Genomic DNA, 72,089 nt, shown 5'->3' with positions numbered 1-72,089 from the left:
TGAACTTAAACATATAAATCATAAGGAATGCAATCTTTGCAAACCGTAGCTATAATGTTCATGATTGATTCAAGTGAATCAAACCGATTTGGTTTCAATTGTGTTTTCTATAGCAATTGAACAACTCTTTAACTAGTTTCATTTGAGTCATTTGAACTAGTTATGGTTGAGATGAATAAGGTTGATATGAGAGTAATCATATGGTTAACCTTGGTTAACTATTTGTGAGCCAACTTGGTGTACACGTTTAGGTACGGTTACATAAACCTAAATGAGGGTGTATTTCATTTCTGTGTAACAAGCTAAGTTTGATCTAACGGTTGAAAGATATTCGCTTTGTTGAATCAGGTTTTTCATCTAACGGTGAATATTGAATGCTTTGTTACCAAGGTAACTTGGATTGCAAACCCTGATTTGAAAACTATAAAAAGGAGAACTCTAGCAACTGGGAAACCTAATCCCCACACCTCATGTGTGTTACTAGTTGCATAACTAGAGTCGATTCTCCTTTAACCTTAGGTTTCTTCTCGAGACCCTGTATGTTAACGACTTGAAGACTTCATTGGTATTGTGAAGCCAGACCCAACTATTATCTTTGTATTTGCGTGATCTGATCTTGTTGTTTCTATCGTGTTGATTACAATTGAAATAATTGGGTCGAGATTTTATATCTCCGATAGGCAAGATAAAAAAGAAATCACAAACACCTTCGTCTCATCGTTTGTGATTCCACAATAACTTGTTTCGCTAGACGATTAAGTTTATTGTGAGGTGATTGATAATTCTAGGTTGTTCTTCGGGAATATAAGTACGGGTTATCAATTGGTTCCTGTTCACCTTGATTTTTCAAAAGACGAAACAAAAAAACTCTTGGGTATTTCTGTGGGAGACAAATTTATTCAATCCTATAGACTTTACTGTGTGAGACAGATTTATCTATCAAGTCTTCGACTTTGGGTCGTAGCAACTCTTGGTTGTGGATGAAATCTGAAAATGCGGGGGTCTAACAACCACACTCAACAATTCGTTTGGCAATCTGATAGGACTTACTCCAATACACTTTCTAGAGAATCTACTAGACAGTCAGACTCAATCTAGAATAAAGTATATCAAAGAGTTTAATATCTCTAACTCTTAATTCAATCCGCAATCATCAAATAGTAATCTGCGAGCCTGATTGAATATAAGAGGAGTTACTTGAACGGTACCAAAGACCAATGTTCAAGTGTCAATCAATGTAAATCAACAACCCACGGTTGGACATTTTAATTGATTGATCTTAACGCACAATCTGTGATATTTCAATTATATAACGAAATATAATGCGGAAAAGAAATACCACAGACAACAGAATTTTGTTAACGAGAAAACCGCAAATGCAGAAAAACCCCGGGACCTAGTCCAGATTGAACACCACACTGTATTAAGCCGCTACAGACACTAGCTTACTACCAATTAACTTCGGACTGGACTGTAGTTGAACCCTAATCAATCTCACACTGATTCAAGGTACAGTTGCGCTCCTTATGTCTCTAATCCCAGCAGGATACTACGCACTTGATTTCCTTAGCTGATCTCACCCATAACTAAGAGTTGCTACGACTCAAAGTCGAAGACTTGATAGACAAATCTGCCTCACACAGAAAAGTCTATAGGATTGAATAAATCTGTCTCCCACAGAAATACCCAAGAGTTTTTTGTTCCGTCTTTTGATAAATCAAGGTGAACAGGAACCAATTGATAAACCGGACTTATATTCCCGAAGAACAACCTAGTATTATCAATCACCTCACAATAAACTTAATCGACTAGCGAAACAAGTTATTGTGGAATCACAAATGATGAGAGGAAGTTTGTTTTGTGATTACTTTTCTATCTTGCCTATCGGAGATATAAAATCTCGAGCCAATTATTTCAATTGCACTCAACACGATAGAAACAACAAGATCATATCACGCAACTACAAAGATAATAGTTGGGTATGGCTTCACAATCCCAATGAAGTCTTCAAGTCATTAACCTACAGGGTCTCGAGAAGAAACCTAAGGTTAGAGGAGAATCGACTCTAGTTATGCAACTAGTAACACACAGGAGGTGTGGGGATTAGTTTTCCCAGTTGCTCTAGTTCTCCTTTATATAGTTTTTAAATAAGGGTTTGCAATCCAAGTTACCTTGGTAACAAAGCATTCAATATTCACCGTTAGATGAAAAACCTGATTCAACCAAGCTAATATCTTTCAACTGTTATATCTAACTTAGCTTGTTACACACAAATGAAATGCACCCTCATTTAGGTTTATGTAACCGTACCTAAACGTGTACACCAGGTTGGTTCACAAATATTTAACCGAGGTTAGCCATATGATTACTCTCATATCAACTTTATTCATCTTAACCATAACTAGTTCAAACGACTCAAATGAAACTAGTTAAAGAGTTGTTTAATTGTTTAGTAAACACAATTGAAACCAAATCGGTTGATTCACTTGAATCAATCATGGATATTATAGCCACGGTTTGCAAATATTGCATTCCTTATGATTTAAATGTTTAAGTCCATGAACTGACCGATTTAACAAAGTAACCGGCTTAAATATGCGTACGTTATGCATACTTAAGCAACCGGTTTTGAGTTTGTAAAGTATCCAAACTCAGCAGAAATTTTCGGTTTGAAAACTTCCATCAGTATAAGTATGGGTACGCATAATTAAGGTGACTAGTTAAACGTTTGTCAAAAACCAAACTCAGCAGAATTCTCGGTTCGAGAACTTCCGCCAGTATGCGTACGAGTATGCATACTTAACCTGTCTCCTTCACCAATTTCGTATACACACATATGCATAAACTTGGCTTCCAGTTTATGGATTTATACACTAATGTGCGAATACACTATATATTCTTATATCCAAAGATGGTTACATCACCATGATAAGTGCATAATTCATATGATTTTAGTGTCCATTCCATACTTGTTTTAGCTATTATTTTTGCATATTTTCGTATTATTACTCTTGTTTTCTCTTATTTTCCTCCAATAGGTGATTCATCCAAAAAGGAGCTACAAATTTCTGAAAATATTTAGGAAGAGAAGTATTCCAAGCATTCAAGTGCCCACTTCCAAGAGAAGTGGAAGAAGTGCGACGAAAAGGAGCAAAACGTTCAAAATCAAGACTCAGGCCAAAGACCGAGATTGACTCATTCAAATTAAGTATTTCTCATTATTATCTTGAAGATAATTGAAATATAAAAATAATACAAAAAGAATGAGGTCATTCCGAGTTCGGACGGAGAAGTTGTAGCCAAAATGAGTTTTTATTGAATACCGAAGACACTAGGGTACGCATACCCTAGTTCCGAAAATTTCTGCTGGAATTTGAGGTACGCGTACGGATACGCATACCTAGCAAGTAGGAAAACGTGTATAAACTCCTTGGAAGGCCTAAGGGCACGTTTGGGAACGTTATTTCGTTATTTTGGGTCGGGTTCTTGGACCGAACTAAATACGTGAAGGCCAAGCAATGTAAACCTATAAAAAGATATTAGGTCATAGAATTGAATCATATATTATATTTTTGTTCTTCATTAATATTTTAGGGAGAAACCGGGTAATTGTGTAATCATGAGAAACTAAACCTTTGTTGATTAAGGATGAATTCAATGTTTTAAGCGTGAAGCTTAATTATTAATACAAATCTATTGAGAGTTTTATCATCATCGTTTGTCTTTACCATATATAGGGTTTATGAGTGATTCTTAGATTGATTTGGGATGCATACTAGATTAGTCTATTGATCGTTCTATTGCTAGTGGAAGTTATGAGATAAGTAATCGTCGATTAACTCTCTACACAAGTAGAAATCACGAGACCTTACAGAGAGATTTTGTGGAGGAATCGTGTGTGAATACAACACCAGCAAGTAAACCTTGGGCTAAGAGTTTAACTACTGGGATTAACCTAATTCACAAAGCCTAAAGCGTTCGATTGGATTACACCTTGTACTTAGTGGTTCGGTTGAATAGAATATGATATTGGAGAGCTTCCGTATCCGTGGTAAAAGGAGTTTTGGGGATAGCACTGAGCTAGATGATATTCTACGGTTGGTGATGAATGGTTCTTACGAACAATAGACAAGTATATTAATCCAGCTATCGCTTGGTACCGACGAAGGATTCCTTAATCATCCCTTTTCTTTATTGTCTTTTTATGTACTTTAATCAAACAAACCCCCTTTGTTATTTACTTTATTTTGCTGATCAAATAACCTATCAATTACACAACTCTCTGTGGGAATGATCTCTTACTACTGCAATATTACCAGTTAATTAGTGAGAAATATCTTTATTAACTTGTTGTGCCTACGACATCCCATCACATCAACTCTTTATTTCAATCATTGAAACATTCTTCTATGATGACAATAGCCGTTTCCACACAATACTAACATCAAAGCAATTTTCAAGATATTGAAATAATCGTTATCGAAACATCCCAAGCCTACATCTAATGATTGTATAGCACAAACCATATAAGATGTTACTGGGCAATTTTCTCATGATATAAGATGAACTTGCTCTAAGCGAAATCTTACCAACACATATTTCGAGAAATATGTAAGCGAGATATACTCAGCTCGAAATCTCAAATATGTATAGAGAAAAATATATCGTAACACGACTTATGTCTCAATATAGGAGATAGTATAAATAGACTTTCCAAGTGATAGATGAGTTCAAGTCTCCACATACCTTTTGTCGAAGAAGTTCCACAATCTCCCCTTAGTAGTTCTTCGTCTTCAAGAGATGAAGGTCGAGAGATCTAAGCTCAACTACACTATCTATGTCCTAGTCCGAGACATCTATAAATAGTATAGGAATCAAGACTTATAGTTTTGATCACTAAGATTGACAAACATGCTTGAGATAGCAACGCATGCAAGTTCGACCGAGCAATGCTTTAACAAGATCAACTAAGGGAATCAAGTGCATAGTATCCTGCTGGGATCAGAGACGTAAGGAGCGCAACTGTACCTTGAATCAGTGTGAGATTGATTAGGGTTCAACTAGAGTCCAGTCCGAATTTAATTGGTAGTAGTCTAGTGTCTGTAGCGGCTTAATACAGTGTGGTGTTCAATATGGACTAGGTCCCGGGTTTTTTCTGCATTTGCGGTTTCCTCGTTAACAAAATTCTGGTGTCTATGTTATTTATTTTCCGCATTATATTTTGTTATATAATTGAAATATCACAGGTTGTGTGTTAAGATCAATCAATTAGAATATCCAGCCTTGGGTTGTTGATTTACCTTGACTGACACTTGAACATTGGTCTTTGGTACCGTTCAAGTTAGTCCTCTTATTCAATCGGGCTCGCAGATTTCTATTTGCTGATTGCAGATTGAATTAAGAGTTATAGATATTTAACTCTTTGATATGCTTTATTCTATATTGAGTCTGGATGTCTAGTTGATTCTCTAGAAAGTGTATCGGAGTAAGTCCTGTCAGATTGCCAAACGAATTGTTGGGTTGGTTTTTAGACCCCCGCATTTTTAATTGGTAATCAGAGCAGACAAACACATTAAAGACCTTATAAGTCTGTGTTTGTAGCGATATGATTATGGACGAGTCTATCTCTAATAACGTACCAGGTCAGAAATTACCAGATGTTTTTAAAAGCTTGGATTCAGCTGAGAGAACTATCACATCTATGTCAATGTCTAATCATTCTCTTAATGTAAAAACTGTTGATAACTGGGAAACACTCCTGAAGAACAGTTGGATGAACTTTCTGATGAAGGTGATTCAGATATTGATAGAGAGGTTGATGAGGAAGTCTCGGAGTATGTTAAGGTTTTGAATTCGTTGGAAAAGAAGAAGATGACAACTTCTCATGTCACACCTCTTCTGACTCATCTCTGTCGGAAAAACAAGCAGTTGAGAAGATGTTACGCAGGTGTTTATGTTTCAAATCGTTCTAACAAATCGATCTTTAAGGATTCTGAGGAAAACCTACGTATGAAGTCACCAGAATGTGATAACCTTTATCAAAAGTACTTTTCGTTGGAAGAGAAACTTGCAGATTCTGAAGCAAGGATTAACTCTCAATAATTTAGTTTTGATGACAGAGAAAGCGCTTTTCTCGCTCGAGAAAAACGTCTTGAGGCTGATTTAGCTGCTGCTCTTGATAAAATCAAGATGTTGGAAGATGACTTGAAAAAGTTCAATACTAATTCAAGCAAGTTAACCACTATGCTAGGAGCAAGTAAAAATCATCATGATACACGAGGATTGGGCTATAAGGGAATAAATGCTCCAAGTATTAGCAAAGAGGTAAAATTTGTCAAGGCTAGTGATTCTTCTTAACAAAAGGTTTCCACTGATGGAAAAAGTGAAATACCTTCACCGGCAGTTAAGGTTCAAAGGAGCAAAGTATATCAACCTCCAAAGTCAGCACACACGGATCGAGGTAAGAACATTCCTTATGTTTGCCACTATTGCAAAAATAAAGGTCATCTGGAAAGGAGATGTTGTTTCCGCATAAGGAATAAGAAACTTCATGATGTTCTTGTTTGGGCATCACAAGAAGTTGTGAAACCAAGATCATATGTTAAGACTAATCCCCTTAACGCTACAGGTTGTAACCGTCCAACCTTTAGGAAAATGAATCAGTATTGGGATAAATCTAGATTTGCCTATAAACGTCATACAAATCCTTTTCACAATCGTAATGGTTATCAAAAGGATAACTTCATAAATACGAAGACAAGATCCGATGCTCCCAGTTGGAGAAAGACTAACTTGCAAAAGAATAGTCAATCCAATTCTCTTTCGAGAAATCTTGAAGAGTGTAACGGGAAGAAGCTTCCGATTGTTCCTAAACATACTCAGAAGTGGGTACCAAAGAAATCCAATGACGCTTTGAGTATGAAAAGGAATGATCTTCCAGAAAATTCCATGACTATGGAGAAGGCGATATCCATGATGTTGGAACTTAACAAGTTTTTTGGAAAAATGGAATTGGAAGTGAAACGTTCTAAAAGCGATCGCTTTCATGATAATACAAAAGTTACTTGTGTTGAGCAAGACATTGTTCACCTCAACACAACTTGTGTGTGTTTTTAGTGCATCCTCACCAAGGAATTCCCTGCTATGTATACGGTGAGGGAAGCACGAGAATTGGGGCACACAAATTATGTTCGGTAAGGCATTAGAATTCGATTGGATTCTTCTAAAAAGGTATGTCTATAAACTTGAGCAATATTTTTGTTTTTATTTGCTTAGTGTACTTATAATGATCCATGTACCTTGCTTATCGTTCATTTCTACCTAACTTGATATGTGTTTAAGGTTCTTAAATGTTTAGGTATGAAAATAGTAGTTCAGGATGCTTGGACTTCATGGTAGACATACCAAGTATGCATAACATCATTTAAAATCAAAATCCAGGGGGTTTAAGTATGCATACCCATTTGCATACTGATTAATGTTTTTGAGAGTCGTTGTAGTAAATAGGATTCGTTTCAGACTTGTGAAGGAAATAGAATTTTTAGATTTAATAAAAATATATATACAAAAATATTAACAATGGGTGAGAGGTAATGGGACTAAGGATTTGGCCGAATTCACTACACAGGGTTCATTCATATATTCTTTGACAATTTAAAACTCAATAACATGGACTCTGATTTTGCCAAGATAGATTTTCAAAACATCGATTGTAAGTCCTAAGCATGATGTATCAAAACACCTAAGCTAAGCATACATCATCAAATTAAATAACAACCAATTAATTCAAATCATATTTCAATTTTAAATTAATGCAAAAGTCATAAAAAAGAATAAAACAAATTTACCCGTGTATGAAATTCACCCTCCTCCATCGTCCCAGTGTTGGGTTTAGCTCATCATGATAAAAACACGCTCAAAATATTTATTTATTGCTCAAATGGTGTTTACAATGAAGAGAAAAGGAGAAAATGGTGTAAAACTGTAATCTGCGACGCACAAAAAGTGTCACAGAATGAACGATAAAACACAAGTGCTGCTGATGTTTAGACAGCTGCGACCCACTATTGTGCGTCTTAGACACTGTTGATAAACCACTGTCCATGCGAGTCTGTTCTTCGTGTTCTTGGTGTTCTTCATCATCATCAGCAGCAGAAACATAGTTTCATCAACTCTTGATTTCTGCTTCTCTGGACCTTCTCTCGACCCCAAACTCTGGACACCCATTCTCTGTGATACCAGAAATCTATTTATACTCCTCAGCCTCATTTAATCACGTCATAACTCAAGATAATTCTCTCTTTACTCGGCTTAAAGAGAAAATATTTTTTGGATATTTTCTTCCTTTAATTAGCTCTCCACGCGCTGAAATGATGTATAAACACTCCAAACATGATCTTACACGCTGCAGAATTGATTCAACACTCTCCAAACACATGAGTACACGTCTAAATTTGATGTGATCGTGTGATATTCATTTCTTGAACGTGCTTCCTGATTTCTTGATTGCGATGATTCCAGCCAATTATGATCGATCCTAACACCCAAAATGTCTTCCTCTATCCATATCACAAATACCCATTAAAAATCAGAGGTTTAATCGAACTCTAACCCCTCCAAAAAACGATCGACCCAACTACCAGTGAGAAGAAATATTTTCCCGCCTTTTTCCAAAATTTGAATTATGAGAAGAAAAGTGTCCTCCCCCTAATCCTGCACGGGTGTCCCTTTAGCAATTGGGGTGGAAATAGTAATTTTGGGGTGGAAATTGTAATTTTTCTGGGTTCCTCCGGTACATTTCTGAGGTGCCTCCGGTACATTATCCTGGGTTGTAAAACACTACTTTTCGAGCTCATTTCGCCGCAAAGGCTTATTTCTCTAAAAACATCTACAAAAACACAAAATAACACAATAAGTACTTAATCGAGTCTAACAATACAGAATATTGAGAACAAAATAGACACATAAATGCGTCTATCACATACTGCTCCAGGACATGAAAATTCGTTTGCAAACTCGTATGCATACTTGCTTGTAGACGTAGACATTCTGTAAACTTGTTTTGGCCGTAATTTATTCGTCCGAACTCGGAATGACCTCATTCTTTTTGTATTATATTCCTATTTTAATTATCTTCAAAATGGAGATGAGAAACCTTGAATTTGGATGAGATAAGATTGGTATTTGTCCTGTCTCTTGTTTTTGAGTGTTTTGCTCCGTTTCGTCGCACTTGTTCCACTTCTCTTGGACTTGGGCACTTGGATTCTTGGAGTACTACTCTTCTAAGCTAATTTGTAGCTTTTACAAGAATGTTGTTGGTGAATCACAAAGAACGAAGTTCAAGAATGGGCAGTAGTACGCATTGTTATGGGATTCTTGAATGTTCACAATCATCCTTTGTGAACTATGGTGCATGGTCGTTAATGACTTTGTATGTTCTTCTTTGTTAAGAAAATATTTTTATAGGCCTTTGGTATATATTCTTGGTGTAAATCCGTGCGAAAAAGATTGATTATACCTTCTAAGGACAAATCATCTTGTATGTGCATTACGAGTTTGTCTTATGTCTAGGAAACTTCTTATGAGAATTTGTTCTTGTGTTTTAAGAAGGATAACTAGAGTTTGAAATAGCCATTATTGTGAGTACACATAGCTATGTCCAACGATTTTCATCTTCAATGTTTTTATATTTATTTATTTAAATTCTAAGTTATTTGGAAGATGATTTTTGCAATTTTAATCTTTATGATTTTATATATTGCAAATTGTTATGGGATATGTTGTTTACGTCTGTAAACCTGTGACTGTCCCATACTTGTTCAAAAGTTATCTCTATTATGTCGGTATGAAAGTATTGACAGGAGATAGAATGAACTTTTGACATTACAAAAGTTAAAGACTTTTATGTCATTGTTTTGATGGAAGAAAGGATAAAACTTTTGTTTACAAAGATTAAGTCTATTGTATGTCATTGTGCAAATAGTGATGGAAAAAAGAATGAATCCTTGTTTATTCCACAGTATTGGTCGATCTCCGATCCACATTTTTTTGCATATACTGTGTTGCTCCATAAGTTTTCTTATGTTCGAGAATGATTAATTGAATTGATCATTATCTCGTGGTCAGTTTAGTTGTTGCTCTGTAAGTTCTCTTATGACAAGCATGACCAATTGAATTGATCACCTTTGTGGTTAATTTTGTTGTGTAATTCTAATTGAATTAATCATGGGTTTTCTTGTGATTAATTTAGTTGCGCTTTTCGATTAGATTAATCATGAATTCTTTTGTGGATAATTCAATTGAATACTTTGGATTAAAATTCATGTTTTCATGTGATTTAGTTATGTCTAAAGAAATCCTTATTTTCTTGTGGAAGTAAGGTCGCCTTTGTTGTTCTTTCGGGAATGACATTTTATGGGGGAGAGTTCATTTTGGACTTGTGCTTAATTGCCAAATCTTTGTGGGGAGTGCGGATGTGGAATATTAGGGGTTATTTTGTATCTTTATAAACTCCTTGATGAATGCATTTAGATTCAGCTTTATGATGGCATCTAAATAAGTTGATATGACATTCTATTTTGGTCATGAACTATCTCTGTGAAAATTTCATGAGGATCCCACTAGTTTTCGTACCTTTGCCAATTTATATTGACAAAAAGGGGAAGAATTAATGTGTAGTGTGATACTAAAAATACATATGGTTTACGGATCATTATGTAAGGAGGAGTGGTTTTCATGTTGAGATGAAGTATTGACTAAGGGGGAAAGATACATATCACCATAGTATTGTTGTCAAAGTTGTGATACAATTGAACTTTGATTTTGTGTAATAATACTATGACACTGATAACAATGATTAAGAGCATTTTTTTTTTCTCATTGTTATCGCTACGGATCTTCAAAAACTATGATGTTGAAATTATAACCTTTAGGATCATGGAGTACTAGAAAGTGACGAAGCTTTCGATTCGCGTTGAAGATGCCAAGGAGATCAAACATTTGGATGAGAAGCTACAATTTCTATCTATTTTGTAATCCATATGTATTGGTAGTTTTTTTACTAAAATTGACAAAGGGGGAGATTGTTAGAGCACTGCTCGGTCTAAATCGCATGCGTTGATATCTCAAGCATGTTTGTCAATGTTAGTGATCAAAACTATAATTCTTGATTTCTAGCCTATTTATAGATATCTCGGACTAGGACATAAATAGTGTAGTTGAGCTTAGATTTCACAGAGTTCATCATTTGAAGACGAAGAACTACTAAGGGAAGCTTGTGGAACTTCTTCGACAAAAGGTATGTGGAGACTTGAACTCATTTATCACTTGGAAAGTCTATTTCTACTATCTCATATATTGAGACATAAGTCGTGTTAAGATATAGTTTTATATATACACATTTGAGATTTCGAGCTGAGTATATCTCGCTTACATATTTCTCGAAATATATGTTGGTAAGCTTTCACTTATATCATGAGAAAATTTCCGAGTAACATCTTACATGGTTTGTGTGATACAATCATTTGATGTAGGCTTGGAATGTTTCGATAATGATTATTTCAATATTTTGAAAATTGCTTTGATGCTAATAGTGTGTGAAAATGACTATCTCCATTATAGAAGAATGTTTCAATGATTCAAATAAAGAGTTGAGAATGTAACCATGTTTGGATATAAGCATATATAATGTGTCTGCACATTAGTGTATAAATCCATAAACCGGGAGCCAACTGTATGCATATGCGTGTGTACAAAATTGGTGAAGGAGACAGGTTAAGTATGCGTACCCGTACGCATACTGGCGGAGTTTTCGAACCGAAAATTTCTGCTGAGTTTTGTTTTGACAAACTCTTAACTAGTCGCCTTAAGTATGCCTACCCGTATGCATACTGACGGAAGTTTTCGAACCAAAAATTTCAGCTGAGTTTAAAAACTAAACAAACTCAAATCTGGTTGCTTAAGTACGCATACTTAAGCTGGTTATTTTGTCAAATCGGTCAGTTCATGAACTTAAACATTTAAATCATAAGGAATGCAATCTTTGCAAACCGTTGGCATAATGTTCATGATTGATTCAAGTGAATCAAACCGATTTGGTTTCAATTGTGTTTTCTATAGCAATTGAACAACTCTTTAACTAGTTTCATTTGAGTCATTTGAACTAGTTATGGTTGAGATGAATAAGGTTGATATGAGAGTAATCATATGGCTAACCTTGGTTAACTATTTGTGAACCAACATGGTGTACACGTTTAGTTACGGTTACATAAACCTAAATGAGGGTACATTTCATTTCTGTGTAACAAGCTAAGTTCGATCTAACCGTTGAAAGATATTAGCTTGGTTGAATCAGGTTTTTCATCTAACGGTGAATATTGAATGCTTTATTACCAAGGTAACTTGGATTGCAAACCCTTATTTGAAAACTATATAAAGGAGAACTCTAACAACTAGGAAACCTAATCCCCACACCTCCTGTGTGTTACTAGTTGCATAACTAGAGTTGATTATCCTTTAACCTTAGGTTTCTTCTTGAGACCCTGTAGGTTAACGACTTGAAGACGTCATTGGTATTGTGAAGCCAGAGCCAACTATTATCTTTGTAGTTGCGTGATCTGATCTTTTTGTTTCTATCGTGTTGATTACAATTGAAATAATTGGCTCGAGATTTTATATCTCCGATAGGCAAGATAGAAAATAAACCACAAACACCTTCGTCTCATCGTTTGTGATTCGACAATAACTTGTTTCGTTAGTCGATTAAGTTTATTGTGAGGTGATTGATAATTCTAGGCTGTTCTTCGGGAATATAAGTCCAGTTTATCAATTGGTTCCTGTTCACCTTGATTTAAGACGGAACAAAAAAACTTTTGGGTATTTCTGTGGGAGACAGATTTATTCAATCCTATAGACTTTTATGTGGGAGACAGATTTGTCTATCAAGTCTTCGATTTTGGGTCGTAGCAACTCTTGGTTGTGGGTGAGATCAACTAAGAGAATCAAGTGCTTAGTATCCTTCTAGGATCAGAGACGTAAGGAGCGCAACTGTACCTTGAATCAATGTGAGATTGATTAGGGTTCAACTACAGTCCAGTCCGAAGTTAAGTAGTAGGCTAGTGTCTGTAGTGGCTTAATACAGTGTGGTGTTCAATATGGACTAGGTCTCGGGGTTTTTCTGCATTTGCGGTTTCCTCGTTAACAAAATTCTGGTATCTGTGTTATTTCTTTTCTGCACTATATTTTGTTATATAATTGAAATATCACAAGTTGTGCGTTAAGATCAATAAATTAGAATATCGAACCTTGGGTTTTTGATTTACATTGATTGACACTTGAACATTGGTCTTTGGTACCGTTCAAGTTAGTCCTCTTATTCAATCGGGCTCGCAGATTTCTATCTGCTGATTGCGGATTGAATTAAGAGTTAGAGATATTAAACTCTTTGATATACTTTATTCTAGATTGAGTCTTGATTCTCTAGTAAGTGTATTGGAGTAAGTCCTCTCAGATTGCTAAACGAATTGTCGGGTGTGGTTGTTAGACCCCCACATTTTCATACCTTATCTGCCCCACCTTTGATAAAACTGATATTTGTGGGGACTTTTCCAGCGATTAAGATAAACAAGTAAAGATATTAGATTTTTCTTAAGAATTTTAAATATCCGTTTCTTTTATGATCATTATCAAGCAATTTTCAACAACTTCGAAAGATATCACTTTTTTATGGTTCATGATTCTATTTCAAAACCTTTAAATCAATTAATTCAGTTTCACTCAAAATCTAACGCCGCCACATCCGTTCCATCTAAATTAATAATTCTCTCATTCATTCAAATCCCAAATGCTATTGGTGAATTATATTAGATTATATGCTGATGAACATGGATGGTATTACTGCAGTAGGCACTACAACAAAACACACGTTTAGTGACAAAATTTTATGTGACCAGTAAAATTTTGTCTACAAATCTAGTGTTTAGGGAGGAATATTTTTTTGGTCACCATATATATTTTTTACGCGACAAAAGGTAAATTTTGTCTTAAAAGTTGTCACTGAAAATTTTTGTGACAACTTGCTGGTGACCAATTTTATCTATGTCTCTAAATATTTCTTTTGTGACCAAAAATAGTGACCAATTCTGTCTCCGTCTCTAAATACTTCTTTGTGACGAATTATTTCGGTCAAGAAATTGGTTTCTAGCGACGAAGAAAAATTATAGTCTCCAAACATATTATTGCTAACAATCCAAGACTTTTGTCCCTGAATGTATCTTACACCGACAAAATTAGTTTGTTGTCGAAATGAATGCCCGTCAAATAAGGATTTTGCCGTTAGAACTATTAGTATCCAAATAAATTGTTGTCGCAAATGGAATGTTTTATACTGACAGAAAAAATGTTGGTCTCCAAAAAAAGTATTGATGACAACGTGTAACTTTTATCCCTATATCTATTTTTGCGGACAAAATTTAATTCGTCCGAAAAACTATTGTTGGCGACGTGTGACTTTTGTTCCTATACCTATTTATGCAGATAAAAACTAATTCATCATCTAAATGAATACGAAGCAAATCTGAAATTTTTCCGTTAAAACTTTGTTAGTGGCAAGACAAATTGTGGTCTGCAAATCCTAATATTCCGCGACTCAAACTATGACCCTTTACAGAATAATCGCTGACTGCTAGTAACGCAAATCTGATGATTGTATCTGATCATTGCTCCCTACTGGATTTTAAGCCTTTTAAGTCTTTGATAGGAGGAAATAAATATTTTCAAGCTATAGTTTAAAAGATAGATCCACAAAACCTGTAATCAAACCAGTTTTGTACATTACAGTTTAAAAGCCAGTTTTGAAACTATAAGTTATTACCAAGCTTAATTTCCTTAAAATCAGTTGCTATCAGTGCTGCTTCACAGACCTGTAAGATTTAGCAACAGTCTGTAAACCTCATCGATAGTTCCATAATCATTTTCATTAACGGAAGCTTGAACTTCACGACTGCTGATGAGTGCCAAATATTGTTTATATTTATCCCTTTTTATTAGCATTTAACTCATCTTTTGTGCATTAATTCTACATTTTATCCCATATTCTGTATTTTCATTGTTTTCAATAATAAATATTTTTATTAATTAATTTTGCATTTTTAGGTTGTAAATAAAGTTTGGATGAATCACGGAGCAAAAAGAGCAGAAAAGTGGTGGAAGCCAAGATGAATCACACAAGGAAGCCGCGAAGAATGTTATGCGCAAGACCAAAAGGCTAGAACTGGGCTTGAAGAGGAAGAATTGTTCTTAAAGAAGATATGGGTTTGGCATACCCAAGGCCCAAAACCCTCACCCAAACCCATTTCCAATATCCATGCCCGCCTTCATCTTCAGCCGTCAGATTGGATCATCTCAGCATCCTACGGTGGCTTCATCATAGTGCATCAAAATCTGAAGCTCCTGTCAAATACTATAGCACCTAACTCCATCTTGAGCCGTCAGTTTCGTTGTACTACCGCATCCAACGGTCGCTCCTCGCTTCCTTCTATCTCGTCGTTAGATCGATCCATCATCTCCACATCCCACGGCTCATCCTCGCTGTTCATCCAATTTGCTGAAACCGACCAACACCCGAGCACTAAATATTTATACCCAAACCAAACAACCCCCTTCTCTTTTCCATCGATCTCTCCTCCCTCACCTCCGTATGCAACTCCATCACCACCACGCCCTGCCACTGCCACAGCCACCTTCACCACTTCCTGACGCCACCAACTGGCACCAAACGCCATGATGGCTACAACCCATATCCTTTCCCATCATTTCCCTACCACTCTACCCACCTAATTCATCGATTTCCCTTCTTTTCTCTCTGAAACCCTAGATGAGAAAATCAATGAATTAGGTCGAGCTAGAAGATCAATTGAGGCATGGGAATGGACCAGGAGAAGAAGAGAAGAAATGGGTCGACCTTCTTGAGTGATTTGTCACGTCAAAATTAGGTAAAAATCAAACCCTAATTTCACTGATTTGGGGGGAAAATTGTATAAACCCTAATTGAGACTTTGGGTATAAATAGATGGTGAATGGGGATGTTGTACACATGCCTGGGCTAGCCAGAGCTTCACCCAAGAGGACTGGACTAGCCAGTGCCTCAACTGTGCTGTTTTGATTTGTTCTATCAATGCTCTGTTTATGTTCAATGTTTCAATTCCAGTTATTTAATGCAAAAGACCCATGAATTGTAAAATCTTCCATTCAAATTTCCTGTCAAGATACAAAAAAAATATTATCTTGAGAAAAATTCTAAGCATCCTTATCACTGTCACAACTATGTACAGAACTGACAGGACTAACTTCAGTTCCCATATTAAAACACATGTTTTTAGTAACATATTTATCCTCAAATATGACTACCTACTGGGTCTTGCAGCTTTGAACTATTATCCTCAAAGGAACTGGCTCTTGCAGCTTTGAACTATTGTCCGATCCTTTGTTTTATACTTGCATCAGCAAGAATTCAAAATCCTACACAGGTAGTGGTCCATATGTTGACTATTATCAACACTGAATTTTTTAGTTGGCATGTTATTGATCGTCACATCAGTTTCCATCTTAAGTCAAATATGTATCAATCTGGACCAAATGGTTAAGGAGAGGGATGGCAGTAACAAAAAAATAGAGTCTACCACAGGAGAAATTAAACTAACCAGATGATGTACTTGTTTGACTGCTGCAGCATGTGAAGAGTCCACAGTAGACCTAGATGCTTCAACTTCAAAAAAAAAAACACTGATACAGAATACTCACTGTAATAACAGCATGACTATAATGCAGGCACAATGAAAATGGTGTCAGCAAGGAAGCTTGCGCAGCTCGGCTCCATCATCATGGGAAGAAACACAGATGCAACTCTCCATATCTGTAAGTTGACACCAAGCTTAATTTCCTTAGAATCAGTTGCTATCAATGCTGCTTCACAGGCCTGTAAGATTTAGCAGCAGCCTGTAAGCCTTATCGATAGTTTCATAATCATTTTCAATCTGCAATCAAAAAAGATAACTTGTTAGAATTTGAGGGAGAGGGAAAGAGACTATGTATCATGAATCTAAAAGCACATGAAAACTAATGATAAACTTACCTGCATCAGCATATGGCTTCCCAAGACTTAAAAAAATCAAAGCTAATAACCACATAATTGACTGATATGATATAGAGAAGAAGATTGAAAACTTAGAGAATCTAAAAGATTAATTTTATTTCTCATCAAATGAAGGTAATACAAAGCAGGAACGAAACCAAATTTAGACTGTTGAGCATGAGTCTCGTAAGTGACAAACTAAAACAGTAAAACCAAATTCAACTTAGACTACTGATCATGAGTGTCTGTAACTGTGACATTCAGACCTAAACGATTCAGCACATCTTGTTGGAATAATGTCTGGTCTTCTTTCATTTTCCGAATTTCTTCTTCTTGTCTTCGGACTTTTTCACGCAGTTCTTCAGTTTCTTGATTCGACTGCATAACAACTACACGTCTTCTTGCTTTTTTCTTCCCCAGGACCTCAGCACAGATGTCGTCTTCATCTCTAGGTTCCAATCCTTCTTTCATGCTTTGTTCTCTGATAGCGATCATTTGATCCTACACAAAGATCATGTGTAAGTAATAAGAAGAACCTAAATATACAGATTTAGATACAGAGGCACGCTAAACAGATCCCGGAAAAAAGACATTTATGTTTCATGGATGATGCAAGGATATAGTTCCAGATGAAAAAAACAGTGTAACTTAACATTTGACACCTTTATTCACATGATGATAACTTACATATTGGCTGCGTGCCTTGTCGCTCAGCCAGATTCGATTGTTAGTCATTTTATCAATCACGCGAGTGTGTGTGTCATGGAACACTTGGATAGGGGAGTGATTTTCCGATTCCATACTCTGTTTCATGAAGAATAAGATCAAAAAAATTTCAGCAATTTCATGTGTTACAATAGATCGTACTATTCAACTAACCAGAAATCGGTAGTTAATAGTACAAATGAGTACCTGCTCATGACACACAACAAATGCCATGGAACCACTGCAATGGTTGTACTGAACCTTTTCCCTGTTTTTGGATCCAGCTAACGACCGTTTCTACAATTTTATTTAAATTATCAGTACATACATTAGTAAAGCAATTTTATAGCCACCAAATCTAAATCAGTGTAATACCTTAAATTCAGGTGAAGAGAAGTGGTTGCAAAGCCACTCCCACTTATCATGGGGCACATCTTTGTATGGCTTAGCTTTTATTTGTTCGATGGAATGAGAGGAATCGACCAAACTCTTGAAATAGGAGCACATCAAACTCCTATGACTGTTATACTTCTTTCCCATTGATCGGTGTAGGTAATCCCAGATAAAGGGGACGTTGAGGTCCACCCATAACTTGTCCTGCAACAAGATAAAAGTTAGGATCTCAAGTCAACACGTAGTTTACAAGTAAAATATTGTACACTATTAAACATACCTTAACCCTTTCCATTAAGGCTTCTCTGTCATGCAATGGAATTTTAATCCATGATTTGTATTCCAAGGGAGCAAAAGACCTGACAATGAACCCAGATTCTGTGGCCAGTTTTCTTCGGTTGAAGCACACCGCCTCACCTGCAGACTCTTTAAACTTCACGGGCAATTTTCGATCCGTCGTCATCGCTAGTAGTCTCTCAAGCCCGACTCCCCGACTTATCCCCCTTGTGTTTCGTTTTTTGGAAGTTGATTCTTGAAACAAAAAAACAAAACATGTTGAAAATGTCAATATTGAATACTCACAAAACAAACAAACATAACATAACAACAGTATTTGATATTTCAACAATATTTGTGATTTTTCATACCCGTGGAAGCAGTGCTTTGGGGCGCCATTTGTAATAGAACAAACTGAAAAGAAAAGTATAGAAGTGTAAGTAAAATAAAAAACCAAGGATGCTTCAAGATTATCAAAGTCTAAACATTCTTGTGGAAATAAAAAGACAGCAACATGACAAATGGCCAAGGCAATCCACCAAGATGCACTATCCCATAGTAGTGCTGCCTCTCAGCTAGTTTTAGCTTAAAGATTTAACCTAATTGTTGATTAATAAAAGTAGACAAGAAAGTATAATGCTACAGTTTATAGTGACCATATTGAATCCTTCCTTTCTACTTACAAGTACCATTAGGAACATCATAACAAGCAGCATCTTCATAGGGAATTACAAATGTGAGTAATTGGGATTTATTTGAATCCATGGATTAGGAACATAACAACAACCGTACTCAAAAACAAAAAAACAGATGTAAGTAATTGGAATTGACTTGATTCCATGGAAGAGGAACCCATCAACAACCATACCCAAAAACAAAGAATTGGAATTGATTTAATTCCATGGAAGAGGAACCCATCAACAACCATAATCACATATTAGCATTGAATTGATTTTATTTCTCACAATCAAAGTACCAAAAAAATAAGATTCAAGGAAAAATGTAAAAATCTAATGTAAAAGAAAAAATATAATATACCTTGGGATTTAATTTGAGATAAATTTCTGAGAAGATGAGATGTAAATGTTCCATCGATGCCTTAGGGTTTATATAGCCTGAATTTTGGATAAAATTTGAAACCTAAAAAACAATTAGCGCGAAACATCCCGCCAAAAGAACTAAAACCTCAATTTTCCTCGCAAATTTGTTGCTTGATTTACGAGAATCGGAGATTATTAGCGAAATCTATAGCACAGGAAGATACCAAAATTTCTTGATATGGAAGATTTCATTCCCAATCTGAAAAAAATCTTATGGTTTGGGAAGATGGAAGAAAGGAAAGAACTGAGTAAACGAAGATATCCATGGAAAAATATCTCAAGGAAGTCGCACATACCTTATACAATCAGTAATTGGTGGTGTTTGAAGATAAAGCTAAGAGAAGAAATTCGTGTGTGGTGTTCTTGGAGATTTGGATTAGCGAGCTAAGGTACAAATCCCCTAATTGATATTGTTATCAACGTAATTGCATGTTTAGTTTTGGTTAAAATTTAAAATTTGAATTAACCTAATTGGGTTTTGGTTAATTGCATGTTTCTATTTGACCTAATTCCTAACACCAAACTTGTTAAATTGAGCTATCATTGCTAATTTAAAAACATCCTGATTATCGATTCGCTTTTTTTTCTAGCAAAAAAAAAAAGTTCAATTTTTTGTTTGCTTTTTCTTCGTGTATTGTGTTTCTAGACATTAGATTTATTGTAAAGATGGTAGAGGTGAGTTTGTTGTCTAACCACCAGTTTAATCTCAGTTCTTAGGTGGTTTGATTTTTGGGTGTTGTCCTGTTTTGTTCAAACAAATGCTTGTTTTCCCATGGTTTATGTTGCAGAGATCCATCTTAGTATTTTTCTTTAATGATGGTTTCGATTTTTTGTTGCAAAGGCTTGACTTAATCATGTTAGAGCTTCATCATATTCCAAGGAGCTTCGTGAGTTATGCTTATATACAAAGAAGTTAGACTGTTGTTTTCGACTGTCCTCGTCACTGTCTTTTAGTACAACTTTGGCCATTTACTAAAATGTTCGGGATAAGTGGATTTAGCTTATCGACAGATCACAGTACATTGATTCATTGTTTTGTATAAATACAACAGTTGTCAACACTCCTTGTCAATTATTTATTATTCTTAGCCATCACAATAATCCTGTAGTGCTATTTATATGCGGTAGTGTTTTTTTATTTTCCAGTACTAATGCATATATATAGTTTTATTCTTGAATTCAGGATGGACAAAAGTTGTATGGAAGAGCGTAATAGATCAAGTCTTACGTATGTGGCAGGCATCAATTCATTTCTCGGCATGGCACGAGATCACCTTGCCAACATACTAGCGGACAAGTGTCGCTGTCCATGCAGAGACTGTATAAATGCAAGACCGCATGTCCCGTTAGAAGATGTTGCCGTGCATTTGGCTCGATATGGCATTGCAGCTAGTTACAGAATATGGGTATATCATGGAGAAGTAGCCATGCCTCCGCAAAACCAGTTTGTATCTAGTCTTGATGATGATATGGCAACCAATGAAGGATCTGATAATGAAGACAGAAACGAGGCAACTATTGAAATACTGAATGACGTCCGCTTACCAAATACATATGATAGTCAAGGAGCCTTTGCTGGTGGTGAAACGGAAGGTCTGGGTGAATCAAATTCTGGAAAGTTCGCTAAATTGTTAGATGAAGCTGAGCACGAGTTGTATCCTGGTTGTAAAGATTTTTCGGCGCTGACTTTTCTCGTACAGTTGATGCATGTTAAGGTACTCGACCAGATGAGCAATAAAGCATTTGAAATGCAACTGGAGTTGCTCAAAGAAGCTTTTCCGAAGGAGAATAGGATTCCATCTTCATATTATGAAGCTAAGAAACTGTTGGGTGGCTTGGGAATGGGTTATGAAGCAATTCATGCATGTCAGTACGACTGTGCTTTGTTTTGGAAAGAGCATAAAGATAGGGAGGACTGTCCAGTATGTAATGCTCCTAGGTACAAACACGATGACGGGAAGGGTACCAAGATCCCGCACAAGGTATTGCGATATTTTCCCTTAAAGACTAGACTGATGAGGTTGTTTGCTAGTAGACACACAGCTGCTGACATGAGGTGGCATGAAGACCAACGCGATAAAACAACACCGGATTTGTTAAGACATCCAGCTGATGCGGAAGCGTGGAAGGATTTTGATAAGCGGTATCCATGGTTTGCTAAGGACCCCCGCAATGTTAGGTTGGGACTTGCTACTCGCAATGGTGAAGACAGTGATATAGAGTGATCACAGTGTTCTTGGCATTTGAGTTTTTTTTAAGCAGGTGGTTTTTATTTTACGACATTTAAATATAGGTCTACTGTTTTCAATTTGACACTTTATGATATGCAGATTTTAGTGTCTTTTTTTTCTTCATTTTGACACTTTATGAGTTAGTCTTGAACGCCGGTGATTTTTGTTTTACTAAATTTAATGATAGGTCCAGGTGGATAGGTCCACTGTCCCATTTGCCCAATCTGAAGAATGCCATACCAGTCCAAGTCCTTCCCATCGTTTATTTTAAACTGACCAGAACAGTGTACCGCAAAAACTTTAAAAGTCTTATTATTAGTAGTGTGACCCATTTTAAGTTTTATAATCAACAAACAAATTTTACACGATATTCTCTCCAAAAATAAAAGAGATTTGCAAGATATTTTATCTCTCTTTTAAAAGAGAGATTTCGTCCACTTTCCATACATGTCGCTCCACTATTTATTTGGAGATAAATTTGTTCCTAAAAATACACGGAAAAAAATTCACCTAATTTATTAGGAGATAAATTTGTTTCTCAAAATACACGGAAACAACTCACCTAATTTATTAGGAGATAAATTTGTTCCTCAAAAAACACGGAAACAACTCAATATTAGTTTACATATACTATTCTAAAACTCAGGAATTATAAAGATCCTAATAAGAAGATATGTTTGCAAGTTGCAATAAGAGAGAAAAATACAGATAAGAGGAACAAAAATGAAGAAAGATTTGGGAGGAAATTCCCGCTTTTATATGGTGTTTCAATTTAAGTTCCCTCAAAATTCATGATCTATCGCCTTATATAAAGTATAAGAAATCTCCAAAATCTCTACACAATTTTTTTCTCCATTGTTTCTCAAGTTTTGAAGTTCAACCTTCTACTGCTCAAGTAATAAATCTTCACTCTTCTCGTTTTATATTTCTTTTCAATTATACTTGTTTTATCAAATCTCGTTAATTATTATCAATGGGTTTTAGTTGATTTACTATAAATCTTTTTTTTTATAGAAATCTAATAGGGTTATAAGATTTTACCTGATTTTAGATATAGTATATATCTTAGGGAGGTCTATGATTCTAAAACTTCCATCGGATTTTTTTAAGGGTCGTTTTCAAGGAAAAGAAGGAACTGAAGAATGACTTCTAAGGTATTACTAGCATAACTATTACTAGTTATTATAATTATACTTGTTTTAGGTATGGGCTAATGATTTTATCATTGTTGTAGAAACGACAGGTAACTCTCTCAAATAGGGGCCAAAAAGTTTACACAGGGTCGAGGTCATTCATTAAACACCACAAAATGGTATATATCTTTTACTATACTATTCAAAAAAAATTACTCTATCACTTGTAATTCATACTTTTGCTTACAACTTATGAGTCTCTCTTTGACATGGAACAGAAAAAAATTCAGAAGAACCCAAACTTTTTGAGGTTTGTAAAGAAAGCATCATTGAAGGAGAGCAAAGAGATGATATTTACAATGAGGTTTCTGGAAGAAGATTTAAAAGAAGAGACATGACCATTTTGTCTTTTGAAGATTTAATTGAAAACCTAGAAAATAAAATCTGGAAGATACAAGCAGATTCCGAATTATTCAAACTAGAGATATCGATTCAAATGTTGAATCTTGATGAATAATTTATGAATACACGGTTTCAAGTTTTTAGTGTTTAGAACTAGATGAATTTCAATTTATATGTTGTTTTTAGGCAATTTGCCAAAGTAATGTTAATCTCATATTTAAATATTTTATTTAATAAAACATAAATATCTTATGCTCAACATATGTTATGATTTTCTAATTGTAATAAAAAAAACGAATCACGAAAATTAAATTAATTTTTTTTAATTATATTAGTTTGCGGTTTATAAAAAAGCTTGTAGAGACGAATAATTTTGTCTTTTAAATTCTCTTCTAAGCAAAACAAGTAGTCCTTAATAAAGTACTCAGGGACGAAGAAGAAAGTTGTCTGAGAAATTCATTTTCTAAGGCAAAATTAATTGTCATTTTTATGATATTTAGAGGCGATTTTTTGGACGGAAAGTATTCGTCTTTGAATAAAGCATTTCTAGGCAAACTGAGTTGTCATTTATGGAATATTTTGGGACAAAACATGTTGCTTTTGGAGGCAAAAAAAATTGTATTTGAAAGTTCGTTTTAAAGGCAAAATGAATTGTCTTTAACAAATAATTTAGAGACAAAATAAAAAGTTTTGGAGAGGACGAATTTGTCTCCAAAAATTCTTTTTATGGCAAGGAATTTGGTCACTAAATTTTTTTTTTGGAGGTGAACAAGTTAGTCTCCAAAAATTTGATATTCAGGGGCTATTTATATTGTCTCTAATTAAATTAATTAGAGACAATTTTTTTGGTTTTTGATAATAACTATTAAAGACAAATTAAATTGACACGAAAATTACATTTTTGGGATATTTATCATTAAAGACAAATTAAATAGACACAAAACTTCCATTTTGAGACAATTTTATTGGTCTTAAACAATTATCATTAAGGACAAATTAAATTGACACAAAACTTTCGATTTTGAGACAATTTAATTGGTCTTAAATAGTAATCACTAAAAACAAATTAGTTTGTCCTTGAATTTACATTTTTGCGACCAAAAAATTGCCCGCAAAAAATTGCTTTTCGGTGGCCAATTTTTTGGTCATTAAAATATCTTTCGCAGACAATTTTATTTCGTTGGTGAAAGAGACTTTTATTGACAATAAATTTTTAGTTGTTAATTAAGTTTTCTCGTGACCATTCATAATTTTGTCACGAAATACTTTCCCAGACAGGGTATTTGAGACAACTTCGCGACAAAAAAAAATCCATCTCAGAAAATATTTTGAGACAAAAACAAGGGATTTCCTGACAAACTTTTTTGCCACTAAACGTGTGTTTTGTTGTAGTGAGGAGCAAAAAAACAAGCTATGGCCATCTTTATCTTTCCATCCTCATATCCAAATTTCTATTCCACTATTATATTGCGATTAATGACAACCAAGTAACATAACACAATAATTTGCTCCTTTTTGATTTACAACCATCTTACAACTTTATCAAGTTTTGATACAAGAATCACCAATAATCTTTGGGATTTGAAGGAGTGCAAGAACAATCATTTTAGATGGGAAAATACGATACTATTAGATTTTGAATGAAATTGAGTCTGTTGATTTAGAATTCTTGAAAGAGACTTATGAATCACGAGGAAAGTAATCTTTTTTTATTTTCTTGAAAATTACTTGATGATAATGATAAAAGAAACTAGTATTAAAAAATTCTTAAGAAAGATATACTCCCTCCGTTCTTTTTTAATAGGCCAGTTTTGTTTTTAGCGAAATTTAAGGAAATTAAGAGAATTAATCATTGAAAGTGGTCCTCATGACACTTGTCAATAAAAGAAGTGACATGAAATGGTCCCCATGACACTTGTTAGCAAAAGAATTAAAGTGAAGTGGTCCACATGACACTTGTCATCAAAAGAAGTTAAGAGAAAAGTGGTCCCAAAAATTAAAATAACATTTGACTTTCCCAATTAGGAAACTGGCCTATTTTTTTGAAATTTTTATTTATAGAAACTGGCCTATTAAAAGAGAACGGAGGGAGTAATATTTTCATGTGTTTATATTAATCCGTGGATAGGTCCCCACAAATATCAAATGTATTAAAGGTGAGGTGGCAAAGGTAAAAATTAGATTCTTCGATACATAGGCATCATATCTTCAACTATTGTTATTCAGCTGTTATATAGCTGAATGGTTCTACACGGACCGATAATGTAGATATTTTAAAAACAACTCAATGTCCACGTGGATTAGCAGCGGCCATAATTTGCGTGCGTCGGTTTATATAATGACCCAAATTCTCAGTCCATTTAGGGTTTTTGTTTGTAGCTAACAAAATAGAAAAAAGATAAGAGGAACTAAAAACATTGTTTGTTCTGATGTACAAATGGATACCTTTAACTCGTTGTAAGTAACTAAGAGCATCTCTAATAGTAGGTCTAGAAAATCCTACATGGAGTTTTTTTTTAGATCTTCATTTGTTGTGGTTTTCAAATATAAACCTAAATAAGACGTCTTTTCTAAAACTCACCTCCAATAGTAAAGGCCGTGTTATGTATTTTAGATATAGAGAAGCATAGATGTATCTATTTTAGCATGATTTTGTATTAAATATTAATTATTTTAAATAAAATTGATCACATGGAATTGATTAGGGATCATTTCGAAGGTGTAGTTAAGACTTTTTTTAACACCTTCATATTTAATATTTAATCCCTCATAATTTGTAGGACCTAACTATTGAAGATGCATTTATACTAAATGGGGTCTAAAATCCTACGCGTTACCGATTTTTTTTTTCCCACCCTCAGATGCTCTAAGGGTCCATTTGGCACCAACGAAATTCAATTTCTAGGTAGTTCTAACTACCTAGAAATCCAACTACCTGGAAACCCGACTACCTCAGGTGCAATACTTGATGTTTGAAATGGGTGGAAAATTTAGTCAAAACTCATCTGCAATTGTACTGTACTTTCTCAAAATTTAGTCATACATTTTCAAAGTGATCAATCGCCTCAAAACAAGTAGATCATTCATGTTTTTACAGAAGAAAAGAAAACATCAAATTGACGATGAAAACTAATTTAAACCCTATAAGGTACATATATTTCTATTAGTCCTAACCTTTTGGTTGAGTAACATCAAATCAATCATGATAACTTCTTTACCCCTCTACGTAGAAACCCAAACATACATTTGTATTTGCAAATCCTAACTACGTTTGTATTTGCTAATCCTAACTTTTTTGGTTCTGAAAAAATCTAGGTTTTGGTAAATCCATCAAAAAAATAATGAAGACGATGAAAACGGCTACCTGAGAGAAAGAACAGAGGAATCTTCACAAGAACTAAGGATGCCAACATAGAAAAATTAGTAAGAGTTACACAGATTTATGCTAAAGAATTTTATCTCAATGGCAGAGATTTCTGAAAGAGGAGGAAAAATGAAAAAAAAGAAAGAGAAAATAAGGGAAAATGAAAAATGAAGAGTAAAGAGAAAAGGACGGAAAATGCTATTTATATGGGTGGAAAATGAGGGTAGTACGAACTCGCGTGGGGTGATGTCAACTTCATTTCCATTGGACAAGGGAAAATAAGTTGTCGAGACAATGGAATCCGTCCTGAAATAGGTATGCCAAACAACCGCCCCGGCTACGATGAAAAAAAGTTTCCGAGACAATGGAATCCGTCCCGAAAATGCTATTTTCTGGCACTTATTTAACTAAAAAACCTACCCCTCCGAATCTCCTAAATTGTCATACTTTTTGAAAAAAAGTAGGAAGTTAAAAAAAGAAAAAAGATAAACATTTAGGTAATATAACTGTTTTCAAGTATTTTCCTATTTTGTACGACGTGTCAGCAATTTAAAGAGGGGCCACATCATAGCCGCACTATAAAATCAACTACCTTCTTTAACTACTTGTTGATGGTGGTTTTTAGGTTAGGGTAAAAACTATAAAAGTCTATCTAACCGACCCGGCATCAAAAATAGTAGACCTTGATATTTTTATATTCCGCAAGGAATCTAAAGAATATATCAAAATTTGATAAGTGCCTATGTCTCTCTTCATATTGTATTGAAACTCAAGATACTAGATGAATTGTTCACTAGTATAGAGTCTAATGAGTATTTAAGCTCCTAGCTGCATTATTCACTAATGCCGGGGCCTGCCACATAATAAGCTCCTAACTGCATTATTCACTAATGCCGGTCTGCTGAGTATCTATTATATGATGTGTTCTTAGATGAACTCTCAATTTTGACATGATATGACGATTAATATTCATTCTTAGCTAAGTGACATTAATTTTCCGAAGTGCCTAAATTGAGATATGCATGAAGGTACTCAACCAGAGGTGTGCGAGCTGCGCTGCTCTCCAAGATAAAATTAGTGATTTTGTAATAACGTGCAAAATTCATCAAGATTGATTAATTTTGTGTCAGCTCGCAAAATTCAATTTTTGTAACCTAATTTTATCAATGTACAAAAATCAGTATTTTGTGATTTGCGCAATATCTCGATCCCTATTGGTCGAGACTAAACCTAGGCAAACTACGAAATTGATCCATCATGGAACTAGGATCCTACCAAAAGTTGAAAAATAATAAATAAAAGGAAATTGCGACAAATAAAGGCAGCATCAAAAGGGGCGCGGCCGCGCCACTTGGCCGTCAGGTTTGCCCTAGCGAGTGCCTCCCTTGGCCGACCGGCCATGCCCTATATTGTTGTCTGTCGGATCCTCTTCCCCATCAACCAATCAAATCGCTCCAAAGTCGCAACCTATACTTTTAATTCAAGGTGGAAATTGGCTGGCCAACATGATTAATTTCTTAAAAAATTAAATCTCGACTGTCCATGTCAGTCTTAAAACAATCATGGCCGTACGACTTCCCCGCCAATTTATCAAGCTTAGCCTTCTCCTGGCGCGAACGAACTCCAAGATGTTCACCAACCAACCCTCTGTTATTTCAGCCAATCAAAACTCTCCTAGCACGCAGGCAACATCCCCAATTGCTAGACAAAATAGGCTAGTCGAGCCACCTAAAAAGGGTCTTAATTAAATCATCACTGCCCAAGGCAGACATAAATTAATCACAACCATCCAGCTTGGCCAGCCAGATTGAACGACTTAGGTATAACTTGGGCCGATCAATGAGGTGCCGTCATGATCACTGACGGTCCGTCTTTGACTTCGACCAACCACACCACTTCTAGCTGTGTGCTGCACTCCGAATCATTGGCCAAAGTAGGCTAGTCAGGCAGCCTACAAAAGTCTTAAATAAATTCAACGACAATCAATAACTGTCGCAAATCATCTCAGCCATCCAACTTGGCTATCCGATTTAACCGGTTTGGATCTAATTTGAGCCGGCTAATGGGAGGTCAAAATGACTACTAGCCATCCTTCTCCTATGAGGGCCGACCATCTCATCTCTAACGTACATGGATAGCTCTTGGCAGCTTCCGAAAGATGGCCGGTCACGCTCCTTTTAAGACATTGAGTCTGCAACTAACTTAAACAGGCTCTATACAACGATGCTTCTTGAGCATCAATTATTTTGAGCTGCTTTCTTAAAAGCTATGTTTTATGAGCATCGATTACAACCGATATTTTATGGATATCGATTTCACAGATAATTTAATTATTTAACCTAAAAGCATCGCCTGCTATGTTTAGCGGCAAGTCATATGACTACCCGTCGCCTAGTTTGCGCGTGATAGGTCGAAATAATTAGGTCTTGCAAGCAAGGCCCACTCAACAACTTGCTACATATTTTCTACAAAATACTCAAGACATCAACCATGTCACAGCGGTGGAGCATTCACCTAATGCACACAACGTGCTGGGTTCGAATCACACCAACAACAGTTCATTAACGCAAGTATCCAGAAAAAACACTAAGAACTTACAACTTACATTCTGCAAGCGAATTCTACATTCTGATACAAGTCATAAAACCACCACACTCACATAGTTCATCATTATGATCTCAACACCTTCTTTGCTTCCTTCCCTAAGATCAACCCTTCTCCTTCATTTTGTGATCGAAACAAGACTGGAACGACAATTTATTGGTTTAGGCCAGAATTGTACAAACTAATCTCTCGAATCTAAAGTACTCATGTGCAGTACATTTGTTTAGGATTTAGATTCGTTTCTCGCGACACACCCAATTTACCATTTTCAGTAGAATCAATTTTTATCTTACTACACTACTCAACCACAATGTGGGACCAAGCAAACCCACCTTTTCTTAACCGGAGTCTCTTAAGTGACTCTATGAAAATCATATTCCCACGTGTAATAACAATTTGGTTCCTATATATGCTTAAAAAAAGAAAAAAAGAAAAAAAGAACTAAACTCCGCCCTAAAAGTCACGGTGCCAAACGCACTCTAAAGGGGTGAACCAGGCATCTGAACCACGTAGCTTTTATACTGCTGAACATTCACAGGCGGTTGGCTGGTCACAGTGCAATCAATGGGTCATCTAGTACTAGCAGTATTCATGACCTAGGTTCACAGGTGGGTGAACAACATCCCACCTGCCCCAACAGGACACCCTAAAAGTTACAAAACGCTTAAACTCCACGCACCAGTAGTATTCCCTCTCAAATGCAATTCAAAAACGAAAAGATAAAGTAGAGTAGATCTAGAGACGCTCCAAAAATGGCAGACAAAGAAGAAGAGAAAGTCCTTATGTCCAAAATCGCTAAGATTTTTGATGAATGTCGTCAGTCAAACGCTATACATACCCGAAAATTGAAAGAACTCACTCAAATCCGTTCATCTTGTTCTTCTCCTACCAAATTCTTCTCAGCCTTTTCAAAAACCCTACTACCTCTGTTTGATTTCCAAAGAAAATTAGCTTCTGTGGAAAGGATTGTTCGATTTGTTTCTATGTTTGCTGTTCGAAGAGATGAAAAAAATGGTAATAGTATGTGTGATGCGTTTCTGGAAGAGTTTATCCGTTTTCTTCTTATCGGTGCTTCTGCGGCTAGTAAGACGGCTAGGTTTAGGTCTTGCCAGATTATCTCTGAGGTATGATGATCGATCTCACTGTTTTAATGCCTTAATTTTCAGTTTTTGTCAAATTTAGGGTTTCTTTGGTGAAAAAATTAGGGTTCTCTTGTTAATTGCACCGTTTAAGCTTCCTAGTAGTTATGCTTAAAGAAATGATTTTGAATGGATTTTAGAATTTTTTTTATTATTCATTTCATTTGTTTCAGGGATTCACTCTCAAATGATTATATGGAGAAAATTGAAATTGACTACTATTGATTGTTGTTTTTGTTTGTTTAACTTTGTAGATTATAATGAGGTTGCCAGATGACGCAGAAGTAAGCGATGAACTATGGGATGAGGTAATAGATTGTATGATGACAAGAGTGGAGGATAAGGTCCCGCAAGTCCGTACATTTGCTGTTCGAGCACTTGCACGTTTTGCTAATGATGCTGAGAACAGTGACATCATTGATACGTTGCTTCTAGCTTTACCTCTTGAACAGAATGCTGTAAGTGTTTATCTTTCTAGTGGGTATTAGAGTGTGGGAGAGTTGAGGAATTATTTTCTTTGGTGTTATTTCATTTCTTCTTGGTCTTCAGGGAATATAGATGCATTGGTAAATCTAATCACTGTAATCTATATGAGTATTTCATTTGTTACGACTACTGCATATTTAAATGAACATCTGAGTTCGGAAGCTAAAGTATCAGGAATCAATTGTTTACGAGATTATGACTAAATTACAATTCTGGATATTATCTCCTTGATGATGATAGTTGCGGTACATTGACGGATGTACCAATTTATGGAGATTAACCCAATGATATTTGCAGGAGGTTCGCAAGAATATTATTCTATCTTTGCCTCCTACCAATGCAACAGCAGCGACAATCATTGATTGCACACTTGATGTGAGTGAGTCAGTGCGTAAAGCGGCATATTGTGTTCTAGCAAACAAATTTCCCCTTCAAAGCCTTAGGTAATTCTCAGTTCTTTTTTCTGTTTCATCTTTGAAATCAAATGATACATATGACTAGAATAGTTGGATCCTTGATATTTTGTATAAAATCTCTGCCTTCCACAAACTTTGTCAACCTACCTTTCGTGTTTAACTTGAAGGTATATAATTTTCAAAGTGATAGTTATTCTATTTGTGAACAAGTGGAATTCTTTGAAAGGCTGATATAAATCTTGTCTATGGAGGAGGGCAAGCATCTGGCTTTTCCACAATAGGTAGATCGACTTATCTAGCTTAATGGATACTAGGATTCTAACATTTTTGAGAGAATGGAGACTGGAGGATGGATGGGTCAAGGAGGTTTTAGCGGAAGAGTCCGTTGGATCTTTTTTTCTCTTCTTTAGTGTACCATGGAAGTTTAAGATTCCTTGATGCCCACAAAGGGTTAAAGATCTCTATTCATACAGGGATATAGAGGTGATACAGCTTTAGGTTCTTATTACAATAATGATGGTTGATCCTTGATTGATTCTAACCTATATAAAGCGTACTAATTTCGTAAACCAATGTCTGATACTAATTTGAATGCGTAAAAGTTCTGGATGAAGTCAGGCTTCTAACTTGTTATATCTGTCTTACCAGCATCAAGCTTAGGACCATTATTCTACAGAGGGGATTAGCTGACAGATCCTTGGCAGTTACCAAGGAGTGTTTGAAGTTAATGAAAGATGAGTGGCTTGTTAAGTGCTGCAGTGGAGATCCTATTGTGCTTCTCAAGTTTCTTGATGTGGAAACGTATGAGTCAGTTGGTGAAGCTGTGATGAGGACTCTCTTAAAAGATGGAATGGTGAACGTGCACGGTCAAACTATGCAACAGTTTTTGGTATCAAGCAGCGAATCTCATGAAGGTTGGTCAAATCCATTTCCTGTGTTCACCGCATATATTAGCGGAACATCTTTTCAGTTCAGAAGGCTTCAGCTGATTCAATTGCATAAATTCTTAAGCTCCTACCCAAGCTAGAAGCATATTCTGTATCCAATCCAACGTATATAACATGGGCACTGTTGGACACACCAAAGGGAGAAACATGACTAAAAGGGAGGCATAGTGAGACAACTTGATGGTAACAGGGAACTGGAAACCAAACATAGAGTAAAGATGCACTTGGTATGACCGAATGCATCAAATTTTGGAGTTATAGGCGCTACCAAATTTTGTCGTGCTTAATATATCTTTACTGTTATTAAGCAAAGGCCTTTTTGGCGGCTTTTTACTATAGTTCCCCAATATTATGGGAAGAATTATAAGGTTAAAGTTGGTCATGTTCCCTATAAAAATTCTTATACCACATGATAGGTCCTACCAAAGTGGTTCTCATTTGGAATTTTGAAGATCTTTGAATATAATGCTATAACGAAAGTACTGTTTTAAGGTTGCCATCGTGTAACATGTAGCCCTTGTGCAGACAACTAGTAATATGTAACTGTAACCACATAAACCTCTGTGTCCCAGTTTCAAATTTGTAGTTAAGCAAAATCTAGGTCGTGTTTCCCATCCGAAGACCTATCTGTATGCGATAGAAAAGATATTAGATGTTGCATGGTGTTAGAAATTACAATTCTTTGTAGAAATGTTATCTTATATTAATTGAGTACTCAATTGTCTCAATCTGCTTTGTTGTGATTTACCTTTCAGCGAAATGCATTAAACTTATGGAAGCTGAGGTTGCTCTGTTTTGGAGAACTCTGTGCAAGCACTTTCAGACAGAAGCACAAGTAAGAAGCTTTATTATCCTTTTCAAGTTAATTCCCCCCATTAAGAATAGTTGCCGATTTCTTTTAGAATCTTTATTCAGGGACTTCTTCAAAATGCTGAGCTCTCAAAACTGTTTTAACAAAAATCCGCTCAACAGTTTTACCTTCTAAATAGACAGTAGTTCTCTCTTGTGTCCTTATTTTTTGTTATTGCAACTAAACAGGCTAAAGGCTCTGATGCTGCCACAACAACAGGAACTGAAGCAACAGTATATGCCGCAGAAGCGTCCGATAATAATGACCTCCTAGAGAGAGTCCTTCCTGCAACAGTATCGGACTATGTAGAGTTGGTGAAAGCGCATCTTGCTGCTGGTATGAGTCTTATGTCGCACGACATGTTTATATGATAAAAGCTTAGAACCTTTTCATCAACACTAACAAATCAAACCTAGTTAATAATATGTGAGTAATCCTAGAACATAATGATACCAGTGAAACTGTCCAGTCCCTGAGATTTAAATATTAAACTGAGGTACTCCTGACTGTTGGAAAAGTTGAAGCGTGGATGTGTTTGATGCAGGGGCAAACCCCATCAGTGTTCATTGTAATATACAATTTGAAACAATCATTTACACCTGAACTCATTTGATTTTTTTCAATAAAACTAACACATCAAAACTAGTTAATAATATGTGAGTAAGCCGAGAACATACTGATACCAACTGAAACTGTCCATTCCCCAAGATTCAAATATTGAACTGAGATGTTCCTGATTGCCGGAAATGTTGAATCATGGATATGTTCGATGTAATATACAATTTGAAACATTCATTTAAACCTGAATTCATTTGATTTTTTTCAGGATCAAATTACCGGTTCACATGCCGACAGCTACTATTGCTTGGTGTAATGCTAGACTTCTCTGATACTGCGAACAGGAGGGTTGCGAGTGCCTTTGTACAGGAGTTACTGCACAGGCCTCTTGAGCATGAAGTGGATGAAGATGGAGAGAAAGTTATTATAGGAGACGGCATCAATCATGGTGGAGATCGAGAGTGGGCCACTGCTGTATCAGAGCTGGCAAAAAAAGTTCATGCCTCTACTGGGGAATTTGAAGAAGTAGTTTTAGCAGTTGTTGAGGAGCTTGCTCAGCCTTGCAGGGAGAGAACGGCAGACTTCATGCACTGGATGCACTGCCTTGCTGTGGTCGGGCTTCATCTGGAGAATGTGAAGTCCCTCCGTTGCATGCAAGGTCGAGGAATGGAGCCAGCTGAAATTTTGCACTCTTTACTGCTTCCAGGGGTAAGTATTTAAGCGAAAAACCTTGTATCCACATCCCACTGTTAAGATGTATTTGAATCATGGCAATCTTAGTACTTTGGGGTCTTATAAAGTCTGCTCCCCATCTTATAAATGTGTGATAATCAGTTCGATTCGTACTTCAGTTTTCAAACTGTTCTTCTGTATTTTTCTATGTCGCCTTATTCGTTTGATTAATGGAATGCAGGCAAAGCATGTTCACTTGGATGTGCAGAGGGTATCACTGAGATGTCTTGGTCTCTATGGATTGCTTGAAAGGAAGCCAAGTGAAGAATTAGTAAAACAGTTGAGAATTTCTTTGGTCAATTCTCCTTCCCCAGTTAGTATCATGGCAAGTAAGGCATTGGTTGATCTTGGAATGTGGCACGGTCCTCAAGAAGTTGATCTAGTCATGGGTAGCGATGTTACATCACGAGCTGAGGACGATAAGAAAAGCTTTTATGCAGTTAACTTATCCGACACAAACGAGACTTCGAGTGTTGAGTTGCTTGACCTCTTATTTGCCGTAATTGCCAGAGATCTTTCTGGTGATCCGAGTGAAACCTATGACCGTGAGTCAATTCAAGCTATTTTGGGTGAAGGGTTTGCTAAAATTCTACTTCTCAGTGAAAATTACCCTAGCATCCCTGCTTCATTACACCATGAGCTCTTGGCCAAACTTATCAAACTATATTTTAGTGACGAAGCAGAGGAGTTGCAAAGGTGTGCTTATGGAACCCCTTCTTTCCTTCTCATAGAACCAACCCCTTTTTGATTTAACAAGGTGCTTATCAGTCTTCTTTATGTCTCCAATGTTTATGCCGTTGTCAGGTTAAAACAATGCTTGTCTGTCTTCTTCGAGCATTATCCGGCACTCACAGTTGTTCACAAGGCAAGTAATCCATGATTTTTATTTACTGTATCCCTTTTAAGAAGGCATATTACGTACTTTTTATTTACTTGATTGATTTTGGCTCGTTGCAAATATTCAGAGGTGCATATCCAAGGCTTTTATTCCAGTCATCCGCTCGATGTGGCCAGCCATTTATGGAAATGCTGGGGGATCTTCGTTTGTGGTATCTAATCTTCGTAAACGAGCAACCCAAGCTTGTCGTTTCATGCTGCAGATGATGCAGGTTCCACTATATTCGAAAGAAACTGAAACAGAGGAAGAAAGTGCAAGAAAGAACTTGTCAGAAAATACGGATAATGACTTTGAGAATGGGGAGGAAGGGCTTGCAATTCGAATTGGTGCCGAGGTACGAAATCTTTTTGAGTAATATTACTTGCAGACCTTTTTAAAAAAAATCTGGTGTTGGTTTTTAAAATACAGAACATGATTTCTCGCTAGTTTAATTTATTGTAGTTACAAATATTGTGTTGTATTTACCAATATCTTTTTGGTGGATGATTAAGGTGGCAAGCTTCCCAAAGAAGAAGACCGCTGCTGAGAAAGCATACCTAGCTGGATTGTGCAAAATAGCTGTCTTATTACATTTTCGAATATCAGAGCAAGGTGCTATTAAATGCATGAGAGGACTTTTAAAACATATGGCTGCTGCGGTACCTACAGAAAAGGAACTTGTGAAGGAGTTGAATAAAATGGCTGCACACCTGAAAGATCTCGACAAAGAACCTGACAAAGAATTGTCACAAGATCAAGCTAATTATATTAAGGGTAAACCCTTGTCTGTTTTCCTAAACAACACAACGCCACGCCACGCCTTAGTCTAACCTGTTTCTGTTCACTTCATGCACCAGTTTAGATCTGCAGTAACATTCAAGAAACTTTAAAGATTACCAGGCAGTATAACCAATTTATGTTTACTATCACAGGACGGCTACAACTGGAGGCAGAAATTGGTGTTGATGATTTAATGGCTGAACTGGCCACACCAGCACCGCGTTCGACAAGGCCCTCAAGGCCTGCCACATCAAGGAGACAAGTAAGGCGTAACAAGGAGTCATCGGATGAAGAAGACGAAACTTCTCCTATTTCTATTGCACAACCCCCTCCTAGTGCAGTTAGCAGTCGATCCCAGAGAGCGAGCAAGACTGCTGCATTGAGTAAGATGTCGATGAAAACTGCACCTATCATCGCTGAGGAAGATGAGGAAGATGTTGATGAGAATGTGTCTGATGTTACAACCGAAGATGATTCAGATGATGATGATTTTTAAAGGTAGGTTGGGTTTCCCTTTTGTAATCAATCGTTTTTGCTGTAATCATCAACTTTGTTGTTGTCGGGTGCTTTTATTACGAGGTTGCGTGCTGATGTAAATATTTTATCTTGCACTTAAGTAGATCATATCTATGAGCCTTTGATAAATTAACAGTTGAAGTAATTGAACCTTTCATTATCCTGGCTTTTTCATTTTTCTCATTGGTTATTAGTCAGTTCAGTTCTTATAATCATCTTCATAAGCATTAGCAGTTCCAAGTTTCCTTTTTTCGGTTTTGTTTCGAGGGGAAACAATTCACTGTACACCTTACCAAGATAAACCGCTCTTTTGCGGAAAATATTTTATATTATGGTACATGGGTAAATATTATGATACACACTACCCACATTTTGATGCGCACACCATAACCAGAGGTATGTACAGCAACATGTGTCTTAAATACTATATTCGAAATTTGGTCCTTGAGCTTAATCACTTTTTTTTTGTTAAAATGGATTTGGTTGTTTCCTCCAATTCCAAAACATACATTAATTCATGTCTCTGAATCATAAAAACAGTGATTTTAACCCTGAATCATATGGAAAGTTGTCAATGCAAATGCATGATAGTACATATCGAGAGAGAGGTCTAAGGAACCAGCATCTATTTAAAGTTTAAACCATAATAAAAGGGGTGCAACTTTGGTTATTCTAAGTGAAAGTCAGACAAACACTCCGTACTGACAAGCACGTCATACACGTCACTTTTCCTTCTTACCCATAAAAATTAGAATATTTTTGTATATTGGATGAAGGGAAGGCAAAATATTTTTTTTTTTTATCGATTAAGAACTTAAGAAGTTCTGATTTATGGTTAGAAGCTACAAAAATCAGTACTCTTAGTTCCCGTAAGTTTCAGAAGTAGCAGACTCTCTAAAATATTGCTAGCTAAACTTATTTCCTTCATGATGTTCCTATTTTCCTAATGAATGAGATTAGTAGCATCAGCGATTGATAACCATCTTAGCGTCAGCTTCAATACGAATGCGTCAGCTTCAATACGAATATTTGGTAATGGCGTGGCTTCGGCCCAATTCAATGCTTTACGTATTGCCATGCACTCCCCTACTTCGCAACTCAATGCTCCATCTACATAGGTTCCTTTGATTCCTCTGCAGTTCCCTGTATGATCACGAAGAACAAGTCCAGTTCCAAGTTAGTATTATGATAAAAGGATGCATTTGCATTGATTTTCACTATGCCCTCCCAGGGCCGTTCCTGAAAATAATTTGCCTCGAAGCGAACAATTTTTCTTTTGTCCCTGTACTGGAGATAATTTTTTTTCTTGTGTATGATTAGAATGTCACTAATATGTGAGGCGGCCGAAGGCCGCGGAAAGAATTCTTTTGAATGAATGGCGTAGTTAATTTGTAATTCTAATTTACAAATAGAATACTACTACAAAAATAGACAACTACAGTTAAAATATAAAAAAAACAATAATCAAAAGTGATCATTAAGAAAATTTGTATAGTTTATGGAAGAAAAATGGAAGATAAGTGAAGTGGTAAAAAAATGCTTTTGTTTTTAAATAAAAATCTATTTTAGATAGTCTATTGATTGTGATTATTAGTAAACTGGCCTATGAAGAAGAAAAAGGAGGATGCATGACCGGGGAAGAGAATGAAAGAGATGGAGAAAAAACTAAAATCCTTTATATTATAGTTATTAAACTATATATATAAGTCATATTTAGCCCTTCAAATTTATATAAGTAATAATTTAGCCTATCTGTTTTTTAGTTTAATGAAAACCCCCAATCAGAAATGAGCTTTTTGTTGCCCCGGACCTGTGTTGCCTGCAAGTGGGGCTTGCCCTGCTTGCCTATCAGGACCAGCCCTGGCCCTCCGGCGGAGGTTCCCAATCAGAAGATAAGAAACTACATGGAATAACTCTAGCAGAATTAATGTCATGAGTGCACTAAGGAAGTAATTTATTCTATGATGTGGGTTAAGAGATTTTCCTTGAAAGATAGAATCACATCTATCTTTCCATATGATCCAGGCTCCAATCATAAGAGAGTAAAGCCATCTTTCATCTGCAGCACCGCCTTTGTCTGGAAACCTAGAAATGTTTATGTTAATACCCCTCCAAACCAGTCTGGCATGCCTGCATTACAGAAGTAAATGCTCCATAGTTTCTTCATTCTCACCACAGATTCCACACTGAGTCTCTATATTGTTGTTGCGAACTGCTAGTTTACATCCAGTGGGATTTATCTCCCTGCTACATTTCAACACAAACAGCTTAATCCTATGTGCAGTGTTGGAAGGCAAAATACCTTGCCAAAACTCTTCTCGATCAGGCTTATGTAAGGGGCCTCAGATAGCTAAAAGCCATAAAAAATGAGTTCAAAATTTAAAAAAAAAAACATCTGGGGATGTCCATGAAATTTAAAGTTGCATATGATACAGACGTACAGTCTAATAATATTCGCTTCCTGACCTGTGCACCGCCTAACCTGTACATTAACTATATGCCTAATTACATGGCATGACCTAGTTATTATCAATATAAACAGGATGGATAATAAAATACGTTTTTGCAGCATAAAACAACAAATTTATGATTTTCCCACTACGGGCTTATTTCAAGCGTTAAAGATAAAGTGCAAGGTTCCTTAAGCTCACACCAAGTTTACAAATGAAAAATAAAAGACCCTATGCAAAAATATAGAAATAAATTTTGGTGTTTTTACTGCTATAAAGAGAAAGCACATGTGCCACTAATCTGACCATGCATATCTCAGACAAACCAAACATATAGATTATCAAAACAGAAAGGTGATTCACCTATTTTGAAGACTGGGTTCACTGTTGCTAGACCTTCTTCCGAACAGACAAAAGATTTTCTACAAAAGTTGAACATTCAGCTGTGCAATCTTCTGGGATGGACGTAATCCCATTGATTTCCAGCTTCCTTAACGTCTTCTTTTTCCTGTCGTAATAATAAAAATTGGCAGCCCTTGCATTCCCGTTGCCATGGTAATATGCGTCTCTATAGGTTTCCAAGATTATCTGGTCCGTTCCGGAAACAGAATGAACATAAATAGCTGACCGACGAAGTTCAATAGTCAATTCAGAAGGAAATCTGACGGACAATCTAGTCCAATCTTTTTCACTACTGGTAATAGAAATTCCATTCTCTTTATTATGATCATGAAATATCCACATTTTGATTTTTCGATCATTTTGACGTAGTATGGCTAGACATCCATCCATTACTGAGAGTGAGAACTCGTTGAAGGAAAAAGATTCATCACGCTCAGATTTGGGGACTGGGGGGACGGGAATCATCCTGAACTTCTCACTTCCAATATCAAATGCCATTATCCATTCAGTATAATCCTCTTCCTCATCAGGGGACTCCACATCTTCACTATCAGAGGACTCCGAAAGGGCCAAATAAATTCCAATATATGGAACCATTTACAGAAACAGTCGCCATTCCGATATTTAAACAGGGTGGTAACTCACCAATTACTCTCCATGTATTGTCCCCTACAGTCAATACCTCACAAACTGGGAAGTCTTGGAATTTGCCTTCACACCACAAAAATAACTTTATGCTTCTTGGTAGTAGGATCCACACCGAAATTACAATGTGGAGAACCGTCAAGAGCGTCTGCAATGCCATTCTCATTTTCTACATTCATGAACACCGTTGACTTGATCCATGGTGCTACTTCTCTGGTGCCAACATTGTATACTCGAAAATGTCAATGAAACAGATCAAACCACCAACGGGTCCCAAAATTTTACGGTACGAGATTGAATGTTCTTTGCTTAGGGTGCGAATATTGACATCTCTACCATTAAAGTACAAATTAGCTTGCTTAGGGTGCGAATATTGACATCTCTACCATTAAAGTACAAATTAGCTGACAAGAAAGACATGTAATATCTTTCGAGATAGACAGCACTCTTTTGAAGGAGTATAAAGATGCTTGGCCGTGTTTCCGAATGGCCAAGGTGTAAATTCATGAAGTGTGAATCTTCTTCTATAATTGATTTCCAACTCTTACAAACACATTTGAACCGCATAAGCGATTACACCGGGAGTCTGCTCAATATCTGACAAACAACCACATCATCATCAACAATTGAACTACCAATAGTGTGTTGTTGATTATTATCAGCACTAAATACGTCTCCTCTTTCTCTTCGTCGTCTTCTTATTCCTCATCCTCCTCTTGTTTTTCTTCAGCTTCAGCTTCAGCCTCATCATCTCATTCTGTAGTTGCTTCCTCGGCAGCTGGCCATTCCCCTTTTCTTCGACCTCACCCTCGCCTGGCAGCTGGCCATCCGCTTAGGGTGCTCGCTCAACATTCTAGATACATTCTGGCTTTTAAGAGCTTCCTCATATTTACAGACACTAACTTGATTTCCATTCCTAAAGAGGTAAGCTTACAGAAATTAACTTGGTTTCATTCCTAAACTGAGTTTTGTTTGGGCAAAGATTGAAAATATCAGAAATCTAAATCAGGAAATAAGGGCTTAGGAGGATACATACCGAACCAAGAGAGGAATTTATTCGCCATTCTTTCACCCACGGAATTAGTTAGACAAATAAAATTCATTAGGTCCCGGCAGGAATGAAGAACACAAAGGAAAGCTAGGGTTACAGAGCAATTAGGATTACTCGAGAAAGATAGAGATGAAATGATAAGTAGGAGTTAATTTGGGCGGGTAAAATCCAACCCCCATGCAGAAAACCCGACTATTGGGCGGGTATAGATTGATTATCGTCCGGTTTGATCCGGGGGTTCGGTCTAGTTGGGTATCCTGTTTGGTTGTCGAGTAATTTTTTTCCCCCTTCTTCTTTGAAGCATGTATTTATATTAAAGAAAGAAACTAGTTTTTTTTTTTTAAGTGCAAGGAAAGAAACTAGTTGGTAATTACAGGAGGGTATAGTACTCAAGAAGTCGCTTAAAACAATCTGACTAACAAAGATTGGGATTGCCTAGTCCCATTATTTAGTTGAAATATTCCCCTATTGACTTTCATCCGTTGCGTGGTTAGCTAGGTCGTCTGCCGCCTGGTTTCCTTCCCTGTAATTATGCTGGATGGCGCTATGCTGAATCTGATTCTGATTCATGCGATGTTTTATTTCATTTAGCATTCCTAACAGATAGAAAGGTGGTGGTGTAGATGAAATGACAAAGCACAATACATTTCCCGAGTCTGTATCAAAGAGAACTTTTGGCCACTCTTAGTCGCGGCTTTTGTAGCCAGCAACAACGATCAGGTTTCCGCTATTAAAGCGGTAGTAATTCATAGTGGTTCCGCCAAAGCCATGATGGTTCTTGTCTCAGAGTCTCTGCAAATGAAACCTGCACCTGCTATTCCTGGGTGTCCTATGGCAGCTGCATCTGTGTTGATCTTTATCCAGTCTGGGTTATGGTAGGACCAATCTACTGACATTGTCGTTGTTGATCTGTTTTCGCTTGACGGTGTGTATGTCGGTAAGTCACCTGGTATAATAGGGGGTAGGGATTTCTGAGCCCAAGCATATTCCTGATGTTGCTTTAGGGTCGCGACAAAGATGTCGTCCGATATTGTTTTTTTTTTTTCTGGTATACAAACTCATTTCTAGCTATCCAAAGTGACCAGAAGAGAAAACAGAATGATGTGGTGGTTATGGAAGGGGCTTTCTGTTGTAGGAGTTGTGAGATGGTTGTTTGGGGAGTTATTGTATTTGGGATGGTAATGGAGGCATTCTGGGTGTTTGATAGATGAGTGAGTAAGGTGTTCCAGACTGTAATCACTACATCGAAGTGCAGGAATAAGTGATCAGCTGATTCTGTATCCAAATTACAACGGGGGATAGATTGGAGTTAAAGAGTTGGATTCGGCTTAGGATAGTGAAGGTCGATAGACCTTCATTAATTGATTTTTACAAGAATAGCTGAATTTTTGTTGGACATGGTAAGGTCCAAAGAAATTTGGCTACTGATAGGGGTTTTTTCTGAGGTTGATTTGCTTGTTGGGTGAAACATTTGTAACCAGAGGCAGTAGTGCATCCAGATGATCTTATCAGCGGAAATACAGGAAGGTTAGCAAAACAGTTCACAAATCGCAAGTTCAGTTGGGAACAGTTCATGAACCCGGTTGGAAAATCGTGGTGAGCTGAATTTTCGAATTTGGAATAATAGGCTAGCAGTTGGCGAACCCGGTTCACGAACCGTTATCAACTGAGTTCGGGAGTCTTGTAGGGTTAGAGAACCTGGTTCACGAACCGTAGCATCCTGAATAGTTAACAAGCCATACGATTGGCGAACCGTTGTACCAACTGTCCCAGTTTATATTTTAGTATATGCTCAAAGACTTATTTTCACAATATGTTTATCATCAGTAAACTCTCTTAAACACCTCTAAGACTTCACTGATCACTTAAACACTTATGTATGTGCATAATGATTAAACTCTTAAGTGTTTGAATGAATATCAAATTTTTTTTAGTTCTTTGGCTAACTTGCCAAACCGAATGGTCACTATACACGGTTCAGTAACTGAACCTAAGTGTATATTCTTCTATTGTATTTTTCAAGAATAAAGTTTGCTTGATTCTCAAGTTATCTTAGCTTGAATTCTAAGCAACCACTGCTCTTAGAAAAACTATAAATAGAGATGCTCTTTCAACTGGGAAACTCAATCCTGGACACTTTGTGGCCTAGTTGATTCTAGAGTCGTCCTCTATTGACTTAGATTTCCTCTGAGAAACATAACTAGGTCTACGACTAAAAGACTTCGCTTTGGGATTCATGAAGCTGGGTCCGACTATCTTTATCTTGATAGTTCGTGAATCTTGATCTTGCTTTTCTGCTATTAAGGTTTTTGTAATCTCTTTCAGGCAAGACGAATAAAAATTGCAAAGTTCTCTGCGTCTCAAATTTTGTGATTCCTCAAGATAGACATATGAAAATTGATCTTACTTGATCTTTTGAAGATTGTTCTTGAGAGGTAGTTACAAATCTAGGATGCTCTTCGGGAGTCGTAAGTTCCAGATTTGTGAGGTTTGCTAGCTTTTTATATTAATTGCAAATATATTTCCACACCTTGATCTTTGATTTAAACGGAAATCAAATAGGCTTATATGTTAGAGGCAGACTGGTATCAAAAGTCTTCACTTCGGCTGAAGCAAATCTTACGCTGTAATGGACGTCAGCTAAGGGATCAACTGCGTAGAGCCTTACGAGGTTCAAGAGACGTAAGGAGAGCGACTGTAACTGACTCGCTTGGAGGGTGATTCGATTTCAACTACATTCCACTCTGAAGTCTGATAGTAGGCTAGTGTCTGTAACGACTTAATACTTCATGGTGTTCCAATATGGACGAGGTCCCGTGATTTTTATGTTATTGTAGTTTCCTCCTTAACAAAATTTATGATGTCTTGTGTTTTTCCTATTTCGTATTATATTGTTTGTATTTATAATTGGATTTGCACAAGTTTGTATATATTCAATCTAAGTAGATACGTCGACTTAATTGTAATCAATTATGAGACTTGTTTCTTGTGGAATTCGTATCTTGAAATATAGATAACAAGTTTAATCACTTGGCAGAATTGCGATTAGATTATTTTGATACGACTAGATTGATCTTGGATATTGATTTTTGGGATTGTCCAAGTACTCTGCTTATAAATCTGGTTCATTGACCCCATGTCTATATACATACTGATTGAGTGGAGGTTAGAGATATAAATTCTATATACATGTTGTCAAGGATCATTCAGTTGGTCTACTTGTTAGTGTATTCAGTTTTATCTATACAGGTTTCCAAACAAAAAATTTAGGTGTATTTGGTATCCACTGCGTTTTCAATTAGCATATGCATTAGTCCAAGGATGGCCAAAGCTTGGACAGTGCACACAAACTACTGGTGAAATAAAGTGCATTAATATTGTCGAACAATTGGCTAAGTAAAAAAATTGACGCATATGAATATATGAGGCATGGTGTATTATTGGCATTGGTTAAAAGGCATTTTGGAATGAGTTTGGCTTGGATGAAGCGTCCCAGCAAGTTCAGCTCAATTCCATAGCACATCGATGCGCAATGATAGCACATTATGGCTCAAGTGACGGTTGCAAGTTGGTTATTAGATTTACAAGCATGCCACATGTACGACACAATGGTGAACGAATATAAAGGGAGTTTGTGACCTTGTGGGAGTGTCCATAACTTTTTTGGAACATGTGTTGAAGGATGGATCGAGTTAAGAAAGAAATTGTCTAGTATGCACAGTTATTGACGGTTATGGAACTGCCTTATGAGACAAATGGTTGTTCCATGCATGTACAAGTGTTGTGCCCCGTTTTTAGCCATTGTAACCACTATATAAATGTTGCAAAGACATTAGAAAATCAGTAGGCTTGCAGAGTTGATTGACTATATTTGTGAGAGTTTTGGTGAGTTAAAGGCTTGGTTCAAGAGGAACAAGTCTGTGTAAGTCCCTAAGTAGGCAAGTTTTTTTTTACCTTCCCCTTGGATCCAATAAAATGGGTTAATTGTGTCATGTTATATGTGTTCTTAGTGGGCTGATTGTTATTGGTAATGTACGGGAAAGCTTGAATGCGAATGTGTAAGCATTTGAGATGAAGAGAGAACAAAAAGAAGGTTAAAGTCTTCTGCTGCATAACTAGTTGTATTTTTGTTTGCATTAGTGAAAACTTATAAGGATGAAGTAGTGTAGGTGAAGCTTGATTCACTGAACCACGTTACTGCCAGGGACTTTAGCTCGCAAACTGAGTTCGAAAACGAACCCGAGTTCATGAGTATGGAAACCATACTTAACGATTTTAGAACCTAACCACTATGTTCGCAAACAGAGTACGCGAACAACAGTTCCTTAGTTTGGCGTTTCCGTGCCGTTCATAAACATAGTACGTGAACAAAAATTCCGTACTTAGCCTTGTCTATCCGTTCGCAAACATAGTACGCGGACAACAGCTCCGGACATTTTCACAGGTAAACCCGTTCGCAAACAAGAGCTCCGGACCTGAACTAGAACTTCACAGTGCACATACCAAGTATACATACTGTGTTATATCCAGGCATTGGTAGTCATTCTAAAACTCTTATTTAATCATTAAAACATCCTTAGAAAACAACAATGACAATCTTACACATACCACTAGCTTCAAGTAATTTTCAAGTGAATACGAAACTTCCCAAGTTAACATCAAATGACTGTCTCCCATAAATCATGTAAGATGTTCAAGGTAATTTTCACATGATCATCTCGACTTAATATTTAGTTTCCAACAACAAGTTGTTTACAACTAAACCCGTCAAGTAGATGATGAACTTAGCTAAAGCTAAAAGCTTCCAACACGTATTTCGAGAAATAGATAAACGAGATAAACGTTTATCTATTTCAAGCTCGAAATTTCAACCGTGTATAATGTAAAAGTTTATATAGCTATAAGACTTAGTCTCATTAGAAGATAAAATAGAATAGACTTCTGAGTGATAGATAAGTTTTAGTCTCCACATACCTTTTGTTGATGAAGTTCCTCCAAGCTCTTCAGTAGATCTTCTTCTTCTTCAATTGGTGAATGCCTTGAAGTATAATGCTCAACTACACACTTCTATCATAATCCGAGACATAGCTATAAGTAGACTAGAAATTAAGTATATAGTTTTGATCGACTAAACTTGATAAACAAGCTTTAGATAGCAACGCTTGCGAGTTAGACCGAGCAGTACTCTGACGAGAAGTTTTTTCACCTTGTTCTACAATATATAAGCACTACATCTGTTGAGATTATTAATGGCTCTCCTTCTGCTTCTTTCAAGCCCTCAAGGGGAATCAGACAAGGAGATCCTCTTTCTCCATACTTATTCATCCTTGTAGTGGAAGCATTCTCAAGACAGGTAAATCATCATGAGAATACTAATCAACTTACATGTATGAAAATTTCTAGATCAACACCTAAAATAAATCACTTATTGTTTGAAGATGATTGTCTTCTATTTTGTAAGGCTAATCTATCTCAAACTAATAAATTGTTACAAGCAATAGAAGATTTCAGTGCTTGTACTGGTCAGCTCATAAATTTTCATAAATCAGCTGTCTATTTCAGTAATAACATAACTCCTTCATGTGGTCAACACATCATGGTATTCTTCAAGTTAGGCAACTTAATATTAGTGAAGAGAAATATTTGGGTTTGCCTTTTTTTGTGGGGAGAAATAAAAGGATACCTTTTTCTAATCTTATAGAGAAAATGGAAACTAGACTATAAAGATGGTGTTCTATAAATATATCTGAAGTTGTCATGGTTAGGAATGTTACATATGCCATCCCAGTACATCACATGATTAGTTTCAAACTCCCAGATGTCACTATCAACAAGATGAACTTAACTCAACGGAAATTTTGGAGGAAAAAGAAAACTAATAAAAAAAAGCCACCTATCCCATGGAGAAATGTCAGTAAACCCAAAGAAGAAGGAGGTCTAGGTTTCAGAGACCCCAAATTGTTCAACATAGCACTTCTTGCAAAGTCTGCTTGGAGATTATGTACAGATAATACTTTAGTCTGTGCTTTATCTCTCAAGGCAAAATACTTCCTAGATGGAAAAGTTTTTAACATCAGAAACAACTCTAATTCTACTTGGTCTTGGAGAAGCATAAGTTCTGAGCTTCTTTTTATTAAAAATTACAGTTGTTGGAGCATTGGTGATGGTCACAAAATTATGATATGGAGTTACATATGGATACCTTACTTGTTAACACCTCATTCTCTGAAATCTGATGTGCTCAATTATCAAAATTATACTTATGTTTATCATTTGTTCTCAGATTCAGGATGGTGAAATCATTTTCTTATTTTCTCTCTTTTTGAAGCTCCAGTGACTAGGTTAATCCTTAGCTTATCTATTCATACTCGACATGAAAATAAAATGGTTTGGACTCTCGAGAGAAATGGTATATTCTCTGTTAAATCAGCGTACAACAAAATGTTTGAAGAAAAAAATATGAATCTTTCAGTTGGCCAACAGATGCAATCTATTTTTAAGAAGTTGTGGAAGCTACCTCTGTTACCAAGAATTGCTCAATTTCTTTAGAAATGTCTCTGAAAAGGCGAGGGTACCCAAATATACCTCAAGCTAAAACTTTTCCTACCTATAAGTCCTTTCTCCGAAAGTGATTGTCTATGGACTGAGTCGAGACAATACAACTAATCAGTTCACACTTCGTATGATCGTCTATGGATACGAGATCGAGACAATACAACAACGAAGTATGTTACTTGATAAAAAGGTCCGGACTTAACCAAACACAATAAGATTCACTTATCAAGTGAATAGGAATTAATGTTTGTGTAATTTACTTTAATTATAATAAAACAATTATAATGCGGAAATATAAAGTAAATGACACATCAAGATTCTGTTAACAAGGAAACCCCAAATGCAGAAAAACCCCGGGACCTTGTCCAGAATTGAATACTCTCAGGATTAAGCCGCTACACAAAATTACACCTAACTTCATATAGTTGAGACCAAGCAACTAAACCTATAGTTCACCTAGTTCCGTCTGTATTCCCATGCCTCCGACCTTAGTCACGTACTTGGAACAATTCCTTTGGTTCATATTCCAAACAGTAAATGAACAACAAATCTATTTGGTATCAACTCTATTCAACCAAGTGATATGAGTTGGACAAAGGCTCTTCTGTTTATGTTAACATAAACTCCTTCGTCAGGTTCTTAGATCTATCTTATATTCAATTACCGAAGTAATCATTTAAGATTAAGCCAACAACACTACTAATCCAAAGAATTGTGTTGATGCCGATCTACTCAATTAATCAATCCAATCTATCACAAGAATAATCCGATTATTAATTGGATCCTCTTTTACCGAAAAAAGTATTATACACACCAAAGATTATGAACCCACAAATCAGATATCTTCAATATCTTCTTCGTCTTCAAATATTCTTAGATCTTCAATAATAACCTGCATACAATCACTTGAATCTCTTGTGATCAATCACGCACAGAACGGAGTCTGTTAACAATGGATTATCACAAGATCGTCTTTAGAACTGACAACAGTCTAAAGATCCCTGTCGAAATTCTGAACTAGTCTGAGTGAATCTTATATCAGAAGAGAAGATTCTCAAGCATAAACAAACTAGGTGCAATCAAAGTTCAACCACCGTTAGTCAATCAAATCAATGAAAACAAAAGATAAACCGCAATTATCTACTTTTCCACCAACGGTACACGCTAGAGCTTCTCAATCCCAAAGAAGACTTTAAACTGAGCGGCCGTAAGAGATTTCTCCTAATTAGGTTATCTCCTCTCCGAATAGGCGGCTACACCAGTAACAACACAACAAAGAGGAAGAATTTTTTTACGAAGGATTAGTTTACTAGAAAGCCAAACTTCAAGTATTTACAGACAAGGAAGTTTGGACACCAAGGAATTTCCAAAACCGAAAATATTCTCAAGATATTCATTAAATAACAAATTCGGTTTTCATAATTCCTGGAAATGCTCTGTCCAAAAATAATGATCGAAATCTCTCGGAAAATCTCTAATTAGTAAATGCACATTACTAATTCTTATTTCCATACAAAATGAAGTTAAATACCTTAATTAAAAGATGCTTAACTTATTTATGTTTCGATCCTGGGATTCTCTTCCCTTAGCTATTAAGGAATAACTTTGAACAATTAAAGAAATAAACATTCATAAAACGTGTTCAAAGTATATGTCGACATCCTTACTTTGTAAGTTCTCTTTCACACTTACAACCTTGAAACTGATTTTCCACACTTCCAAACAAGTTTAGAATTGGTTCATCTGACTTTCAAGAACTATGCGATTGATCAAATAACATTCAATCACAATCATGGGTTTATCGGTTCTACCAAAACAAGTTTCGGTTATACCTTCCATGTGAGTACTGTGCATAGTCACACTAGCTTTCCAAATTCGGTTGACTAGGTACTAAGATCGGTTCCCCACATATATATGGTATCGAACTTATATGTGTTGCACATGTCCATAGGATCGGTTCCCCTTTGCCTAAAAACGTGTTGCACATGTTCATAGGATCGGTTCCCTTTTCTGCTATAAACCTTGCTGCACCTCATACAAGGATCGATTCCCCCTATGTGATGTACTGTACCTCTTACTAGGATCGGTTCCCCTTTACCATATTTGGTCATACATAAAATCACAAACCCGATCATACTTGTAGATGGGGAAAAACAATTTGCCGGTTTTTACAGGATTGAGGAGACGACCGTACGGGATTGGGGAAATGGAAATCGTGTTTGAAACCAGTTGCTCATCGTGCGGAGACTTGGTCGATTTTCCATCCACTACTTTGTTAACTCCTTCAACTGATTGCACGACTTGCTCATATTCCATCGTGTGTATGAACACACGTGCCATAGACCGCCAGAACAAAACCCTAGTTAATATCCCCCATGTGACACGATTGACGTCTCGTGGTTAATTAGTCAGTTGTTGACTTCATGACTTTATGGGACGATGAATCCATGAGATTCATGAATTGAACGTGCCTGTTGAGACAGAGGTATAATTCTCACGTTGAGATGAGCAAGTATTGCTCATCTGATGAATTGTTGAATATTGATAGTTGAACCAATATTCCTTGGTTTGAGCAAATATTGCTCATCTGAGCAAGTGTTGCTCGTCTGATGAATTATTGGTAGCGTGACCAAAATAAAACATTAATTAGTATACTGGTAGTTGAACCGAGCATAATAAATAAGAATACTGATCATGAGATCGTCGTAAAGTTATTAGTATTCGAGTCGATAATTATGATCCTTGGACTCAGAAACCCTAATTTGATCAATTGATGACCAATTGATGGTTTATTTGAGAATTAACCATGGAATGAAGGAGGACCGGCTACATGAGACCGTGGGTCGACCGTGTAGCGTCCATATACTCACGTGAGAAAATACCAAGACCCCGTGAAGAGTTGGTGAAAAGATGATCAAATGTTGGTTCAATCATTTTTCATATAATGCTCGTCTGAGGCTTAGGTGATAAAACCTAATTAATTATGGAGAGGTGAGAGACAGACCAAGGGGTCATGAAACCAACCCTGGATGGTCGTGGGATCGAATGACGATCACTCCATGAAATTCCAAAATTATTTGGAAGAGTTTTGGACCTAATATGTGCAATTGCGCAAATTAGGTCAAATCATGAAAATATGCGGGACTGGATCATTGCGAGCCAAAGAGCCAACCTTGGTCGGTCAAGGTAACATGCTCACGTCGTCAACACGTCCGCGTCTCAGCCCTGAGAATTTTGATATTTTCTGGTGTGTGTTTGAGCAACCATTTGAGAAAATACAATAAAATCAGGGTTTTGCTGAAACTGAGGAAACTTCATGAGATGAAGGAAAATAATTATAAAATGAAGGAATGATGAAGCGTGGGAACGCTGAAGCCAAGGCATGGCCGGACGGCCAGTGACCACGGTCCCATGGTGCCTTTTCCTAATTTTATATTATTTTTCATGATTTTATGAAAATATCATGAAATAAAATAATTTGTTGAAATTAAGGAGTTTCCTTGAAGTGAAGGAGTTCCATGGGATGAAGGAAGCAAATAATATTAAAATAATAAAAATAAGGACGTGTGGGACCGGCTAGGGCATGGCCGGCTGGCGTGGGCCCGGTCCCACGAGTTTCCCTAATTTTTATGTATTTTCCGTGTATTTTTCCATGATTTGAAGGAATTTTCCTAATTTGAAAGAAATACCATGAAATCAAGGAATTTCATGGGATAAAGGAAACCTTAAAATAATAATAATAAAATAAAGGGCGTATGGGACCGGCTGTGGCCCGGTCCCATGAGTTTCTCTAATTTTATATTATATTTTCATGGTTTTGTGAAAATACCATGAGATTAAGGAGTTTTCATGAGATTAGGGAAATAATAATAAAATAATGAGGAACCATGAGGTGTGGGGCCGGCCGGGATCAAGGCATGGCCGGTTGGCCAATAATCACGGCCCCACAATGTTTTTCCCAATTTTATATTATTTCCTTGGTGCGAAGGGAACACCATGAAACTGAGGAGTTTCCTCAAAACGAAGGATATTTGTTCAAATGAAAGGATTTTCATAAGATCAAGGTAAATAACAAAAATTATGATAAAATATAAAACTAGCGTGGGATTGGCCACGACACGGCCTGCCGGTCGGTGAGCCCAATCCCTTGGCGCCTTGGTCAGTATTTTAATTATTTATTATTTTCTTTCCTATTTTGCATAGGTTCATCGTTTCGTCGTATTTTGAAATACTCGTTCGTGCAGTGATTGTTAGTGCATCATCGTTGAGTACACTTGCACCTTTTGAGCCGGGGTTTACTCATAGGTAGTTCAGATGTCCGTGTATTGAATATTTATTATTAACCCATGGAATTCTGCTGGGAAGAACCATAGATTTAAGTAATGAAATATTGCGAAAATAATTGAATATTTTTCGAAAATTCAGTGGATGAATCCAAGAATTTAAGAATAATTAACTGATGGCTCTATACTAGCAGAGCAAGCTGTCTAGGAGCATTAATTATTCTGACATTGCTGGAGCTTCATATCCTTTATATAGTCAGGGGAAAGCTTGTTGTTTGTATCCTGAAGACGTTACCACTCTATACTAGCAGAGCAAGCTGTCTAGGAGCCGTCAATCTCGTGATTCTATATAGAAATAATTACTGAAGTGTTCAGTATTCATTGAGATATGTCGTTGTCCAGCCGAGAGACTACATATCCGCATGTACAATGAGAAAAAGTATTCTCAGTCAGAGATTCGATGAGAGACTCGTGTCTCAATACTCACATCTGATTGCTGGATCAGGAGTTCGTATAATTATGGGTTTTGCGATTTTAGCTTTTGTCGAAAATCCACCATCTACATTAAGTCCCCTGCTTAGTGAGGAAAGCCGTGTTCCTCAGTCAGCATTGAATGGTGATTTTCCGGTCATAAACAATATAAGTAATTGAACTTAGTCATAAGTTAAGACGTTACCGGATTTTGATAGTGCGAGCATACCATGACTTGAATGAAGATCTCAGTGGCATGATAGAGCATCGTTTGATGAGCATAAAGTGGTAGCACCACTGATTTGGTGATGGAACCTTGGTCGTTTAGGATTCGCGGGCCGGGCCCAATAAAGGAATCCGTTTTAGTACAGACGCTCGTTCATTCGTTAGTTTAAGAAACAACAAAATAGACCTGAGTCTAATGATAAAATTTTTGTCTATGAGCTTTCACGAAAAACAAAATTTCATTTTTTAAATATGTGAGATTTCACAAAGTCGAATAAACTCTCGTTTCAAAGGTGGATGCTCGTACGAGAGAAAAGTTTTTTTTTTAAATAGACGTGCGTCTGTTAGTAATAAAATTTTGTTTATGAGCTTTCATGAAATTTTTTTATCTCGAGCTTTCAGAAATCTTTGAGAATATACTCTCGCTTCAGAGACAGATGCTCGTGCGAGGGAGAAAAAATATATAGATATATTTTCCAAATTTACGTGAGTTTCACGTTAAATATTTATATAGTTTGTAAATTCATGTTTTGATTTTGAACAACTGTTGAATGTAGACCATTATACATGGTAAAATAATGTCTATATGTGAGTTTTCACAATCGTAGACCATTATACTGGAAAATTTGTTGATTGGTCCAAAGCCCATATAGTTATTTATAGTAAGGTCCAACCAGATTTTTTTTTATCTAGAGGTCCAAAATTAATTAAAACATAGAAATGACCATAATACCCCCTGCTACCAAACGTGTGTGTCTACACTGCTTACAAATTTGAGTACATATCTGGCACACTGCTCACAAATTCGAGCACATATATGCTAACAAATTTGAGTACATATATGCCGCACTGCTTACAAATCTGAGGACATATCTGTTGCACTGCTTACAAATTCGAGTATATATCCGCTGCTTACAATTCGAGTACATATCTGCTGCACCGTTTCCAGGTAAAGTACATATATGTTAGAATCAATTATAAATAAATTAGAAAACATATTACAACACATATATTGTAGGATCATACGAATTAATCTAAATAACAGACCCATCGACTGTTCTCAAGGACATAAAAGTAGATGAACTAGTTCGAGAAATTATTGATAAGTTTCCTAGTTTTGGGAGATGATATTTTTTTTCAATATCATCCCCGTTAGGTAGATTGTACACAAATTCATCTGCACCGAAGAGATCCTATTTGACAATAAATACCAGGATATAGAAAACTAACCAGCTTAAAAACAGCATCAAGCAAGCTTAGTGGAATTCAACCATACATCTGCCGGAGGCTTTAGGAAGACTTGGGAACTCTGACATAAGTACTTGTTTGTTTTTCGCATTATAGGATTGACGTAACTTCCAACAGTAACTGTATGCAAAAATTTTGCATTCCTCAGAATTAGTTTCAACCACCTCATCTCCCTCGCATTTCCATTAAAAAACATGAAACAAGCAGACTGGAGGTGTTCAAACAAACATCTTGTTGTCAACATAAGACCATCCCAATCTTCATCTTCTACTTTGTCGTGAATGTTCTGGGTTGGGATTAGAAAAAAAAAAAGAAACAGATAAACATTAAAAGAGTAAATTTTTTAATGGCATAAATATGCTTAACAACACCCATGACTTGTTTTTCTAAGATGGGTAATAAACATCACAAGTTTTGTGTACTTACCTCATTAAAGATGAGTCAAATTAGGTGCTGCTTTGAGCAGTGGAAATACTGATTTATCAATAGTTACTTCCAGTTCTAGTAACAACTTCTCCAAATTATGAAATATAGGTACAATGTTTACGAACTCGTCCGCAACGGATATTGTCTATTCATCACAACTAAAGCAACATTAACAAGTATATTAGTTTTTAGGAATCTGCTTGAGCATATATTACATAAAAATTTAAAGAGAGCAAAAGAAAGAAGAGTACCTGTAGGGTTGCAGCACATATTGTTAAATTTTTTACATGTGCAAGCGCTTGAAAAAACTTACTTACAACTGCACCTATCTTTCTCCCCCTTGGTACACAAAGCCAAACGCTTGCAGACTCTAGTGTTTGAAAACTAGAAAGAAAATATTCCTTTGCCACCCAACCATGATAGGTAAATGACACTAGATTTGGTGCATTAATTTTGAGAGCACAGTCTTGTAAACCATCATCATCATCACATCTGCCGTTATCAATTTCCAAAATATTTGAATTAGAAGATTACCTCAACTCTGAAGCTTTGACAAAATGAAGAATCAACTCTTAATTAATCACCAATTCGAGTAATTTAATGCTCAATAATCATAACAAACTCATTACACCAGATATGTACTGTCAATTCATACACATATTTCAGTATTACCCATATGTACTAATGGATCAAACCAAAAAAAAGTGGCAAAACACTGAACAAACAGAGTCAAAAGAATTTTATATCAGTACACCAGATATGTACTCTCAATTTATACACAAAAACAAACTATAACAAACCCAAAAAAATAAGAGAAAACCTATAGATTCATAGTAACCACAAAAAGAAAACAGTACGTCATATATGTACTGATAGGTAATACACAAAAGAAAACTGAAAAACAAACCATAAAAGTATCAGATCTACTAATGAAATAAACACAAAACATGATTGTTTATTTATATCTGAACATGTTCCATCAAAATCCACCAGTATATCATATACGTACCGATGATTAATACACAAAAACAACTTAAAAGCATATCAAAAACAACCAAAATGAAACTAAAATCAGTTGCATGTGAAAACCAAGTAATGAATCTCTGAAAACCAGAATCGAAACACTTTTTTTTCTTCAATATTCCATATATATATACTTCTAGATCGAAGAAGAAAAATATCAAAAACTACAAAAATAAAAAAATTAAAGCATAATTTTTCAGTACATCATATATGTACTGCTGATCTAAACTCCAGCTGCATGTGAAAAACTAGTAACGAATCTATGAAAAAATAGAATGGAAACCGAAAATCATTGTTAATATACATACCTGGAAACACAAACAATCTTCTCGTCGTAAATCATAACGATGCATCATCTTCTTCTTCTTCTTCTCAAAAATAAACTAAGTTTCTATCAGTACGGGATATACGTACTGTTGCTTCATATACAAAAAAGAACTGAAACACGTCTAAAACATCTAAAATGGAAGTGGCATAATCGAATCTAGCAACGAAATGAACAAAAAATGTGATTATTCATCTAGATCTAATATATAGTCGACAAATCAACCATGGAGATCGAAAACATAATCAAGCACAACAATGATTAGATCGCCAAAACCTTAAAAGAAACAATACAATAGAAAAATCTTCATCATCTGATTCGGTAGAAACGAGAAAGAATAAAGACAAATCTTCATCTTCATCTGCAGCAATGGTGAGAGGAAAGAGAAGAAGAAAATGAATATGAAATGTGAATAATATTTCTCCTTCTTTTAACATATTAAATAGGAAAGGTTATTTGTGGTATTTTCATATTACGTATACCTGATCTCGCACGTGTGCAGGACCTGGGCTTAAAAAATTTGGTCCATTTTCATGTTTTCTTTTAATTATGGACCTCTGATTACTGGGCTTTAATGGGTGGACCTGCCACTAACTAAGAACACTATAATGGTACCTATTGGTAATTCCTACTTTTGAGAAACCAGTGAATGTTCACATTGTAAAATTTACGTGGGTTGTTCACAGTTTTATGAAAATCATGTCAGAATTTTGCTCATCTTAGCAGGTTTGAAGGAAAAAGCAAGATTTGAAGTATTAACTCATGTACTGTTAGTGGAATCGTAAACAGGTAAGAGTTGAAAGTTACCATTTTTGTAGACGCTGATGTGAGCATCTTTATTCCATGATTCGTTGTTTTGTTGAATCCTGCGCTTTGAATGATGCGCTGAATGTTATGCATCTGTCACAGCCACTTTGCAAGAATGACTGACTCCCATGATGACACTTTCAAAGAAGATGTTTCCAGGGATGACATCTCCGCTGGTGCAACTTCAAGAAATGGTACTCCTGGGACCTCTGAGTGATGGTGAGAGATCCTTCATACTGACTTGTACTCTTGGTTATTTCATCAACTATACCATATGATGATCTTGTAATGAGGTTTCAGATCAATGTAGACTCCTCGGAAATGGAAGAAAGTCTTCGGGGTGGAACACCCAGAAGTAAGGACTACAGGATGTTAGCAAATGACGTGCAGTCCCCAGCCGTTTCTTTGGTGAGTTGTTAGCGCTCCTTGTGTCATGACTTTTTCCTGCCCATGAAATTAGGATCATGAGATTAAGGTTTTGTTATTTCTTTTCAGAACTTTTCTCCATCGATTGACGGTCTTCAACTTGTTCCCAAGCGAACAATTCAGGAATCCACTACTGATGAAGAAGTCGATGTAAATATCTCTTTCGTTCAGGTGATCGCGTCATCTCCTTGAATGAAATAATAATAATTTTTGTTGATGAATCCAGGAAGAAACCATTGTAGATAAGAAGCATGTTGATGAAACGCTCTCTTCTTTGGGACATGGGAATATGGAGAATTCCCGAAATCCCGAACCGAATGGAGATAGCGGTGTTGTCAACGGAGATTCTGGCATTGTCGAGGCTTCAAATGATTTAGAGACTCCCTTAGTAAGTATATCTCCTGTAATTTCTTCAAAGAAGTATGATATCACTGATTCGTGAATGAATGAATGAAAATCCATGTGAATTTATGGATAACTTTGCCGAAATACGTCACCAGAAAATTTCAGACTTCAGATTTTACTAGAAACGCTTTAGAATCCTCGTCCGAAGTCAGATTTTCTCGGTTTGCATATGTATCTTCAAGACCAGGAAATTTCCAAGATTTTGTGAAGAATATATTTGAAGTTTGAGCATGTTTAGGGCCTGAAAAAGGCGAAATAGTGAACTTCCAGGAGACCTTCAGAATTTTTCCAGATTGCATGTTGTCCGATGTTTTGGCCACATCTGTTAGATCGTTCATCCGATTTCTATGAAATTTTTATATGTTGTAGTAAACATCCATACAAAGAGAATGGTATATGACACAACCTTAAATTCCTTATCAATTGCTCCCAGTTCTCCGTTGAATACAGGGAAGTGTAAAATCTCTTCAGCTGAGCTTGTTTGAAAACGTGTTTCATGACTTCTACACTATTTGCGCATGTCTTGGGTGCATAATAAGGAACTTAGATGATGTAAGTTCACTTACATTCTGAATTTTATGGTTGTGTTGGGTTTCCAAGCTTGAATCATTCTAATCCCATGTAATCTTCACATTAGGTGCCAAATGCTAAAGTTGGGAATAATGGATCCAATAATGATGACTTGAGCAACTATGGAGCCGTTGATAATGAGACCTCCATCCCTGTACCTCAAGGTCATGGAAATCTTGTTGTTGATGCCGTGGAGGTGACTGAAACTCCAATTTTGCGTGAAATGGTGGAACCCAAATCGAGAATGGAAGAAGCTGCTTCAAACGAAGTTGTTCCTATGATTGCTGACGCTGCTCCAACGACTGAGAACCGGATAATAGTGCATGAGTATCCCAACGCAGGGAATGCTTTTACTCCTCCATTTGGTGAGATACTCCCATATCGCAGGTTTGTTGGTGGATTTAGCGTTCCCATTAGATATGCTGCTATGTACAAGAAACCTTGGAAGACGTATGGGCACATCGTCGTTACCAAGGATCCGGAGCATAGTTATTTCTTGACGAGGCAAGTAGAATCCATCTTGCGTGTTATAAATGATATCCGCATCACAGCTGGAAATACTGTCACCCGGGATGTACTCTTTGATTGGGAGTACAACTTGAAGAAAGCTGAAGAACTTGGCTTCAATATGAAATGGCTTCGTCAAAAGATTGATGCTTTCATAGAAGCAGTGGAAGGTGACACTCCTTTCACCACCAGTAATACCGTGTTGAAGAAGATGGATGAAGTTGCTGAGATGACCAAGAAGTTGGAGGCGGAGAAAGCTGCTTTACAAGTCTTGGAGGATGCAGAAAAGCAGAAATCTTATTTTGCCGACTTTGTTTAGTTTTCTTTCCATGATATCTTGAACCTTGGACTTCTGAGAGATGTGAGGTTTTATTTTGGTCTTGATTTCTTGGTTGGTTTTGGATTGTGAAATCGATCGTCTTGACCAGTGGACCGTCAATCCCCAGTATTTTGTTGAATCTCTCTCTTTCATTTTCCCTTCTTCTGGCAGGACCTAAATAGAGGATCCGGGTAGAAAAATTGATGTAAAGACCCAGGTAGTCGAAATTGGAGGTACCTTGATGAAGGACTTAGCGAAAAGACCTGGTGGACACCGATCGACTGTGGAAGTCATGAATCCCGTCTAAGAATTGTTGCTTGCATATTGTATGCTCAGGAAGATGTAGGAACCTCATACGACGTCGGAATCTGATGCTTGACCCCAACTTTTGAAGCTAAGAGACTGAGTTGTCACATGAGAAAAGAATCACTCAATTCGGATTTGTAGAGGTCAGCCAACGAAGTGTACACATTTGTGATTTGTAATCCCGTACAAATTTTTCATATTTCGTAAACCTGACTGTAAAAGCCATATCTTTCAGCTCGTATGTCCGATCAATGCGCCCTTTTGGTATGTTGTAGAAGAGACATAGAAGAACATCTTTCGTTGAGGAAGCATTGTCCCATTCCTCACCAATTGGTAATTTTTTGCAAACCCATGGCCTGAAATGTGTTGTATCTCATTTGTAGAGGTGATGAAAACATCTTGTAGAAGACTTTGGATTATGCCCACCAGTGGTGCCAGATTTGGGAAGACTTTCATGTGAGCATGTTATCAGGTCTACACATCTTGATATGAATCATTGGTTCTTAGAGGAGTCCACTTCATGTGTAACACTTCAGAGAATGATTAGTTGATGAATCCCTGAGGATGTTGCTCCTGAGACCGTTGTTGGTGCTGAGACCATGATTACGCTCCAGATATCCTTGTCGATGCTGAGATCATGGATGGTGTTCCTCTAGAGATTATTGTTGATGTTGATACCATGGTTGAAGTTGCTCCAAAGACCGAAAAGTCTAGAACCATGATTATAGATATAATCTTTACTACTTCATCCAGTGAGCCTTTTACATTCACGAACTAGTTGATGAGTTGAGCGTTCGTAAGATGAAGGTGTACTGAGAGTTCAACCTGAATGCTCCTGAAAGCATAACTTTACCACGAACTGGCTTTGTCAGTGAGTCGACATTGTTGCGGTAGATGGCATCAAGAGTTTTCATACTGGATGTGATTGGTGAAGAGAGAAAGTTCCTCAATCATGCAGGGGCTTGTGATGTAGCGAAAACCCGTTGATGAAGTTTCACGGAATCACCTCAGGTTCCCAGTATATATTAAGGAGTTAGCGCCATCCATGATTTGCATATGCTTCAGAAGTCTTATCATGGGATAATGAAGACTTATCGTTTAGTTACACTTTGATCGTCTGGTGTTGAATCAATGTGTCATCGTCGAGTATTTGTGCTGAAGCTGTACTCTTTGATTGGGAGTACAATTTGATGGTTTTTTAGATGCTTGAGCGTTGAAGCGTATATTCCTTAAGCATCGAATGTCTTAGGGGTTTGATCGTCTCGGCCCTGGAGTATCTTCTGTTGATTCAGCATCCCTTTCGTTGCAGTAGTGGGATTCGACACTTGTGCAGACATCAGAGCTTTCTGATTTTGTGGAACACATGGACTTGCAGGAGAAACGCCCAAAGTGTTCTTTGCCATGTTTGGACGTCAGTAATGAATATTTCAGTGCTTGATTCGGAGAAACGTCAGATTCAACCACTTGGTAAAATACTAATGCGGTGAAGCTACCATTCATAACGTCTTGTAGAGTTGCTAGCATAATTAAGTCCCCATGCTAGGATACATGTGGGGAAATAAATGACATAGACATGGAATGAGACTTGCCTGAGCGCGAACCTCTTGATGAATGTCTATGCATATTTTGCAGGTTCTTGCTTCAACCTCGTCGAAATTACTCAAAGTACTCTGATGATGGAATGTCCGTCAAATCTTCTGGATTAGAACTTTCTTCGTTGGAGAGATGTGTAAGGCGCTTTGTAAGTACTCATATTTTCAGCATGGATCCACGCTCGTCTGAAGGACATGTCATATCCTGGATCTCTTGATTGATTATGTGAAACTTGGTTTCTGTCCAGGTTGAACTTATGTTCACTTTGAGAATGATGTAGCCATAAGTATTTCCGAGCGCTCCTTCAAGGTCTCTTATTGAGATGGAGCATGAGTATCTTCTTGTCGAGTGATGCATGTGGATCCGATGGTTTTCAGTGGAATGTTGTTGATGGAGGTGTCAGCATCGATCAACGTTCTTCCAAATTCGTTTCTTCTGAGATTGATTGTGGTAAGCAGTCCCCAGTCGTACATATCTTGGCATGTGGCTGGAGGCTCAAGAAGTATTTTCGGAATGGACTTCTTGAAACAATGTGGTTCAGTACTTTGAACATGTTTCTCCTTTGTGCCTTCGACAGATAACGTAATTCATGTTCGACCAAGGATTGAAATGCCTCTTTGATAGGTTGTTCAGAGAGTGTAAGGTTTTGACTGGGAGAGGATTCTTGTGTACTCCTTCAGTCCCCAGTTGAAGCTATTGTGGATCAACCTTCTCTTTGAAAATGTGCTTCAAAACTCCGCAGTCGCTTGTGGGATGATTGGCGAACCTGTGGAAGCGGCAGTAACGAGGACTTTCCATGTCTTCTTCAGTTGGTTCTTTCTTGACATATGACAACTTGATTGCACCATCTTGGACCCAGACATCTAGGAGTTCGATCACCTCTTTAATAGAAAAAAGAAAGTCAGGTGCTTCTTGATCAGGAACTCTTGTGCGTTGGTCAGAGGCTTGTGCATCTTGCTTATCCTTTCTTTGTGCTTTTGAAGGAGCAGAGGTATGCTTGCGCGGCGGTTTGGATTTATGTTTGATACCTTATGCAACAATGCTTGTGGAAGGATGGAGGTATTACTGCTTCTTGATCAGACGTCTGCTACCTCGAGTGTCTCGCGGTTCTTCAGCCTTTGTAGCTTTTGTTCTTTCCAGTAAAGCGGGTGCAATAGTTGCCGATATCTTCGTCGCTTCATGAAGCTCTGAGAAGGTATGGAAATGGATATTTTCCAATAAAACTATGTAGACCGGGATCATGCCATTGATACACAAGTCTACCAGTTGCTGATCCGTGACGTTCGGATCATGGAAATCCAACGCTTGAACTCTGAACCTTTTCACATAATCGTTAGGATGTTCGTTGTTCCTTTGAAACATCCTTTCGAGATCAGAGAGGGTAATTTTCTATGAAACGAAGAAATACTTCCTATAGAAAGCATTAACCATTTCTCCCCAACCGTTGATAGTTCCTGGTGCAATGTTGTTGTACCAGGTGTATGCTCTTCCTTTCAAGGATTTTGAAAATTCTTTGAGGCGAACAACATGGTTATGCTCATGTTACCCAAAGCTTCCAGGAACCGAGAAACATGTTCCCGAGCATTGCCGGTTCCGTCGTACAAAGTAAAGGTTGGAGAGATATAACCTTTTGGAAGAGGAATCCTCTGTGTAGCAGCAGGGTATGGAGGCTGGTGATGATGGACATGTGGGGTCTTGTCCTTTCCACGGTTCTCCAGAAGGCGTTCCAAATCCTCCCGAGTGATGAAGTTTGATGACTCCTTCGTCGATGGATCGTCTGCAGCTTTGCGGACTTCATCATCATATACTGTATGAATCGGAATTACCTCAGGATCAGCGTCTGAGGATTTTTCCTTCTCTTTTCCTTTTCCTTGGGGTCTTCCCTGACATTGTATCAGTGTGAGCCTTCAGTTGATTAAATATCTCCTTATGTGTTGTAGCCATATCGGTTTGATTCTTTGCAAGAGTCTCTTGCACTTTGATGAGATCAGCAATGGTAGGTGGTAGATTCCCTATGACTTCCTAAGGGTGTCAGCCGAACAAAGGATGACCATCCTCGTTGACGTGAGGAGGAGTGACATCACCACCGTTAGTGTTAGAGGCCGGAATCGTTTCCGGGATATCCTCGTTGTTGTTGTTTCTAGTGCTAGCGTCGTTTGCATTGGAACCTGTGACTAACCCAGACCTAAGGCCGGCCATCTTCTGAAATTGTGAGATTGCAACCGAGAGAATGATCTCCCACTGTGGTCGCCAATCTGTTGATGGGGCAAAACGATTTGCTGGTTTTTACGGGATTGAGGAGACGACCGTACGGAGGAGATTCCTTGAACCGAGCAAAATGTTAAACCTCACACAGATGCACTGCAAGAAGGGAGTGCTTTGAATTCGAGAGATCAATCTGTAGTACTCCGGCCTAAACCAAGACAATGGCCGTTCCAGAGTAAATTAGGTCACAAGAGAGGATGGGTTGATCTGTAGGAGGGAAGCTGAGAAATGTGTGGAATCAATGGTAATCAAAGATTGTGGGTGTGTTGTTTATTCTGAATAAGATAAGTTCTGAATGATTGAAGTTGCTCAGTTGAGAGTAATTGCTCAATTGATGAGGTGTTGATCTCGTGTTTTCTGTGAGACGTGAGATCGTTGTATATTCAATCATGATTTAAGAGACTTATTTATATTGCTGGAATTGTAGACACCATGATCCCATGAAGTGTGACAGTTGATGGAATCAAAGAGTGGGGAAATGGAAGTCGTGTTTGAAACCAGTTGCTCATCGTGCGGAGACTTGATCGATTTTCCATCCACTACTTTGTTAAATCCTTCAACTGATTGCACGACTTGCTCACATTCCATCGTGTGTATGAACACACGTGCCGTAGACCGCCAGACCAAAACCCTAGTTAATATCCCCCATGTGACACGATTGACGTCTCGTGGTTAATTAGTCAGTTGTTGACTTCATGACTTTATGGGACGATGAATCCATGAGACTCATGAATTGAACGTGCCTGTTGAGACAGAGGTATAATTCTCACGTTGAGGTGAGAAAGTATTGCTCATCTGATGAATTGTTGAATATTGATAGTTGAACCAATATTCCTTGGTTTGAGCAAATATTGCTCATCTGAGCAAGTGTTGCTCGTCTGATGAATTATTGGTAGCGTGACCAAAATAAAACATTAATTAGTATACTGGTAGTTGAACCGAGCATAATAAATAAGAATACTGATCATGAGATTGTCGTAAAGTTGTTAGTGTTCGAGTCGAGAATTATGATCCTTGGACTCAGAAACCCTAATTTGATCAATTGATGACCAATTGATGGTTTATTTGAGAATTAACCATGGAAAGAAGGAGGACCGGCTACATGAGACCGTGGGTCGACCGTGTAGCATCCATATGCTCGCGTGATCAAATACCAAGACCCCTGAAGAGTTGGTGAAAAGATGATCAAATGCTGGTTCAATCATTTTTCATATAATGCTCGTCTGAGCCTTAGGTGATAAAACCTAATTAATTATGGAGAGGTGAGAGACCGACTAAGGGGTCATGAAACCAGCCCTGGATGGTCGTGGGATCGAATGACGATCGCTCCATGAAATTCCAAAATTATTTGGAAGAGTTTTGGACCTAATATGTGCAATTGCGCAAATTAGGTCAAATCATGAAAATATGCGGGACTGGCTCATTGCGAGCCAAAGAGCCAACATTGGTCGGTCAAGGTAACATGCTCACGTCGTCAACACGTCTGCATCTCAGTCCTGAGAATTTTGATATTTTCTGGCGTGCGTTTGAGCAACCATTTGAGAAAATACAATAAAATCAGGGTTTTGCTGAAACTGAGGAAACTTCATGAGATGAAGGAAAATAATTATAAAATGAAGGAATGATGAAGCGTAGGACCGCTGAAGCCAAGGCATGGCCGGTAGGCCAGTGACCACGGTCCCATGGTACCTTTTCCTAATTTTATATTATTTTTCATGATTTTATGAAAATATCATGAAATAAAAGAATTTGTTGAAATTAAGGAGTTTCCTTGAAGTGAAGGAGTTACATGGGATCAAGGAAGTAAATAATATTAAAATAATAAAAATAAGGGTGTGTGGGACCGGCTAGGGCATGGCCGTCCGGCTTGGTCCCGGTCCCACGAGTTTCCCTAATTTTTATGTATTTTCCGTGTATTTTTCCATGATTTGAAGGAATTTTCCTAATTTGAAAGAAATACCATGAAATCAAGGAATTTCATGGGATCAAGGAAACCTTGAAATAATAATAATAAAATAAAGGGCGTGTGGGACCGGCTGAGGCATGGCCGGCCGGCTGAGGCCTGGTCCCACGAGTTTCCCTAATTTTATATTATATTTTCATGGTTTTGTGAAAATACCATGAGATTAAGGAGTTTTCATGAGATTAGGAAAATAATAATAAAATAATGAGGAACCATGAGGTGTGGGGCCGGTCGGGATCAAGGCATGTCCGGTTGGCCAATAATCACGGCCCCACAATGTTTTTCCCAATTTTATATTATTTCCTTGGTGCGAAGGGAACACCATGAAACTGAGGAGTTTCCTCAAAACGAAGGATATTTGTTCAAATGAAAGGATTTTCATAAGAACAAGGAAAATAACAAAAAATATGATAAAATATAAAACTGGCGTGGGATTGGCCGCGACACGGCCGGCCGGTCGATGAGCCCAATCCCTTGGCGCCTTGGTCAATATTTGAATTATTTATTATTTTCTTTCCTATTTTGCATAGGTTCATCGTTTCGTCGGTATTTTGAAATACTCGTTCGTGTGGTGATTGTTAGTGTATCATCGTTGAGTACACTTGCACCTTTTGAGCCGGGGCTTACTCAGAGATAGTTCAGATGCCCGTGTGTTGAATATTTATTACTAACCCATGGATTCTGCTGGGAAGAACCATAGATTGAAGTAATGAAATATTGCGAAAATAATTGAATATTTTCCGAAATTCAGTGGAAGAATCCAAGAATTTAAGAATAATTAACTGATGGCTCTATACTAGCAGAGCAAGCTGTCTAGGAGCATTAATTATTCTGACATGAGCTTGCTGGAGCTTCATATCCTTTATATAGTCAGGGAAAACTTGTTTTTTGTATCTTGAAGACGTTATCGCTCTATACTAGCAGAGCAAGCTGTCTAGGAGCCGTCAATCTCGTGATTCTATATAGAAATAATTACTGAAGTGTTCAGTATTCATTGAGATATGTCGTTGTCCAGCCGAGAGACTACATATCCGCATGTACTCTGAGAGAAAGTATTCTCAGTCAGAGATTCGATGAGAAACTCGTGTCTCAATACTCACATCTGATTGCTGGATCAGGATTTCGTATAATTATGGGTTTACGATTTTAGCCTTTGTCGAAATTCCACCATCTACAATACCATCTCAGGTGATTACTTAAGATCAGATTCACAAATAAAAGTCATACCAATACATAAGTCAGGCCTTTGTTAATAGTTCTACCAAGAACAAAAACAAGTCGTGAACGGTTATACTCAATAACACATATTGGTTGTTCATAAGATATGCAATGAATAACAAAACCAATAACGCCTGTCAATTTCCTTTTCCACAAACAAGTTTATGAACTTACTTCTTTAGAACACATGTAAAACATTGTTCCCTAGGATGAAATCCTCACCTCATACCCATACATAATCACAATAGCATTCAAATGATTATGGCGATGTCTTATCTACAAAGTTTAATGGTTAAGAAATAAACCTCGTATTCTATTCCTTAATACTATGTCTATCTAGAGTTCAAATATGCTTCACATTTTTTTTCTCAATATGCACGACTTGAAAGATACGTTAGGGAATGAAACAGTTCAAGTCAAATATCACTAACCTCAAGTGGAAGGATGATGTTGTAGTTGTAGCTTCTTACTTCTTTACTTCTTCACTTCTTCAAGTCTTCGCAATACTTGTAATGTCTCATGTCCTAATACTTTCAAGCTAACCTATACGAAGTTGACTCTACTACATTTAATCAAGCGACTCTTAAATGAGTTTTGGTTCACTAAAATATGACAACCAAACTTGACATACCAACGCTTGGTGGGTTCAACCGAGCTATTCTCTAACAATCTCCCCCTTTGTCAATTTTAGTAACAAAACTCTTGCATCATATTACAAGAATTCATTACACATACGCTTGATTCCCGAATTCAACAACACAGTAAACTGCTTACATTTAATCCTTGAAACTGTCGATGTTGACATTATAATAACAAAGCTAATACACCCCTAAGGAAGATAGGTAGATATTCAATCCGCATGTCTTTGTTATACCACTTCATATGACATGTTACTCCCCCTTAGTCTGTTCTTTCACTCTTTCGTTTAGATAAAACGTTTAAGCACCAATGTTCTTTTCCTTAGCGATACCAATCAATATAAAATCAATGGCAGTATCACTTGTTTACTCCATATATTTCTCCCCCTTTTTGTCACAAAATGACAAAGAGACGAAAAAATAAAGGACAACACGAAAAGAATCTTACAAATCTCAAAAGACTTGCAACCTGTAGAGTTAGGCACGAGGGTTCCACACATCATGTTCTGATAACCAATATCAAAACCGAAATAAAGATAACTCTATTTTTCTCATCAGGTTCTAATTATCCATAAACTTAGACCTTTCAATTTTAAACAAGACAAGTACTAGGTTAGTTAACTAGCATTTCTTTTTAAGGCATTCGATTAGACTTGAATAACCGAAACCTCACTTCGATAAGTCTAACTAAGATCAAAATTAACTAAGTTTTCTCTTATCTGGAATCGAATTGGACTAAACAACTTATCCCGTACACCTTTTATTTCGTTAAGCCATAAATAATTCATGCAAACCAACATACATCAAGTTGCATAATTATTCACCTCAACCGGAAGCAATTGAAACAACATAAGCATTAAAACACCGCAATTGCACCGAAATTTTGTAACCCTAAACAATTGATACCACACAATAAAGAAAGATAACAATAGTTGTTCTAACCGGAACCAATTGAATCACACACATCCACACACACATCATGGAATAAACATCAATTGAACCGAAATGTTGTGAAGCAAAAACAATAAATATATATGAAATAAACTCAGGCTTTTCTTAAACAGGAAAACAATTAACTAACAAAATTGTTACCTCAAATTTCGCATCCACTTCTCTAATATGATTGCATCTTCGTCCAGGGAGAAGTGATATCAAAATATCATCGTGTTGTCATCCTTATGCAAAAACAAAAGAATAACAACAACCAACCTTTACCAGAGAAAGGTTGAAAATCGGTTTTAACAATTGCAAGCAAAAGTTGAAAACCGCCGAAACACATATGCTTTTATACTAAACCAAAACCGATTCAACATATTCTGACTTTTTCACATATTGTTTCTACCAGAACCCCTCATGATTCTTTGATAAAGCCTACCAACATGGGCTAGAACTTAATCCTGCTAAATAAAAAAGCCACCCAAACCACAAGGGTTCACAATATATGAGATCGAATATTAAGGTAGTAAAACCGAAATCAGACATCCCATAAACATGCATAGCAATAAGATAAAAGCATCCAAGCACAGGCTATGTAAACCGAAAACTATCACAAGAAAAATTATAAATCAAATAATTTTATTCATAATAGTTTTATTCATAATAGACCAATACAATCATTGAAAGAAATCAAAAATTGATGTCTATTTTTCTAGATTAAGTAAAATAACAAATAACTTAATCTCTATTAACCTTCAGATAGGTGTTTTCAAAGATCATCTTCAATTTCCTCAAATTTTTTTCAGGATCTTCATCAACAACATCTTGACTGATATCTCAGATTCTGAACACAGTACCTTGGTTATGTTCACAGGCTAAAGCATTAACCTTTCGATTAATATTTCGAGCATACTCCCTATTACCGATTCTAAGTTTAATCAGTTTCCTTTGGTTACGGATAACAGTTCTTTGTAATGCTGCATGTCTATGATGAGTTTCGATGGTACTGAGGGGGACTTGTTGTAGATTGATAATATCAGTCTTAGCATCCAAACTGTTTTGGACAACGATATGAATCACATCTTCCTTTTCATCATTGATATTTTCGCAACCAGATTTCTTGAAGGTATTATCAAGATGAACACTTTCCTTAGAAGTCATTCCACTCAAGGCTTTCAGAAGTTGTGCTTGAGATCTGGTTTGAGAATACATCCTTTTGTATAAGTTCTCAGACACGTTGAGTACAAATACCTGAAATACCTTTAACACATTCCAAACATAGATATCAACCTTAAATAAATAATTCTGATAAGATTTGAAAAGATTTTCGCATCTAATGTGTTACAGAAACACAATATTCTCCAGAGAGATTATCTCCAAAATCGGTATTCAGAGATACTTCAAAATAACCACTCAAATCCTCTTTACATAAGTTGTTGTAAGACAACCTTTCTACACATAAAAATGATTAAAGTATACTTAGGGTAGATTGTGTATTCTCTCTATATTGAATAAGAGATGTTCGTAGAATTCTGATTGCCCAGGTATATGTGCTTCCTTATATCCGAAGATTGGGCAACATAAGGATGCACATTATAATGCGATTAAGCATTATGATGAGGAGCTTCCTCATCAAATACCTTTAAAGGAGATTCTTTCTCCTTTTTCTTAGGAGCATTATTGTGTCCATTTTCTCGGGTTTTGATCCCATCCTCTTGGTTGGGAAAATTGCTAGATGCAATATCCTTAATTACATCTTGTGCCCAGGATGGTATGTTTGAACCCGTCTGATCTAGATCTTCCAGTCGGAAATATGCTAATGTCTCTTGTTCAAGACATTCTATACGCCCTCTTAAGGTATTCATTCCTTGTTGGAAGTCCTTTTCTAAACATTTGTTTAGATATACCTCTTGACATGTTACAGTAAGAAGTTTCTCAATAAGGACCATATTCCTTATCTGTGAATGCTCCAACGAATGAGTAAGAATTTCAAACTCTGTAGTCTGATGATGAACTTCCTTGCACAAGGCCAGTTTTTGTTCCATATAATCTGCCAGATTATTTTGAAGACTGAGTGTTTCTCGCTTTCCTTCACATATTCTTACATTTAGTTGAACAATAAGTTCTGTGACATCATCTAGACTGTCAATGATCTTTTCCTTTTCTGAATATTTTTCAACATGTTTGAAAAATATTTCCAACATCTTTCGAAATTCAGGACTTGGGCAGACTAGTGAATTGAATCTTTTTTCAGAAGATTTTTCACTAGGAATTGGAGTAAAATTCAAAACATTTCTCTTGAGTTTCGAACTCATTCTTTTCTGATCAGTAACCTGACTCCCAATCAAGTCAATAGTCAAAGTTTTTTTCTTTGATTTACGAAAAGACTTTCGAGGCCAATTTCCATTGTTTTTCCTTGAGATCTTATTCTCATTTTCTTGGCATACGTTAACTGAATCACTCATTAGATTCATTTCTTATAGGTTGGATATCACCAAACACAGAATGTTATATCTTTTCGTGTTTGCCTGCTCTGATACCAATTGAAAAGGCGAGGGTACCCAAATATAACTCAAGCTAAAACTTTTCCTACCTATAAGCCCTTTCTCTGAAAGTGATTGTCTATGGACTGAGTCGAGACAATACAATTAATCGGTTCACACTTCGTGTGATCGTCTATGGATACGAGATCGAGACAATACAACAACGAAGTATGTTACATGATAAAAAGGTTCATACTTAACCAAACACAATAGGATTCTCTTATCGAAGTAAATAGGAATTAACGTTTGTGTAATTTACTTTAATTATAATAAAACAATTATAATGCGGAAATATAAAGTAAATGACACAACAAGATTTTTTTAACGAGGAAATCGCAAATGCATAAAAACCCCGGAACCTTGTCCCTAATTGAATACTCTCAGGATTAAGCCGCTACAAAAAATTACACCTAACTTTTTATAGTTGAGACCAAGCAACTAAACCTATAGTTCACCTAGTTCCGTCTGTATTCCCACGCCTCCGACCTTAGTCACGTACTTGGAACAATTCCTTTGGTTCGTATTCCAAACAGTAAAGGAACAACAAATCTGTTTGGTATCAACTCTATTCAACCAAGTGATATGAGTTGGACAAAGGCTCTTCTGTTTATCGTAACATAAATTCCTTCGCCAGGTTCTTAGATATATCTTATATTCAATTACCGAAGTAATCATTTAAGATTAAGACAACAACACTATTAATCCAAAGAATTTTGTTGATGCCGACCTACTGAATTAATCAATCCAATCTATCACAAGGATAAAACGACTTTTAATTGGATCCTCTTTTATCGAAACAAGTATTTTGCACACCAAAGATTATGAACCCACAAATCAGAAATCTTCAATATCTTCTTCGTCTTCCAATCTTCTTAGATCTTCAATAATAACCTGCACACAATCACTTGAATCTCTTGTGATCAATCACGCACAAAATAGAGTCTGTCAACAATGGATTATCACAAGATCATCTTTAAAACTAACAACAGCCTAAAGATCCCTGTCGAAACTCTGAACTAGTTTGAGTGAATCTTATATCAGAAGAGAAGATTCTCAAGCATAAACAAACTAAGTGCAATTAAAGTTCAACCACCATTAGTCAATCAAATCAATGAAAACAAAAGATAAACCGCAATTATATAGTTTCCCACCAACGGTACACGCTAGAGCCTCTCAATCCCAAAGAAGACTTTAAACTGAGCGTCCGTAAGAGATTTCGCCTAATTAGGTTACTCTCCTCTCCGAATAGGCGGCTCCACCAGTAACAACACAACAAAGAGGAAGCTTTTTGTTACGAAGGATTAGTTTGCTAGAAAGGCAAACTTCAAGTATTTACAGACAAGGAAGTTTGGACACCAAGGAATTTCCAAAACCGAAAATATTCTCAAGATATTCATTAAAGCACGAATTCGGTTTTCATAATTCCTGGAAATGCTTTGTCCAAAAATAATGATCGAAATCTCTCGGAAAATTTCTAATTAGTAAATGCACATTACGAATTCTTATTTCCCTACAAAATGAAGTTAAATACCTTAATTAGAAGATTCTTAACTTATTTATGTTTCGATCCTGAGATTCTCTTCCCTTAGCTATTAAGGAATAACTTTGAACAATTAAAGAAATAAACATTCATAGCACGTGTTCAAAGTATGTCGACATCCTTACTTTGTAAGTTCTCTTTCACACTTATAACCTTGAAACCGATTTGCCACACTTCCAAACAAGTTTAGAATTGGTTCATCTGACTTTCAAGAACTATGCGATTGATCAAATAACATTCAATCACAATCATGGGTTTATCGGTTCTACCAAAATAAGTTTCGGTTCTACCTTCCATGTGAGTACTGTGCAT

The 72,089-nt window shown here is 36.7% G+C and overlaps 3 protein-coding genes across 7 annotated transcripts; 2 read left to right on the top strand and 1 right to left on the bottom strand.

Annotated features, from left to right (window-relative positions):
• Positions 1-20,786: 20,786 nt before the first annotated feature.
• LOC113279354 lies at positions 20,787-21,827 on the top strand. Its single transcript, XM_026528048.1, has one exon. It carries the CDS (start codon positions 20,787-20,789, stop codon positions 21,825-21,827), a length of 1,041 nt encoding a protein of 346 aa, XP_026383833.1.
• Positions 21,828-30,037: 8,210 nt separating this feature from the next.
• On the top strand, positions 30,038-36,797 carry LOC113282289 (condensin complex subunit 3-like). The gene is made up of 12 exons (XM_026531275.1): positions 30,038-30,460; positions 30,730-30,933; positions 31,259-31,404; positions 32,026-32,291; positions 33,080-33,159; positions 33,363-33,510; positions 34,001-34,440; positions 34,646-35,160; positions 35,269-35,329; positions 35,430-35,696; positions 35,854-36,115; positions 36,274-36,797. Exons 1-12 carry the CDS (start codon positions 30,089-30,091, stop codon positions 36,615-36,617), a joined length of 3,105 nt encoding a protein of 1,034 aa, XP_026387060.1. The 5' UTR covers positions 30,038-30,088; the 3' UTR covers positions 36,618-36,797.
• A 683-nt stretch (positions 36,798-37,480) lies between these two features.
• On the bottom strand, positions 37,481-41,295 carry LOC113282288. Of its 5 annotated transcripts, none has more exons than XR_003326699.1 (2): positions 39,451-41,295; positions 37,481-37,780 (listed from the first exon to the last, which is right to left on the bottom strand). XR_003326699.1 is itself a non-coding variant. In XM_026531272.1 (2 exons), exon 1 carries the CDS (start codon positions 40,084-40,086, stop codon positions 39,478-39,480), a length of 609 nt encoding a protein of 202 aa, XP_026387057.1. In that variant the 5' UTR covers positions 40,087-41,295; the 3' UTR covers positions 38,895-38,939; positions 39,451-39,477. The 5 variants fall into 5 exon arrangements, 2 of the variants coding, with proteins under 2 accessions (XP_026387057.1, XP_026387058.1); XR_003326698.1 differs by lacking the exon at positions 37,481-37,780 and adding an exon at positions 37,998-38,884; XR_003326697.1 differs by lacking the exon at positions 37,481-37,780 and adding an exon at positions 37,998-38,881.
• Positions 41,296-72,089: the final 30,794 nt, after the last annotated feature.

The sequence above is a fragment of the Papaver somniferum genome, chromosome 5 (genome assembly GCF_003573695.1).
Source record: "Papaver somniferum cultivar HN1 chromosome 5, ASM357369v1, whole genome shotgun sequence".
Classification (NCBI taxonomy): Eukaryota; Viridiplantae; Streptophyta; class Magnoliopsida; order Ranunculales; family Papaveraceae; genus Papaver; species Papaver somniferum.
Note: the sequence above shows the minus strand (reverse complement) of the source record. Positions and strands in the feature narration are given on the sequence as shown.

Bases quoted from the DNA above. Each gene is read 5' to 3' on its own strand.
- LOC113279354 (XM_026528048.1), top strand. From the start codon at position 20,787: ATGGACAAAAGTTGTATGGAAGAGCGTAATAGATCAAGTCTTACGTAT.
- LOC113282289 (XM_026531275.1), top strand. From the start codon at position 30,089: ATGGCAGACAAAGAAGAAGAGAAAGTCCTTATGTCCAAAATCGCTAAG. The intron at 33,160-33,362 runs GTAAGAAGCTTT...GCAACTAAACAG, and splicing joins ACTTTCAGACAGAAGCACAA to GCTAAAGGCTCTGATGCTGC. The intron at 33,511-34,000 runs GTATGAGTCTTA...GATTTTTTTCAG, and splicing joins GAAAGCGCATCTTGCTGCTG to GATCAAATTACCGGTTCACA.
- LOC113282288 (XM_026531272.1), bottom strand. From the start codon at position 40,086: ATGGTTCCATATATTGGAATTTATTTGGCCCTTTCGGAGTCCTCTGAT.